The sequence below is a fragment of the Arachis ipaensis genome, chromosome B1 (assembly GCF_059453495.1).
Source record: "Arachis ipaensis isolate K30076 ecotype BB chromosome B1, ASM5945349v1, whole genome shotgun sequence".
NCBI classification, from domain to species: Eukaryota; Viridiplantae; Streptophyta; class Magnoliopsida; order Fabales; family Fabaceae; genus Arachis; species Arachis ipaensis.
The window spans coordinates 11,464,691-11,536,779 of NC_142436.1; the positions used below are offsets into that span (position 1 = coordinate 11,464,691).

General features: G+C 34.3%; 6 protein-coding genes and 1 pseudogene across 6 annotated transcripts in view; 4 read left to right on the plus strand and 3 right to left on the minus strand.

Moving 5' to 3' along the window:
• Nucleotides 1-22,340: 22,340 nt before the first annotated feature.
• Nucleotides 22,341-23,738, minus strand: LOC148575713 (uncharacterized). The gene is made up of 2 exons (XM_088502514.1): nucleotides 23,241-23,738; nucleotides 22,341-22,400 (listed from the first exon to the last, which is right to left on the minus strand). The coding sequence occupies exons 1-2, from the start codon at nucleotides 23,736-23,738 to the stop codon at nucleotides 22,341-22,343; spliced, it is 558 nt and encodes a 185-aa protein (XP_088358640.1).
• Nucleotides 23,739-26,899: 3,161 nt separating this feature from the next.
• Nucleotides 26,900-29,848, plus strand: LOC107624932 (GDP-L-galactose phosphorylase 1). The gene is made up of 7 exons (XM_016327420.3): nucleotides 26,900-27,622; nucleotides 27,809-27,921; nucleotides 28,043-28,102; nucleotides 28,209-28,451; nucleotides 28,544-28,729; nucleotides 28,862-29,110; nucleotides 29,216-29,848. The coding sequence occupies exons 1-7, from the start codon at nucleotides 27,502-27,504 to the stop codon at nucleotides 29,534-29,536; spliced, it is 1,293 nt and encodes a 430-aa protein (XP_016182906.1). The 5' UTR covers nucleotides 26,900-27,501; the 3' UTR covers nucleotides 29,537-29,848.
• A 9,915-nt stretch (nucleotides 29,849-39,763) lies between these two features.
• Nucleotides 39,764-41,426, plus strand: LOC148575714 (pentatricopeptide repeat-containing protein At5g15280, mitochondrial-like; annotated as a pseudogene).
• Nucleotides 41,422-43,539, plus strand: LOC107624940 (pentatricopeptide repeat-containing protein At5g15280, mitochondrial). Its single transcript, XM_016327432.3, has one exon. The coding sequence runs from the start codon at nucleotides 41,422-41,424 to the stop codon at nucleotides 43,537-43,539; it is 2,118 nt and encodes a 705-aa protein (XP_016182918.2).
• Nucleotides 43,540-44,655: 1,116 nt separating this feature from the next.
• LOC107646218 (dihydrolipoyllysine-residue succinyltransferase component of 2-oxoglutarate dehydrogenase complex 1, mitochondrial-like) lies at nucleotides 44,656-55,621 on the minus strand. The gene is made up of 16 exons (XM_021107566.2): nucleotides 55,491-55,621; nucleotides 55,025-55,069; nucleotides 54,482-54,554; nucleotides 53,928-53,996; nucleotides 52,280-52,340; nucleotides 52,155-52,185; nucleotides 50,917-50,978; nucleotides 50,418-50,495; nucleotides 50,233-50,288; nucleotides 50,088-50,132; nucleotides 49,391-49,696; nucleotides 47,133-47,227; nucleotides 46,459-46,549; nucleotides 46,156-46,266; nucleotides 45,405-45,599; nucleotides 44,656-44,847 (listed from the first exon to the last, which is right to left on the minus strand). The coding sequence occupies exons 1-16, from the start codon at nucleotides 55,619-55,621 to the stop codon at nucleotides 44,656-44,658; spliced, it is 1,641 nt and encodes a 546-aa protein (XP_020963225.2).
• Nucleotides 55,622-66,472: 10,851 nt separating this feature from the next.
• On the plus strand, nucleotides 66,473-67,226 carry LOC107624958 (uncharacterized). Its single transcript, XM_021108024.2, has one exon. The coding sequence runs from the start codon at nucleotides 66,501-66,503 to the stop codon at nucleotides 66,990-66,992; it is 492 nt and encodes a 163-aa protein (XP_020963683.1). The 5' UTR covers nucleotides 66,473-66,500; the 3' UTR covers nucleotides 66,993-67,226.
• A 2,850-nt stretch (nucleotides 67,227-70,076) lies between these two features.
• LOC107624945 (Rab3 GTPase-activating protein catalytic subunit) overlaps nucleotides 70,077-72,089 on the minus strand; it is an 8,319-nt gene continuing 6,306 nt past the window's right edge. The window contains exons 12-14 of the mRNA XM_088501009.1: nucleotides 72,026-72,089; nucleotides 71,159-71,299; nucleotides 70,077-70,829 (exon numbers count right to left, since the gene is read on the minus strand). The exon at nucleotides 72,026-72,089 is cut by the window's right edge and continues 6 nt beyond it. Of these exons, the coding sequence (XP_088357135.1) occupies nucleotides 70,524-70,829; nucleotides 71,159-71,299; nucleotides 72,026-72,089 (511 nt within the window). The 3' untranslated portion in view covers nucleotides 70,077-70,523. The remainder of the gene's footprint in view (nucleotides 70,830-71,158; nucleotides 71,300-72,025) is intronic.

Consider the following 72,089-nt stretch of genomic DNA (forward strand, 5'->3'; position numbering starts at 1 on the left):
GGAATCACTGTCAAATCTGGCGCTAAACGCCGAGCCTAGCGTTTAGCGCCCAATAGGGACAAAACCAGCGCCAGAAACTTCCCCTTGCCAGTGGTGAACGCCCACTCGGCGTTTCACGCCAGCAGGGGACCTTAGTATACACGAATTTTGACCCCTTTTGGGGCGTTTAACGCCCATTATTGGTGTTAAACGCCAGCAGCAGCCCGAATCACTCCTCTTTGGTCCTCTCAAGTGGATTTAGCACTTCTTAGCCTATTTTATTTTCTTATTGTAATTTTTAATTACAAATAATATCTTTTTAGGTCTAGCATTTATTATTAGGTTAGTATTTAAAGAAAAAGATCACTTAGGTTTAGGATCTTCTTTCTTCCACACTTTTCAGAACCCTGTTTTCTCTGTAAGTTTTAAGCAACTAAACCTCCTGGTTAAAGTTAGGAGCTCTATTTATTTCTATGGATTAAGATTATTATTCTTCTATTTTAATATATGTTTGATTCAATTCTAAGGTGTTGTTTTTGTTGTTAATCTTATGAATTGGGTGGAACGGGAGTATGACCCTTTTCTACATGAGTTTTTGTGATTCTCGGGAGAGTTATCTCGCTTGAACTACAGCTTGAAAACACTCCTCCTAGACGGCTAATCACACAACCCGATGGGATAAGCAACATCTATTAAGCCAGAATTGGGTGATTAGGGCCTTTGTGGTATAAACTAGTTTTCTGAACTTCACCATCTGATCTGAATTGAGTGACCTGTGAGTGGCGTTTGATGAGGATTAGAGGAGATTAAATCGTTAAGGGATTAGGATTTAATCACTTACAGTTTGCCATGGAATGAATCATTCATTATTAAAATAGTTAGTAAGAAGTTTTAATCCAGAAAGATAAACATCTTCGAGACCTTAACTGATTTCTCATCATTGTCTTTCACTAGACCTTTAATTGCTTTCTTTACTTTCTTGATTAGTTATTTTTATGCGTTTACAACAACAACTCTCTTTACTGTTTGCCTGACTAAGTCCAACAGGATAACCATTGCTTGCTCAGTCCGACAATCCTCGTGGGATCGACCCTCACTCATCTGAGGTATTACTTGGATGACCCGGTGCACTTGCTGGTTAAGTTGTGCGAGTTCTAATTTCGCGCACCAAGTGTTTGGCGTCGTTGTCCGGGATTGTTCGTGAATGACAACTTTCAGTTGTCTTGCTGCTTAGATTAGATATTTTTATTAGTTTTGCTTATTTACTTTTTCCTTTAAATTTCGATTTTTTATTTTATTTATTTTTCCTTTATTTTTGAATTTTATTTTATTTATTTTCCTATAATTTCTAATTTTAAGTTTGGTGTTCCTTTAGTGTTTTTCTCTTTTTAAATTTTTTTTTTGAAATTTTTAGGGTCTTTTTCTCTTCAGTTTTAAAAAATTTTAAGTTATTTTCTCATTCCTCTTTTCGAAATTTTTAGTTAGTTGCTTGCTTTAATTTATTGTATTTCTTTTTTATATGATACTTCACTAGGAATTTTCTATACTCTGGCGCAGAGATTTCCAGTTTTCTTTGTTTTCTGTTTGTGTGTGAGTAGAAACAGGAAAGAGTCATGAAGGTGTATGTTGCAGATACAATTCGTGCTCAGAACGAGCTTATGTTGCAACAAATAAATCTTCTCACTCAACAATTGAGTAGCATGCAGAGTCAAGTTGCTAAGGTTCATTGTACTCCTCCAGATGCTCCTTGTGATATGAGTGGTGATTTTTCTCAAAGTGAAACTCACAACTATGGCCAGTGGACACCTGAGCCGGTTAAGCACATGGGAAATTCCTCTAGAAACCCCTTATTCGCAGAGTTTTAATCAAGGGTGGATGAATCACTTAAGCTTTAGGTGGAGAGAACAACCCCAGGGTCAGCAACCTAATTATGCCAGCAGCTTTCAGGGAGGCCTTGATCAAAATCCAATCAACAACTTTTCTTCACAGCCTCTACAACCTCAGAGTATCCCTGACTTGGCATCCATGATTGTAAAACTTGCAAAGAGCCAACAAAGCTTTATGGAGAAAACCCGAGCCTCCATCAGGAACCTAGAGACGCAATTGAGCCAAACGAACCAGCGAATGTCTGAGCAGATAAAGGAGGAATGCCCAGCAATCCAGTTGAGGAGTGGCAAGACAATAGTCCCTCAACATCAAAACAATGAGGGACAGGACGAAAAAGAGACACCAGAGAGTGAAGTTGTAGTGACAAGGGACTCCACTAAGGGCACTGAACGCCCAGAAGGGAGCAGAATGGATGTTGAATGCCCAAGAGGGAGTAAAGCATATGTTGCATGCCCAGAGAGGGGGGCCATAGACATCAATTCAAAAGACGTTCCTCCCAGGCACCCTGACAACCCTTTTCCAGTCACTCTGGACACTCATCCTGTATTACCCAAGGCTCCAGAGTACAAAGCCAAATTGCCATACCCTCAACGACTTCAAAGACCCCTCACTCTTCCTAGTGACACAGTGCCTACCCCAAGAGAAGAGTGCACGACCATAGTTGCTGAAGGATCAGAACAAACAGAAACACCAAAAGAGCCTGAGAGCATCAAAGTACACCCTCAGAAGTCATAAGAGGAGATCGAGGGTGAGCAATTTATTCAGTTCTTGTACAATAATATTCCAATTACAGAGGTCTTGGAGAAGGTGTCTCCCTATAGGGCCTTTGTAAAAAGCCTGTTGCTCTCTGGGAAGAAGACATTGAAAGGAGATGGAACTGTGGCCTTTACCAAGGAGGCTGAGTCTAAGGAGGTGTATACTGCTGAGATTGAAGGAAGAAAAGGCTAAAAAAGAAATTGAAAGCCCCCTGTTACACGCCCCATTAGTGGCAAAAGAGCCTGAAGTCCCACACCCTCAGAAGCCCCAAAAGGAGACCAAGGACGAGCATCATTCACAGTTCTTGGAAGTCTTTAAGAAGCTGCAAATCAATACTCCTTTTGCTGAGGTTTCGGAGCAAAGACCTCTCTCTGCTGCACTCATGAAGGGCATACTCTCTGAAAAGAAGGCCTTAAAAGGAGATGAAACAGTGGTCCTGACTAAGGAGTGTAGTGTACTAATTTAGAATAAGCTGCTGAGGAAGATGCTAGATCCAGGGAGCTTTCAAATTTCATGTACTATTGGAAAGATCACTTTTGACAAAGCCCTGCGTGATCTTGGCTCAAGTATAGATCTGATGCCTCTGTCTGTAATGAAGAAGTTGGAAATCAAAGAAGTACAGGCAACAAGGATAACCCTGCAAATGGTTGACAAGTCTCTGAAGCAAGCATATGGGCTAATGGAGAGCGTACTAGTCAAGGTTGGAGAGCTATTCCTCTCAAGTGGATTTAGCACTTCTTAGCCTATTTTATTTTCTTATTGTAATTTTTAATTACAAACAATATCTTTTTAGGTCTATCATTTATTATTAGGTTAGTATTTAAAGGAAAGGAGCACGTAGGTTTAGGATCTTCTTCCTTCCGTACTTTTTAGAATCATGTTTTCTCTATAAGTTATGAGCAACTAAACCTCCTGGTTAAGGTTAGGAACTCTGTTTATTTCTATGGATTAAGATTATTATTCTTCTATTTTAATATATGTTTAATTCAATTCTAAGGTGTTGTTTTCATTCTTAATCTTATGAATTGGGTGGAACGGGAGTATGACCCTTTTCTACATGAGTTCTTATTATTCTCGGGAGAGTTATCTCACTTGAACTACAACTTGAAAACACTCATTCTAGACAGCTAATCACACAACGTGATGGGGATAAGCAACATCTATTCAGCCGGGATTGGGGTAATTAGGGCCTTTATGGTATAAACTAGTTTTCTGAACTTCACCCTACGATCTGAATTGAGTGACCACGGGAGTGGCGTTTGATGAGGATTACAGGAGATTAAATCACTAAGGAATTAAGGTTTAATCACTTACAGTTTGCAATAGAATTAATCATTCATTATTAAAATAGTTAGTAAGAAATTTTAATTCGAAAAGATAAACATCTCCGAGACCTTAACTGATTTCTCATCATTGTCTTTCACTAAACCTTTAATTGCTTTCTTTACTTTCTTGATTAGTTATTTTTATGCATTTACAACAACAACTCTCTTTACTATTTGTCTGACTAAATCCAACAGGATAACCATTGTTTGCTCAATCCGACAATTCTCATGGGATCGACCCTCACTCACCTGAGGTATTACTTGGATGACCCAGTGCACTTGCCGATTAAGTTGTGCGAGTTCTAATTTCGCACACCAATCTCCTACAAAGGAATTCCGACCTTTTCGTCTGGAAAACCTTCGATATGCCTGATATAGACTCCGACCTCATCTCTCACAAGCTTGTTGTTTATCCAGGTTTCCAACTTGTTCAACAAAAGCGACGGAAGCTCGATCCTGAAAGAACGCAGGTCGTGGAAGAACAGGTATAAGCCTTACTAGAAGCTGAGTTTATAAGGGAGGTAAAATATCCTTTGTGGCTAGCTAATGTAGTCCTTGTAAAAAAATAAAATGAAAAATAGAGAATTTGTGTGGATTACACCGACCTCAACAAAGTTTGCCCCAGTGATCCATACCCTCTCTCCAGTATTGACGCCGTGGTTGGCTCAACTTCAGGGTGTAGATATCTGTCATTTATAGATGCATACTCGGGATATAACCAAATTCCAATATACAAGTTGGATCAAGAAAAGACTTCTTTCATTATTCTAAAGACTAGCTATTGTTATATAGTAATGCCTTTTGGACCAAAGAATGCTGGAGCCATCTACCAACGGCTGATGAATAAAGAGTTTTCATCTCACCTTGGAAAGCTAATAGAGGTATATGTAGACGATATGCTCGTTAAAACTAGAGACAACCTTGCTCTTTTGACCGACTTTTCAATACACATATATTTTTTAATTGTATATATTATATAATATATTAGGGGTACAAATAAGGTAAGATAAAGTAGGTATACCCTGAACCAACAAACCCACTCCACACTATTGAATATGGAGCAGAAAATTAAAGGAGTTGTTCTTCTCACTCATGGAGATAAAAGTTTTTGTGGTTTTACCATTTATTTAATTAATCATTTTTAGTTAGTCAAAATTTAAATGAGTATGGATATGAATTCGAACATAGCTACTCAAGTTAGTTGGACTAAATAACTAAAAAAATTAACCAATCAGACAAACGATACTTCATACAAGAAACTACTAATTTTTATATAAAAAATTTGCAAGGTTATGGTTCTCATTGCTAAAACAAAGCTCTATGTCTGGACTAAATTTTTATTGTAGTCCTTAAAATTCACTCGATTATTTATTTTGGTCTTCAAAATTTAAAATTATCTATAGTAGTCCTCCATATTCAGGTTTGGACACCAATTTGATCCCTTGATTCTTTTCGAAGATGACTCGGCAAATGAAATGCTGAGGTGGCACCAATTTAAAATCCTAATTTTTTTCCATTATTTCTCTTGAGTTTCATTGTTCCTCAATCTCCTTCCTCCGTCCTCTTATCTTTTTGTTCCTCTTTATCAATATGCATTATACACTACTTTATATACTATAAAGATGAAAACCAAATTTCGACAAATAGTTTAAAATTGCATAACTCTAACTCTATCAACATCATCCTTACTCCATCCATAAAAAACAAAGCATCCACAAATCCCAACCTAACGTATAAGAAATCAATGAAATCCTAAAAAAATAGTAGGAAGAAAGTATAGCAATTTTTCATTGACAAAAACACTAGCACTATACAGCAGAATCATACATGCATTTAAAAAATAAATTAAAAAAGTTTTAAAGACCAAACCCAGCATTAATGATAAACTTGGCTAAGAATGAGAGGGGAGCAACCTCCTTCTTTCAAAACACTGTAATGTCCATTCTAAACTAGCCCTGCGTTAGTTCAACCTGAGTGACGAAGGATTTCAATAAATCTTCATTGGCGCCATTGATCAAAGATGAAGATGAATAACAGAAGTGAAGAATAAGAAGAATATGTTATATTGGGTCAAAACCGTTTCTTCATATACAAAACGATGACGCTTCTGGCTTCTTTAGGCGCTAAATGCTAAATGACATCGTTTACCCCATCATCTAGTGTGGTAGGGAGAGTGCCATCTCATACTACAAGAAAAATATTGAGTACCATCGGAATTACCGTCCGAAAAATAAATAAAATTTGACGGTAATTAAGTTACTGTTAGATTTATCGTCAGAAGGAATCGGATGGTATAATTTGCGTTGGATTTAGTGATGGATTATGGTTATGAAGAAAACAAATTCTGAGGCAACTTACCGTAAAAAATTTTCCGACGGTAATGGTGGTGCCAAAGCATACGTCTTCGTGTCATCTTACTGGCGGATTAATCCAACGGTAATGCCGACGGAATTTTTTTTTAATTTTTTTATTGAAAAATTAGCTGGGCTGTTACCATCGGTATATTCCGACGGTAATTATGATGGTAGATATTTTTGTAATAATCTTTTTTCGTCCATGTATAATGTATCTTGATAATTAATAATTGAAACAATAGTTTAAACTTGATTTGAAATATGAAATATACAAATTAAAAATACGAAGTGATGGTAATTAAAATATGTGAAACAATACTAATTCTATTACATTCTTCTCAAAGTTTGGTAATAAAATATATAAAATAGAACTATATTTACATTAACCCAACTCAGATTCATCATCTTCTTCCTCTAGTTCACCATCCTCCTCTTCCGAGGTAGTTTCTTAATCATCGAACTCGTCTTCCTCTTCTTCGTCACCATTGACCCTGTCTTCTTCTTAAAGATCATCGTCCTCTGGTGATAGTGTGTCGTCATCTACTCCAAGGTCAATGATGTCATCATCTATAACAGTCGACCTTAAGGTGATAAGATCACGGTATCAACCACCATTTTCGAAGGAGTTGGGTCATCAATTTGGTAAGGTTCCTGACCCTCTGATGTCCTGTCAGACTCGATGCAGTCTCTTGACTTAGTCTTAACCACAACCACCTAACTAAACTTGTATGAATCTAGATAAGGCAAATAGTATACTTGTCGTGCATTTTGATGTAGAATAAAAGGATCGTAGTGCCTATATTTCCTTGTTACATTAACTTTAATGATATCGTAGTCCTTATACTTTCGTGTTCCTTATCGCGAACTTGGATCATACCATTCACATTTAAACACGCACACGTTGTACATAGCGCGATAGAAATATTCTAATTGAATATTGTGTAACACACCAAACTAATCAGAATGACTACCGCCTGAATCCCCATGAATCCAAACTCCGGTATTATTTGTTTTCTTTCCAATCGATCATTGTAAAGAATGGAGCTGATATTTATTAATATATGGGGTAGCTAGTACCCTTATTTATTGGGCCCCAACTAAGTGCAACTAGTTCCCAATCTATTGTGTCAGTTAGATGCATACTATTCTTTGAACCAATGTGAAAAATTGTTCAATGAGGTATCAGGATTTGTCTCTTGGAATAACCTATATGATAGAATAGAATAAAGAAGTTTTAATTAGATTAGAAGTAAGTATTTTACTTATTGAAATATTTACGAAGACTTAAATAACTCACATGACTGAGTGAAATCTGATCACAATTAAGCAACACATGCAGATGTACGATATTGATTTTCTTCTGCTCTAACCAGTGGTCACTATCCACACCCATTGCAATATCAACACTCCGTTTACCAAGTCATCATAAAAAAAATCGAGATCAAATTAGTGTCTAGACCTAAATCTAAAAAATTACTATAGATAATTTTAAATTTCAAAAGCTAAAATAGATAATTATATAAATATTCGAAACTAAAATATGAATTTAATCCTGTCTCTCCTTGTGCCCTCTATTGTGGTCCTTCTTGACAGTAAAGGCACCGTTTGAAAATACTGTTTAAAGAGTTAATATCTCAACCCCACACAACATATGAATAAGACAAACAAGTTAAGAAAATTGTGATGAGAGTCTTCATTTTAATCCACTTTTTGTCGACCTTTTGTGCAATTTTTCCACAGTTGTATTTCTATATCCATATATCTATCAAAATCCAATATCTCTTTATTATATATATTTTTAAATTCATTTTGGTAACTGGATAAAGTAATTAATATAGAAAACTTTTTATTATAAAAATTAAAATATTTTAATACCTTTATAATGTACTTATTAAAGAAAACTTAAAAACTTTAATTATTTGTAAAAATGAGAAGTATTCTTATAATAGAAGGTGTACATAGTCCGGTTTGGCCTAACGATCCAGACTGGACTCGAAGTATTTTGGACCACGTTGGTCCAGACCCAAAGTGATCTGGGAATGGCCTGGAAAAAAGAAATAAAACTTGGAGAAATACTTCAATCGGGACTGGGTCATAACTTGGGTCACCTGGGCTGGCCCGGTGAGGTTTCATACTTTTCCAAATGATGGAATAATTAGCTAGGGCACGCACCTATGACTCAACCACTCATGCAGCGCACAAGGCCATCATCAATTCACCACGCACCCTCTTCTCTCAGCACGTAGTGCCCTGACCTGAACCTCCTCTCCTCTCGGCACGCAGCCATGCCACGCACCCTTAGTCCCCACCTCACGCACGGCGTCTGATGCGTGAGCATCTTTCCTATCTTTTCCTAGTGAATTTGCATTTAATTTGTTGAGTTTAATCAAGAATTAATTATCTTTTAGCCACTACGGATGCTACTTTGAGTCTTGTGCAATTCTGTTTATTTTATGTAGCATTCAGATGGATTTGATGGAGTTTCTGCAGCACAAGAATTAAAGGAGATGACAGCGAGGAGCGACGCGTGCGCGTACCTGACGCGTACGCGTGAAAAGCGAAGTAGGTACACGCACGCGTGACACGCGAAGAAGATCAACGACGCATACACGTGACTGACGCGTACGCGTGACATGCGCCACGTGCAGAATTCACAGAAAATGCTGGGGCGATTTCTGGGATATTTTTGACCCAGTTTTCGGCCCAAGAAACACAGATTAGAAGCTGCAGAATGGAGGACTCAGGGGAACACTTCTCGTCACTTTCCAAGTTAAGCGTGGACCCTACGAAGTAAGTGGTCCCATCCATCAATTGAATACTTGCTGATTATTTAATTAATTAATTCTAATTTAAACTTAATTTTTTATTTTAAAATAAGAAAAGATATTATTTTAGTTTTAGAAATTTGAATTTAAATTTATTAGGATTAGATATAAAAGGATCTCAATTAGTTAATTTTAGAGGATCTCTACCAAAATACATTTTATCAGAATTCTTATTTTTCTCTCTGCACCATGAGCAACTAAACCTCCATTATTAAGGTTAGGAACTCTATCTATTGTATGGATTGATACTATTATTTTTCTATTTTGATTCATGTATTGATTTATATTTAAGAATTGTTTTCGTTCTTTATTTTATGAATTTGGGTGGAACGGAAGTATGACCCTCTTTCTAATTGAGTTCTTGTATAACTTGGAAAAGCTCTTTACTTGAACAACAGCTTGAAAACATATTCTCCTAAATTTCTAGTTTATCTGAATTTAACGGGATACGTGACATATAATCCTCTTATATTTGGGTAATTAGGATTTATGTGACATATAAACTAGAATTGAACTTCACCTTCTAATTAGAATTAAGTGACCAAGGAATTGGCAATTGATAAATTTTAGAGGAGACTAGAAAGGTCTAAGGAATTAGGGTCTAGTCACATATAGTTTGTCACGAATTAAATCTTACATGATTAAAATAGTTAATAAGAAAAGTCAATCCAAAAAATAGATAACTCTGAAGCCTTAACAGTCTTCTCCATATTTTATTCCCAACTTATTTACTTGCCTTTCTTTAATATTCTTGCTATTATTTAATGTCTTTGAACTCTCAAACATTATTTTCTGTTTGTCTAACTAAGTAAATTAATTAACCATTGTTGCTTAGTCCTTCAATTCTCGTGGGATCGACCCTCACTCATCTGAGGTATTACTTGATACGACCCGATACACTTGCCGGTTAGTTTGTGGTTGTAAATTTCGCACCAAGTTTTTGGCGCTGTTACCAGGAATTGATTATAATTGACAACTACTCGTTGTTTAATTTCTTAGATTAGACAATTTTTTTTAATTAGATTTATTTTATTATTATTAATTTTCGTTTCTTTATTTATTTATTTTTATTCCGTAATTCTTTTTCTTTTTTTCTTTCTTTCGTTCTTTCACTCGTACCCCTCCCCTGCTTTTTCGTTCTCGTTCCCACTCCCCTGTCCCCTCTTTGGTTTTATTTTTTTTTTTCTTTCTTTTGATTGTTTTAATAAAACTTACGGCATTCTTTTTTTTTTCCTGTTTATTTTTCATTTCCTTTTATTTTTGTTTTTGTTTTTTCCATTATTTTTTTATTTTATTAGTTTTGTTTTATTTTTATCTTTAATTTTTTAAGAAAAAAATAATAATAAATAAATAAATAAATAGCACTAATATTTTTTTTAAATTTCTGAAATTAAGTTTGGTGTCTCCTAGTTATTTTTATTTCAATTTTTTTGTTCATTTTTTTTGTTAATTTCAAATTTTTTTCTGTCCTAATTTTGTCTACACATTTCGAAATTTATTTATTTATTCTATTTAGTATTTTTATTTTAATTGTTTACACAAGTTACTTCACTGGAATTCTCTGCACTCTGACGTAAAGAGTTCCATCTTTTCTTGTCTTCTGTTTGTTTATGCGCAGGAACTGAGACAAGGAACATCTCTTAGATTTTGATCCTGGACCTGAAAGGACTTGTAGGTGACGTTTACAACAAGCAAGACTTTGCAAGGCTGCAGAATCCACTATGGATCACAATAATGCTGTTAATGCCAATGTGGCAAATCCGAATGGAAATGAAGAACAAAGGAGAGTGCTTGGCTCTTACTCTGCTCCTACTGCAGATCTTTATGGAAAAAGCATTGTGGTGCCTCCTATAGTTGCAAACAACTTTGAGTTGAAGCCACAATTGGTCACCCTGGTGCAACAAAACTGCCAGTATCATGGTCTTCCTCACGAAGACCCAAATCAATTTATTTCTAATTTTCTGCAGATTTGTGATACTGTGAAGACAAATGGAGTGAACTCAGAGGTGTATAAACTCATGCTCTTCCCGTTTGCTCTGAGGGATGGAGCAAAGCTATGGCTTGACTCCCAACCCAGGGAGAGTTTGAATACTTGGGACAAAGTTGTTACTGAGTTTCTTACTAAATTTTTTTTCACCAAAGAAGCTGACTAAGCTTAGGGTGGAGGTTCAGACCTTCAGGCAGAGGGATGGTGAAACTCTTTATGAAGCTTGGGAGAGGTACAAGCTACTGATTAGGCAATGCCCTCCGAACATGTTCTCTAAATGGACCCAACTAGACATCTTTTATGAAGGCTTGGGTGAAATATCCAAGATGTGCTTAGATAATTCTGCAGGTGGTTCATTGCATAAGAAGAAGACACCGGAGGAGATTATTGAGCTGATTGAATTGGTTGCTAGCAACCAATATTTATACTCATCTAACAGGAATCCTGTGAACTCTGAGACTCCTCAGAAGAAGGGTGTTATGGAAGTAGAAGCTCTTAATGCTCTTCTTGCTCAGAACAAGCTTATGTCTCAGCAGATAAATTTACTTACTCAGCAGATGGGTGGCATGCAAGTCTCAGCTATCAACACCCAAAACCCATCTCAAGAGGTCCCCTATGACATGACAGGTAATTTTGTGCAAAATGATAATTATGATTATGCTCAATCTTCTACTGAACAAGTCAATTACATGAAAAATGGCCCTAGAAATCCCAATAATGACCCATATTCTAAGACATATAATCCGGGGTGGAGAAATCATCCAAATTTTGGGTGGAGGGACCAACCTCAGAGACCTCAAAATTTTAACAATAATTCTTAGGGCGTCTTCCAACAGAACAATCACAATAACCGCAAATTTTAATCTCATCAACAACAACCACCTCCGCAGGCAAAATCTAATTCCCAAGAATATTTTAATTGGGAGATGATGAGGAGTTTTATGCAGGAAACCAGAGCATCAATCAAGAATTTGGAGATTCAGATGGGTCAAATAGTCACAAGAGTTAATGAAATTGATCAGAGGACCACTAATAGCCTTCCTGGTAACACAATTCCAAATCCAAGAGAGGAATGCAAGGCTATCACCTTGATAAGTGGACAAGTGGCAAGTATTAAAGCACAAGTTAATGAGGAGCCAGTTGAAAAAGAAGATTGCAAGGTTATTCAATTAAGAAGTGGTAAAGTAGCTGGTTCTGAGACCAAGGTCAATAAAGAGCTAGTTGAAAAGGAAGCTACATAAGAGAAGAAGGAAGAAGTAGAGCACGTCCCTCCAAAGCGTACAGACAACCCATTCCCAAACTATCTTGACACTTATCCTACATTGCCAAAGGCTCTTGAGTACAAGCCTAAAATGCCATATCCTCAGAGACTTCAAAAGAAAACCAAGAACAAGCAATTTTCAAAGTTCTTGGAAGTCTTCAGAAAATTGCAAACCAATATTCCTTTTGCTGAGGTTTTGGAACAAATGCCTCTCTATGTCAAGTTCATGAAGGAGCTGTTGTCAAAGAAGAAGCCTTTAAAGGGAGATGAGACAGTGGTCCTGACTAAGGAATGCAGTGCCATAATTCAGAATAACTTACCAAGGAAGATGCCAGATCCAGGGAACTTTCAAATTCCATGCACCATTGGGAGCACAACCTTTGAGAAAGCCCTATGTGATCTGGGGGCAAGCATAAATCTAATGCCCTTATCTGTGATGAAGAAGCTGCAAATCCAAGAGGCACAATCCACAAAGATAGCATTACAGATGGTAGACAAATCTATGAAGCCTACATACGGATTAATGGAGAATATCTTGGTCAAAGTGGGTAAGTTCTTCCTCCCAGCAGATTTTGTGATTCTTGACACAGGGGAGGATGAGAATGCCTCTATAATCCTAGGAAGACCTTTCCTATCCACTGGAAGAGCTCTAATTGATGTAGAAGTGGGTGAATTAGTACTCAGAGTGCATAATGAGCAACTAGTCTTTCATGTCTTCAAAGATATACATTCAGCAGGTAAAGAAGAGAGGTGCATGCAGACTGAGCTTATTAATCCAAACCTTCAAGAACCCACTGATGATGCAAAGCAGAAATTGCAGCTAAAACCTCCTTTGGTGACAATCAATAAAATTTATCCTGACATCAAACCTAAGTTTGGTGTCGAGAATGCAACATCCACCAAAGAAGAGGTTCCCAAAAAGAAGAAAGTACCCAGGGGATGGAGAAACAAAAAGATCCCTACTGAAGGTTTCTCCCCGGGAATGAAGGTGGTGTTGACTAGGAATCTAGTGTGGATTTATACAGTAAACAGAATCCTCTCTCTGGAGCATATTGAGCTAATTTATGGAGACACAGGAAAGAAATTCAAAGTAAGAGGTGAAGAGCTGAGCCCCTATGATCCTCCTCTTTAGAGGAGCTGACCATCAAGCTAGTGACGGTAAAGAAGCGCTTGTCGGGAGGCTACCCGATAATTTCGTATCCTTAATTACTTCTCGTAGTAGTAGTTTTCTTATTTATGTTATTTTTATTGAGTTTTCACTATTTTCTGATCATGCAGCTATCTTAGAACAGGAACCAGACACTTCCTTAAAAAAAAAAAAGCACCCGACGCGCAAGCGTCGCTTACGCGTACGCGTCATATATGGGTGCGAGAAAAACAAAAAGTTACAGAGAGTTGCACTGGAGTTGAGCAGGAACCATGCCTCGCGCACAAGCAACACCACGCGCACGCGTCCCTAACGCGTGCGCGTCGTTTGCGATTCCAGCCCATCACGCGGACACGTCCCTGACGCGCACGCGTGACCTTGAAAAATCGACGTAAATGGGTGCATGGCTGAAAGTTATGCTGGCTTGAGGATGGAATTATGCTAGAGGCACAACCTGATCACGCGTACGCGTCCCTGACGCATGCGCGTCCTTTGCACAAATGGCCATCCACGCATGCGCGTGCATGACGCGCACACGTCATATGAAAATTTTGGTTCCCAGGCCACGCGAACAGAGAGTTGTGCGTGTGCGCGGCCGCCTTCGCGCGATTCGCCCAAATCAAGGGCACGCGTATGCGTGCCTGACACTTACGCGTCACTATGAAAATTGCGCGACCCATGCGTATGCGTGCTGTACGCGTACGCGTCGCCTGCGCCGCACAACTACACTAGTTCGCCGCCCAAGTTTTAATTTTCTTTCTCTCTCTCCCAAATCCTAATTCTCTCTTGTTCTTTTATCCTTTTCTTCTTTCTTCATACTATTTTCTTTTGTTTTCAGTTCTTCTTTGCTTGAGGACAAGCAAACCTTTAAGTTTGGTGTTGACGCTTCGTTTATGGATTTTCCGTTTATATTTATGGCACCAAAGGGAGGCAAATCATCTTCACGTAGGAGCATAGCCGGAGGAATGAGATGGCCACCAACATAACTGAGGTGGTTGAGTTCCTTTCATTCTATATTCCTTCCCGCTTTTACTATGTTATGATCCGGTTTTCTACTTATTTTGTTATTACATGATCAGTTTTTATTTTAATTTCCAGGTTCTAGTTGAATTTACTGTTTATTATGTTATTTGATTTTTAGTCTGAAGGAATGTCTCATGTATTACTCACTGAGTTTGAAATAAAAAAGAAAAAAAATGATGTATTGCATGAGAAATTGAGTTTATATTGAAGAGTAGTCTTATTTACTTAGATGTGGTGGTATTTTCTGTGACTCTGAATGCATGACATGAACAGTGCATATTTAAATTTGAATCAAAGAATGTTAATGTACAAGGAACACGGATTTAGAGAATTATTATGATTTCTCTGAAATAAACAAAAATTTAATCCTTGAAGCAAACGAAACAGCAAAAAAAAAAAGAGAAGCAAGGTCCAAGGCTCTGAGCATTAATGACTTGGGAGGTCAGACATGATTAAAAGCTCAAAGAGTTGTTTCCCTAGTTATATGCTTGTGGTGTTCTTGTGTCAAGTAATCCTTGAGACAAAACATTTAGAGTCGAGATCAATTGCAATTAACAGAGCATGCCAAAGGCTTTGAACACCACTGTCTGGGAGTAGCTGAAAGAAAAAAAATCAAAACTTCAAAAGAGTTCCCTAGTTAAGTGCTTGTGGTGTTTCTGTATCAAGTGAAGATTGAGACAAAACATTTAAAGTCACGGCTAGGCTCAAGGTGCAAAGCACCAAAGAAAAGAGAATCAAAGAAAAATTGCTGTGTTCAAGGGTTAAATTGAGTTACAAAAGATCAGAGAATTCATAATATTATCCGGATCCTAATTCCAAATGACAGTGACATCCTTCTAATTCAAAGGAGAGTGAGATGCCAAAACTATTCAAGATTGCAGTTATAAACCCCACTATAAGAATAGACATGAGCTTAATCGAACTCTCATTCTCATGCAAATTCACATCTAAAGCCTATATTAGTTTTGGTTGCTTGAGGACAAGCAACAATTCAAGTTTGGTGTTGTGATGCGCGAGCATCTTTCCTATCTTTTCCTAGTGAATTTGTATTTAATTTGTTGAGTTTAATTAAGAATTAATTATCTTTTAGCCACTATGGATGCTACTTTGAGTCTTGTGCAATTCTGTTTATTTTAGGTAGCATTTGGATGGATTTGATGGAGTTTTTGCAGCACAAGAATTAAAAGAGATGACAACGAGGAGCGACGCGTGCGCGTACCTAACGCGTACGCGTGAAGAGCGAAGAAGGTACGCGCACGCGTGACACGTGAAGAAGATCAACGATGCGTACGCGTGACTGACGCGTCGCGTGACATGCGCCACGTGCAGAATTCACAGAAAACGCTGGGGCGATTTTTGGGCTGTTTTTGACCTAGTTTTCGGCCCAGGAAACACAGATTAGAGGCTGCAGAATTGAGGACTCAAGGGAACACTTCTCGTTACTTCCCAAGTTAAGCGTGGACCCTACGAAGCAAGTGGTCCCCATCCATCAATTGAAGACTTACTGATTATTTAATTAATTAATTCTGATTTAAACTTAATTTTTTATTTTAAAATAGGAAAAGATATTATTTTAGTTTTAGAAATTTGAATTTGAATTTATTAGGATTAGATATAAAAGGATCCCAATTAGTTAATTTTAGAGGATCTCTATCAAAATATATTTTATCAGAATCCTTATTTTTCTCTCTGCACCATGAGCAACTAAACCTCCATTGTTAAGGTTAGGAGCTCTATCTATTGTATGGATTTATAATATTATTTTTCTATTTTAATTCATGTACTGATTTATATTTAAGAATTGTTTTCGTTCTTTATTTTATGAATTTGGGTGGAACGGAAGTATGACCCTATTTCTAATTGAGTTCTTGTATAACTTGGAAAAGCTCTTTACTTGAATAACAGCTTGAAAACATATTCTCCTAAATTTCTAGTTATCTGAATTTAACGGGATACGTGACATATAATCCTCTTATATTTGGGTAATTAGGATTTCTGTGATATATAAACTAGAATTGAAATTCACCCTCTAATTGGAATTAAGTGACCAAGGAATTGGCAATTGATAAATTTTAGAGGATACTAGAAATGTCTAAGAAATTAGGGTCTAGTCACATATAGTTTGCCATGAATTAAATCTTACATGATTAAAATAGTTAATAAGAAAAATCAATCCAGAAAATAGATAACTCTTAAGCCTTAACTGCCTTCTCCATATTTTATTCCCAACTTATTTACTTGCCTTTCTTTAATATTCTTGCTATTGTTTAATGTCTTTGAACTCTCAAACACTATTTTCTGCTTGTCTAACTAAGTAAATTAATAACTATTGTTGCTTAGTCCTTCAATCCTCGTGGGATCGACCCTCACTCACCTGAGGTATTACTTGGTACGACCCGGTGCACTTGCCGGTTAGTTTGGGGTTGTAAATTCCGCACCAGCGCCACCCTTTCCCTCTTAGCCCTATCTCTATCTCTCATCACGCTCGGCGATGACGATACCATTCTCAGCAACGACGACACCAGTGCGACATCGCTTTTCTGCTCCATCAATGAGCCACTAGAATGCAGCCCCGCCACCACTAAAAGCCCTGGCGAAGCTCAGTCAGCCACCACTTCTGCTCTGCTGCTCGCGATCGTCTTCTTTTCTCTGCCTTTCGTCGTCTTCTTCTTCTCTTCTCTGACCTCTGTTTTCAAGCTTTGATAAATAATTAATATTCTGAATTTAGGGATTTTGATTATTGGAACTTCTGATTAGAAATTTTGATTATTGTTCTGATTAGTATATTGATTATTGTTCTGATCTCTGATTATCAGTGATGGTTATTTGTTCTTAATTTTGATTATTATTGATTTTGTCCTTGATTTTGTTTGCTTAGTGATGGTTATTTATTCTTAATTTTGATTATTGCCGAACTTCTGATTTGTTACAATGTTATTGAACTTCTGATTATTATTGAATTATTGTTAAAGGCTCGATTTTCACCCGATTTTTATCCGATTTTCACCCGGTCCTAAAGTCTTTAGGTTTCATCGGGTCTAGGATCGGATTAGAGTTTAAAAAATAGATCCAGTATATATTTAGGATTGGATCTAGATTAGAATAAACCCGATTTCACTCGACTCATGTACATTCCTAATTTTTCGTTAAATACTATAGAAATTTAAAAAAAAAAACAGACAAAATCATCCATTATAATTTCGTAATTTTCATGTAATTTTATAGTTTAATTTAATTTTTTTATTAAGAACATAGTAAATGTCTAAAGAAATTAAACAATAACTATTTAAAAATTTTATAATGTTTTCAATTCATTGAACTAAATTTATAAAAATATAAGTCTATAACTAGGCTAATTTTTTTTATATGGAAAAATGTAGCGTTTGATGTTGAAATAGATATGTGTAAAATAATTACACTGATATGATGTCAAAGGTAAATCACAAACTGCGTTTGGACTGGATTTTTTTTAAATTGTAACCTGCAAAACGCAGGTTGCGTTTTACGCATGGGATTAATTTTTTTAATTTTTTGGAAGAACAAAAAGTTGCATTTTGAATTTAAAAATTTTTATTCAAAAGCTGCAAAGTTTTGTCTGGGAAAAAATGTTTAAATCGCGAGTCTTACTCATAAATACCATTGGCAATACATCCGTGTTTTATATCTCACCTCCATTCCTCTTTCTTTTATAGTGAATTTTTTGACAATTTATAGTATCAAAAAAGTTGGGTTAGATAAAGTTGAGGTTATGAAAGGTATTATAAATTTGAGAGTGTATTATAACAGTGAGATTATACTAAACACACATGAAGGAGTGACTTTTGTGTGTGAATTCTCGTTTTCCTTTGTTATTCCATAGACCATGAGTTTTGTAGATTTGTAAAATGGTCTTTGTGACAACATACAAAGTCACATTTCAAAAGGGGTGAGTAACATTTTATACAAGAATCCTGTACAAGTACTTGATGGGCTGATACAGTTTCAAATAATATCCATCACTGACGACACATGTATACAGTAGATGTTCTATATTTATCAACAAACCCAATTTCACATACCGATGATAGAACTGTACGTTGAGTTTGAACAGCATATAAGGTTGGACGCGATTGGCGAGGAGGTGAATGTTAATGAACCCGTGGATATAAAGAGCTCTTCAAGCACACGTGTCCAACATACAACGAAACTTAGTGCTGTGAGCCTGAAAATCGTAGCTTGTGTTTATTTCTGACCACCTGCAAAACACAAGCTACGTTTGGGGAGTTCCAACACGGTCAATGCCTGCTCTGATTTGTATGCAGGAACAAGGAAGACACATTTCACCCTTGGGTTGTCCTTCCTACAAAATGCAATTTACGTTTGGCAGCCACCACATGCAACTTTTTTTTTTCGTTTTTTACAAAACACAGGTTACGTTAGATATACCTACACACTTACAAATCCACATCTATAAATTACACTCCATACACCAATATTTTTACATTACACAAAATTTTTTTTATTACTAAATTAATTTCTGCTATAATTATATATCAATATTAATGCGTGTAATTGTATATTCAAACGTCATTGTTGCAAATTTAAAATATTCAAATCCAACATAAAAATTGAGCGTCAAATATTTTAAGTTAAAAATAGTATTCTTAGAAAGAATAATTAAAAAATACTAAAAAAGTTATAAAAATAATCACAAAATAGTTATTATAATTTTCACACAAATAAAATAAAAGAGACTTTTTGTTACAAAATTGTCATAAACCAATTGTCATTTTTTTTATATAAATCATTGCACGATATATAATATGTGAAAATCTTAAAACCATGCTTCCATTTATTAAAAAAAAAAGATAAATTTATAATAAAAATTAATTTGAAACAATCTAATAATATAGAGCTTTATTTTATTGCTTAATTCGTCGCATTGATAGAAAGTAATTTGGTTATGAAGAAAAGATTGGTGATCAACGTGTATATGGATGCATGGTGTATTGTCCCGAATTGTGGACCTATGTTGATCAGAGACCTGCAAAACGCAGGTAACGTTTTGCAGGCGTTGGAATAAAAAAACTAAACGCAGGCTGCGATTGGTGAGGGAGGAGAACCAGCAAGCGAAACGTGCCCTGCATGCCGACAGGAACAGAGCCAAACGCAGGATGCATTTGTCAGCGTAGCAGAGCCAAATGCAGGTTGCGTTTTGCAGGCTCCCTAGCTGCATGCGCGCCACGTGTACTCTACGGGTGTCTCAGCTTAGTGCTTATAAGCGGAAAACGCAGATGGAAGGAAGCAAAGTGAAAAATAGTTGAGGGAGAGTGAGGAAGCAAGAGTTTACTGTGAGAAGGAGCTTGATGAAGAAGAAGGACACGGTATAGGAAACAAAAAATGGTGCGTGACTATACCAAACCAGAAAAACATATTATTGAGTATTTGGATCATCTTCAATTTGTAAGTAATTTTTTTTAATATTTAACAATAAATATATAGATTTATTCGAATTTTATTTATTTATTTGTGTTGTAATTAGTAATATTGGGGTTATTAATATTATTATAACTAATATTATGTTGTTATTTATTTCTCATTACGGTTTAATTTTTTTAATACTGGTATTATATTATTATTGTTATTAATAGGCAATGTTGTTAGTGACGTTGTTGTTGTTATTATTATTATTATAGTGGGTATGTTAATGAGAATAATTTATTAATAATTTTTAATAACAATAATGCATAATAATTTATTATTATTTTTTAGTGATTTATTATTATTTTTTATGATAATAATAATAATAATAATACTGTTAACAGTAAACGGTTTTTTTAATAATGTTTAATTAAAAAAATTATTATGTTTAATACTATATTAAGGTTTGTAATAATAATTAATATTGTATGTTAATAATAAACCGTGTATGTTATAGATAATATAATAAATGGTTATTATTGTTGTTATTATTGTTATATTTAAGTAATTATTATTATAATTAGAGTGTTATTATGATTATTTTATAATACTGGTTATGATAGTGAGAATAAGTTTGCTTCAAATTTTTAATAATTAATAATACTGTTTAATAAATAATAGATTAATATTTATGTTTTTTAATAATTTATTATTGTTTTAAGATAATAATAATACTATTTAGTTGTTGTTGCTAATTATTTTTTTTGAACAAATTATTAACCGATATTATTTAGAATTTAATAATTATCATTTTCTTTTTGCAGGCTATCAGAAATTTGTTGCCCAGAAAACTGGATCCGCCAGATACCTTTAACGAGGTAGCTGCAGCGACATTGGCATTGACTGGGTTTCAGCACGTTTCATGAGTAGGCGAAATGAGAGGTCATTCTGCACTACTGAGTGCTTTGGTGGAACGCTGGAGGCCGGAGACTCACACATTTCATCTTCCGGTCGGTAAAGTGACGGTGACGCTGGAAGATGTGAGCTATATTCTTGATCTCCCGATTAATGGGGAGGCCGTTGCGGGTAGATCAGATAGTAGCCACGAGTTTTTGGTGGAGAACTGCATTGCGTGTTTTGGTCGGGAGCCCGGTCCGGACGATCATGTGTTCGGGAAGCTACATATTGCTTAGGTTCACGGTGCAGAGACAGCGAGCCTTGTGATACTCAGGAGTCCCTCGAGCGGTACGTTTCTGCGTGCTCGGAACAATTGTGTTTCTGGATAAGTCGACCGTTTCACTGAACTCGAAGTTTCTACCGCTACTTCGGGATTTCCACCAGATTTCAGGGTATAGTTGGGAGGCAACAAGTCTGGCACACCTATACAAATCGTTGTGTCGTGCATCATGATACAACTGCAAGGAAATGGATGGCCCACTGATACTACTTTTTGTTTGGGCGTGGGAGTGTATGCCGTTCCTGGCACCTATACCCCGCGATCAACTCGGCGATGTTGGTATTCCACTAGCGCGACGGTATTGGCTTTTATCGTTATTGTTGTTATTATTATTATTATTATTATTATTATTATTATTATTATTATTATTATTATTATTATTATTATTATTATTATTATTATTATTATTATTATTATTATTATTGTTATTGTTATTCTGTTTTCGTTAGGTGGAGTCATTGGCGCCGACATACGAGATATATACGGCGGTCTACTGCGCATTTTAGGCGAGGACTCGACGACATGGGAGTTGACGACGAAAGTTGTACCATTAATGTCTAAAGTTTTTATTCAGAAGAATAGTTTTTCTAATCGGTCTCTTGGTAACTATTGTGCAATTTATATGGCAACCATATATGGGAGTGGGGATTCCAGATGTCCTCGCTCCCCATTTGGTTTTGTGCTCCACCCAGTCGCCTCTAGTGTCATTCGAGTGCATAGAATGACACCCAACAGACCGGGTCAAACGACAGTTCAGGATGCAGCAGCTACCACCAGGCCCCGCGTTCAACCTTGGTCGTGATCACTGCAAGCGGTTGACAGGAGCACAAAACCATGACTGGGGACAGATTTACATTCAATGGGTTAACAGATGGATAGTTGACCGCTATAACACATTGCAGCTAGGCGAGGAGATTATTGACTTCCATCATCTCCTAGTGTACTACGATTGGTACACACAGCAGTATGGGATTCACCTCCGACTATCAGATAGAGTTCTAGGCGAACAGGTTGGCGCCGATGAACCATAGCAGCAACAGGAAAAACATTATTTATCATAAATTGTTAACTAGGTTAAAGTAAATGACGATGTTACAAAAAAAGTAACATATAATTGTGAAGTAGGTCATAACAGATGTTACATTGAAAAGCTTAACCACTAATGACCTCTAGCGGAGCTTGGACCTGCGCGCTGAGGACATCGGCTGCGGCTATGTCCCTCGCGTCCACATATAGTGCACCGGTGAGTACCACGCATCTCACGCGAATCCATCTCATTCAAGTAGCGGGTGGACTTCGGTCTTCCTTTCGTCGCGCACCTCAATGTCCAGTTGTCGATCACCTTCGCTCCTTCGTATCTATCCCATGTAGATGGGTCACCCATTGGAACAAACTCGTCTCTGTACACCTTGCAAATTTCAGACATCTTGTACACATCGTGCACGTACACTTGCCAATCGAGACGCTGGTTGGCACAACATGCAAGCACGTGGCGACATGGAAGTCGTTTGACCTGGAAATGGCCACAGTCGCAGTGTCGTTGCGCAAGGTTGACAGTGTAAATGGTACCATCTTGCATTTTGCGAACCTCAAACATCTCGTTGCGCCTGTCGAACCGGTTGACCACAACGTTTCTTGCACGTCGGAAGCTTTCTTCAACTCTCTTCGTTGCGAACTCTGAATACGTGAATCCGTTGCGGAGATGCTCATGAGCCTCGGTACTCTTCCGAGTGAACAACTCATTCAGCCGATAGAAAGTTGACCGGACCAGGGCAGTCATATGAAGGTTGCGTGCATCCTTCATGACAGAATTTATGTACTCTACCAAGTTTGTCGTCATATGTCCCCAACGATGACCACCATCGAATGCCAACACCCATCTCTCAACACCGATCTCATCGCACCATTGAGTATATGCCTCATCTCGCTCTTTAAGCCTTTCGTAGTTTTTGTTGTACTCCTGCTCGATCCTAGAATAGCCTGTTGAACAAACCATTTATTCATAAGCAGATGCCACAGATTTACTATGAATAGAACCATAATAGCGAGTTGAAATAACTGTATTCACCACGAGTTTATGCAAATATGGAGTCTTGAACCTCCTTAAGAGGTTGGAGCCGATGTGCCTGATGCAGTACATGTGCCACGCCCTTAGTGGTGACCATGCACCGTTACTGTGAGCTATTGCAGCGTCGATGGAGGTATGGTGGTCAGAAATAATACCCACACCATCAATGGTAACAACATATCTCCACAAATTCGTTAGGAAAAACTCCCACGCGTCTGCCGTCTCGCCCTCGACTATAGCAAATGCAATAGGCACAATGTTTTGATTCCCATCTTGTGCAACCGCTACCAGAAGTGCACCTTTATATTTTCCGTACAGGTGCGTCCCATCAACTTGCACCAGTGGCTTGCAGTGTCTAAATGCTACAATACATGGATAGAAGCTCCAAAAAATACGGTGCAGAACTCTTACACCTTGAACCTCCTCAGTCTCACGGTAAACGGGGAGCGTTTTGATTTGAACACAAGACCTTGGTATTTTAACCGTCATTGCTTTCAACCATACTGGCAGAGTCTGGTAAGAAACTTCCCAATCACCGAAAACCTTGGCAACAGCTTTCTGCTTTGCCAACCAAGCCTTGCAGTAACCGATAGTGTAGTTGAACCTGGATTGAACTTCTGTAATTACAGACTTTACCTTTATCGAGGGGTCTGATTCAACCAACGGCCTAATGGCATGTGCAATTGTGTCCGAGTCCAACTTGGCATGATCTTGTGATATCGTTCCCACGGTGCACGTGTGCTTGCCATTGTATCTCCTGATCTTCCAACAAGCTTTCTTTCGAATCAAGCTAGCCCGGATAAGTCAATCGCACCTTGCACCATACCCCTTGCATTTCGCATAAAATGTCTGCGGCTCAGACTCATACACAGTGTAATCAACTCCTCTAGAGACAGTGTACCTTTTGATTGCAGATATCACCGACTCTCTCGAACCAAATTCCATTCCAACACTAAACTCGCCATCTTCCGTCGCAGCGTTGCCTTCACCTACGACATGCGCACCACCATCAATCAGACAAGGCAAATAAAATAAACACTGTAGGAAACTTGAGTTAATAATCATAACATACCCGTATTCGCATACTCAGGAAATTCCGGGGCATGCATGGCTTCGAGATCTAGAGTCCGCATAAAAGACGGAACACCAAACGGGTGCTGCCTTGCAATCGCATTCGCTTCATTTTGCACATCTGGATTGCCTGCCAAGTCTCCGTCATCGTTTTCGTCGTCGACTTCATAGTTAGCTTCGAACTCCTCTTCACTGTCATTGTTATCTTCTTCCCAATCTATATCCCCAAGCTCATCAACATTGACCTCCTCGCCGACCGTGCCTGATCCTAACTGCTGTTCAAACTCAACGTACAACTCTATCATCGGCATGTGAAATCGGGTTTGTTGATAAATACAGAACATCTGCTGCATATTGGCATCGTCAGTGATGGGCATTAATTGAAACTGTATTAGCCCACTAAATACTTGCACATGACTTCTGTATAAAAGGTTGCTCACCCTTTTCAAAATGTGGCTTTGAATGTTATTACAAAGCCCATTTTGCAACTCGACAAAGCTCATGGTACAGAGAATAGCAAATGACAACGGACATTCACAAACAAAAGTCACTCCTTCATGTGTGTTTGGTATAACTTCACCGTTATAATATACTCGCAAATTTACAATATTTTTCATAACTTCAACCTCACCTACTCCGATTGTTTTGACACACCTAACTACCAAAAAAACTAAGAACTGCAACTTATGTATATGAAAGAAGAGTATGATGAGTAGAATGGGAGTGAGGCCATTTGGGCGGGGAGTGCCTCGTATTTATAGGCAAGCTCCTTCGTTAAAATATTTTTTTCTCAACAAATGCAACCTGCGTTTTTAATTTTTCAAAAAAGTGATCTGACAACACAAAAAAACGCAGCCTGCATTTTGCGTTTACAAGAAAAAAAATGCTGACCCTCGGTACAAAACGCAATCTACGTTTTGTTATCACAAAAAAAAAATAACCCATCACAAAACGCAGGCCGCGTTTGGGTTAAAAAAATTAAAAAAAATTTTGAAAAAGCAAAATGCAGCCCACGTTTGCTCTCTTTGGTGAGCAAAAAAAAAAAAAAAACAGGCCAAAAGTAAAACGCAGGTAACGTTTGACACCATAGCAGGGAAAAATTTGCCTATGCATCCATTATATTGAACAACACCAAGCTTTGTTCCATATAAAAAAAAAGAGTTGATACACATTTTGGCCTCTGAAATTTTCGAGGGCCTCAATTTGGACCCCGAAATTTATAGATACCAAATTAAAACCCTCAAATATTGAATCGTGACCCACGTTTGTCCCCGTAGCTATCTCCGTTAACGGAGATCTGACGTGGCACGTTAAATTGACACGTAGGAAAGCCTAAAACGACGTCGTTTTATGTTCCCTCTCAGTTTTAACTCATTGTGACATCGTTTAAGGGCTTCATTGGGTTAAAAAAGTTGGGCCAACATGTAGATAAAGACACAGACATAGCTTGACCCTTCTTCTTCCTTCTCTTTGTCTTCTATTCTTCTTCTCCACATTTTTGTTCTTCTCGCATACTTGACTGTGAAAAAGGAGAATCAGAGTAACATTGGTGGTGTATTGGACTGATGGGTGAGGTTGCTGACGAACTAACATGGGCGTGGAAAGAAACGAAGAAGATCAGGTTAGGAAGTGAAGTTTTATTTATTTTCACATATTTCTTAATAATCTGTTTTTGGCTTTTGTTTGGGTTTTTGTATTGCATTGTTATTGTCGAAACAAGGTGCTGGTTATATTTAGGGCATTGGAAATTGTTGCATGTGAATGATGCTAGGATTTTTTTTTTCCTTGCTGAAGAAGAGAATGTCGATTTTATCTTTTGCTGTCTGTGGAAAAATGTTATTATGTGTGTGTTATTGCTTGTGTTTAAAAAATTTGTTGTTTTAAAATGAATTATGACCTATTGTCCTCTTTGGAGTTTGAAGTCAGTTAAGTCAGTATGCTTTGTTTTTTAAAATTATTGTTGAAATTTTTGTTATTTTACAATGTAGATGGATGATGATATAACAATTGTCATCCACCATGGAGGAAGTTTTGAGACAAAAGAAGATGGAGAACTTGTATATGTCGGAGACCAAATTGAACAGTTATTTGGACTAGAGAAAGATACATTGGACGTGTTCTCAATAAGAAATTATTACAAGGTTCTAGGATATGACAACTTGAAGGAGTGCTGGTGGCTAGCTCATGGGAGGCCTTTGAAAACTGGATTGAGAGCATTGTCACATGACAATGAACCTTTGAGTTGATTCAAATTTTGTCACATCATTCACTCATCACAAATCAACTCTGGTAAGGTGGGTGACATATGAATACATACGCTGGCGACTTAACGTGCCACATCAGAATTCTGTTAACGGAACTAGTGACAAGAGCAAACGTGAAGCACAATTCTATATTTTGGGGTGTTAATTTGGTAACTATAAATTTTGAGATCAAAATTGAGGCCCTCGAAAATTTTAGGGGCCAAGATGGGTTCAACTCCAAAAAAAAAAATGAGCCTGGCATTGAGCTTTTTAATCATTAAAACAGTTTATTTAAAAACGAGTGACCAAAAGTATTCCTAAAAACAAAATAAAATCATAAAATCTGATGGTAGATCACAACCACATCCAAAAATAAAAAAATAAATTAACAAACCAACCCAAAAAACGAAAACAAAACCCCCTCTCCGTAGTCTCCAACTACCAACCACACTTGTCTCCGTCTCTTAAGATCTCCCAAATCCCCAACCTCTGGGTTCAAACGGAATCCCCATCCAAGAATATTGTTCTCCATCTTGTTCTTTGTTCTAGTGAGGAAGAAGGATTGGAGGGTTGAAACCCAGGGTTTGAGGCGTTGCAGGCATCACGGCTGTTCAAAGAGTATATCGCCCCTTAACTCATGTCCGCTCTCTACGACGCAAGGGTTGCCTAACTGCCTCCAACCCTTCGCCGCACGGCGGACGTGGCGCTTTGCCTTCTGAAGGCGGCAGCCCCTCTGACCTCCTCTTCCTCGCCGGCGGTGGCCACAACAACCACAACATCCTCTCTTCCCTCTTTGTTTAGTGTCGTATTAGCTCTCCAATTATTAATCTCTTCTTCCTTTCCGCAAAGCAAGAAAAAATAATAAAGATCTCCTATTTTCGATCGGTAATTGGGATTAGGGTTGTGATTTGGGGTTTAGGGTAAGAGAAAGGGTAAAGATGTTGAGCATTAAGAGAGTTGCCACCCTGGTTTCGAATTTTCAGAAAGAGGAGGTTGGGGTGCCTGCTCCACCTTCTGAAGGATGTGGCCGGAATTGCCTCAAGAGCTGTTGCATTCAAGGTATCTTCTTTATTTTTAAAGAAAAAAAATTTAAATTTTTACTTGCATGCATGATATTGTAGATGTATTTTAAGGCTTATTTGTGTGTCTTTTATTTTTGTGTTTAAATTCTGCTGTCTTTTTACTGGTTTACTTATTTGCATGATGTGTTGGATGGTGTATTTTGTGCGATATTTTTTTTTACAGCGGCGAAGCTCCCTTTGTATGCTTTTAAAGAGGTTGAGAAGGTTGGTGGAAAGGACTTGCCACTATGCAAAGAGCAACCTGTCACCTTTTTGGACTCGCTCATTCTTGGGGAGGTAATTATGAATTTTTTATGGTGGCGGATTTGATCAACAAGTTTAACATTTTCATCAGTTTGTTGTTGTATGTATTGTTTATCATGTTATGTGCTTAAGTTTTTATGCTTTGGTGTTGTAGTGGGAAGATCGGATGCAGAGAGGGCTTTTTCGCTATGATGTTACTGCCTGCGAAACTAAGGTCTGATTTCTTGCCCTCTTTATTTGATGTTCTCTAGTTATCTTGATAAACTACTAGCTCTGCACTAGGCTTCATGTGTGGTTTTTTGGGGGTAATTCTGGTGCAGGTGATTCCGGGTGAGTATGGTTTTATTGCCCAGCTGAATGAAGGCCGCCACCTCAAGAAGCGTCCTACTGAGTTCCAAGTTGATAAGGTCCTCCAACCCTTTGATGAGAGCAAATTCAACTTCACCAAAATTGGGCAGGAAGAGGTCCTGTTTCAATTCGAAGCAAGCAGTGATGGCGAAGTCCAATTCTTTCCCAATGCGCCAATTGATGTTGAGAACTCTCCTAGTGTTGTTGCCATCAATGTGAGTTTCTTAAATTTTGTGTTGAAATTTTTTACCTCAAGGGTTCATAGAATAAGTGCTTATATGGGATTATGCTTGATGTGTCTTAACAGGTCAGTCCTATTGAATACGGGCATGTTCTGCTAATTCCTCGCATTTTTGAGTGTTTGCCCCAAAGGATTGATCATGCCAGCTTTCTGCTTGCACTCCACATGGCAGTAGAAGCAGGAAATCCATACTTTCGATTAGGTTACAACAGCCTAGGTGCATTTGCAACTATTAACCATCTTCATTTCCAGGTACTGGTTTCCGAATCTGAATTGCTTGCGATCATATCCTTATTGGCCATGTTGATTATTAGCTTATTGCTCTGTTGTACAATGCTACCTCAGTAATAAAACTTATTTCAATTTTGTGATTGGCATGTTCAGGCTTATTATCTGGCTGTGCCTTTTCCCATTGAGAAGGCCCCTACTAAGAAAATTGCCAAACTAAATCGGGGTGTGAAGATTTCAAAATTGTTGAACTACCCCATCCGAGGCCTTGTGTTTGAGGGTGGTCATTTGCTCAAAGATTTAGCAAACACTGTGTCAGATGCATGCATCTGTCTTCAACACAATAACATACCTTACAATATTCTTATTTCTGATTGTGGTAGACAAGTCTTCCTCTTACCACAGGTAAATTGGCTTTGGAATTTATCTTAAGTTGTTTGAAAATTTAAATTGCACTCGTCAGTTCCATGAACAATATTTGTGACAACTTATCCAAAATGGATGAAACAGTGTTATGCTGAGAAACAAGCTCTTGGAGAAGTGAGTGCCGAGCTTCTCGACACTCAAGTCAACCCTGCTGTGTGGGAAATCAGTGGGCACATGGTGTTGAAGAGGAGGAAGGACTATGAAGAGGCATCTGAAGCCAATGCTTGGCGGCTTCTTGCTGAAGTCTCGCTCTCTGAAGAGAGGTTTCAAGAAGTCAGTTGTCTCATTTTTCAAGCCATGACATCCAGCGAGCTCGAGGTCAAATGCCAATGTGTAGAGGAAGCTGGCTCGAGTCCTTCCCCTGCAATGGTGGCTGGTTCACAAGAGTGTCTTGTTCTCCAGTAGCAATGCTCTTGATGAACAAATCTATATTGATTCTCCAGTATAATACTCCATAGTATGATGTATCAGTTCAAACCAGTACCATCTATGGTGGTGGTTAATAAAGGTTGGAAATATGTCCTGTGCTTTTAAAGGACCTGAAAAATAATGTGGTTTGTATTGGTTTGATGCTGTGTTTCCTTGCTTGGTTATATACTTGTTCTATGTAATGATGTGATGTAACTATGCAATAAGTGGTTGACCTGCCACTTCCTTTCTGTTATGTGAACTTATGTGCAAAATTACGGTTGGTATCTGTATTGTTTTTGGCTGAAACTGATTGCTTTAGGTGATTAGGAAGGTGGAAAACGTGGATAGTGTGTAAAAACTAAAAAGGTGTTTCCCATTATAATAAAGGTGATTTTATGATTGAACCCCTCCCTCTCTCTCTCTCTCTCTCTCCCCGGGGGTCTCTCTTTCCTTTTTAATTGTTATTTTATATTTGGTTTAATTATTTTGTTGGTTTTTATAATTTTATCAAGTTTACAATTAGGTTTTTATATTTTATTTTTTTGTTGGATTCTTATATTATTTTTAATTTTGTAATTAATTATTTTTTAGGCTAAAAAATGTTAAGAGTTAATTAAATATGTTTTTTTTAAGCAATTTGAAGGTATTCATAATTAGAAACTTAATTAGATTTTTTATTATATGTATTTTAGAGAAATATTTTGTTAATTTTAACATTTTTTACATGAAAAAGATTAAATTACATAGTTAGAAAATAGTATTGGAATCTAACTAAAAAAAATATAATGATTTAATTATAAATTTGATAAAATTATAAAGATTAATCGAATAATTAATTTTTTTTTTATTTTGATGTAGTATGGTCTATCCGTTTTAGTTAGGAATTGTACGATCTTTTGTTAAAGTGACAAGGGCTGGATTGGTTAGTATATCAAACTTGCATATTCAGCTCAAATTTTTATCCCAACAAAATGAGTTTTTCTTCACTTAATCACTTCTTCTGGAACATTTATACTTGCCAAGCCCGTGATATTACACGCTTTTATATGAAGCCATTCATGGCGTGAGTGCCATTTTATGCATTACATCCATCTCCATTTCAGCAACCAAGTTTCCGACAACTGCTTGGATTTCATAAACCACCACTTAAACATGGTTGACATTTAGGCTGCGTTTGTTTTTAGAGACATGACAGAAACATGACACTGAAACAGAGACAATAAGACGGAGACACTAAAAATTATCTTTTGTGTATTGTGTTTGGATACGATGGACAAGACACTAATGTAATGTCTAGTATTATGTTTAGATACACATGGACAAGACTAAAATATTATATGAAATGACTAAAATAGCCCTGTGATTCCAAATTTTCTACATCAATACAAATTAATTTAATAAAAAATGAGAGTACAACGGAACTTGAAAAAAATATTTGAAGAGGCAAAAAATTTTAATAAAAAAATATATTAGTATTTATATTAAAATAAAATTTATAAATATAATTATTTTATTTTAAAATTTATTATTAATATGTAGGAATACATATGGTTAAGATTAACAAAAAAAATAAATTTGAGTTTGATTAATAAAAAATTTTGTTTAAGTTAATAAGCCAAATTAATTTTTAAAAAAATCCATTTTTACATGAAAAAACAATTAGTTTTTGCATATAAAAATTTATTTTTATTTAAAAAAACTAATTTTTTTTTTATCTAAAATTGATTTTTCTTTATAAAAAACTGATTTTTCTTTAAATTATATTAAATCAATTACAATTTATAAATTATTTTTTAGCATTTTAAAAGATTAATTTTACTTTTGCTAATATTTATCTTTCAAAAGTTTAAAGATTAATTATTTTTGTTATTATTTTTATTACAAATCAAATAATATAATATAAGGTTAAAATGGTATTCACATTTTTCGATTAGGTATTAACGATCAATTTAACAACCAAAAAATTTAGCGACCAAGTTAGTTGCTACTGGAGACCAAAATTATAGGCAATGTATTAGCGATTGATTGTGCAACCGAAACATCCGTCATAATTTATTGATTAATTTAACAACCAATATCCATTTTGCAATCGATTTATTAAAGACCGATTTAGCGACAAATCTTTTTTGCCATTAGTTTAGTAGCTCTTACTTGAAAATCGGTCTCTAAAATCATTTATTGATTATATATTAGCGGTCAAGGTTTTAACAACTAATTAAATCGGTCACTTTTCCGATAGTAGGTGTTTATTTGAAAATTAGGTATCTCAAAATGTGTTCTAACAATTTTTTTGAAAAAAAAAGCTTGGTAAACAAACACATTAACACATTTTGCTACATACAAGTCCAAATACTTAAATTCTTGTTTCATATTTTAAAAAGAATTAAATCATGAATCAACTGTCTTTGTTTGTGCGTTTCAACCGATTTCAAAACTAACCCACACATCAAAATCATATAGTTTTGAGCAAAATGAAGAAAAAAAAGTATGACATGGTTTTGTTTAACATGATTTAAAAAAATAATGATTAAACTTTTCAAATTTCATCATATGAAATTCGCATATAGCTATTTGAAAAAAAAAAATGGTATTCTTCTTTGCGAAAATATTGACATATATAATACTTCTTCAATCGGAAAATTATATATTTCATAAGGTGTATATTATTTTAATTTTGTAGGAGAGAATAGTGTACATTTTATAAATAAAAGCAATGAAAGCGTCATTAAACATCTTATAAAAAAAAAGTGTCATTTACTCAAAAAAATATTTGTCATATAATATTTGTGAAAAATTTTAAAAAGAGAAAAGTTAGTTTTGGACATGAAAAAGAAAAAAAAAAACTTTATGCTATTTCTAGGAGGAAAAGGTATATTTCTTGTAACAAAAGGATATGGTCGGTTGTACTAGTAATGTATAACTCTTTCCTTTTCTTCGTTTAAAGTATTTTGGTTTTTTAGAGATCACTTAAACTCTTTTCATGTGAATTACTATCCACTCCTCGTGAAAGAAGTGAATAAAGATGATAAGCATCACGCAAAAAGGCCATAAAATAAAAAGATTAATAAGCTATAAATTTGAAAAAGAACGCTACTGCATCTTTGAAGACTAATCAGCATATACCAGCTTAATTACTCATAAGGCTCACTTCGATAAAGATACTTAAAATGTCTTTTTTTAAAGATATTTTTTTATTAATTAAAATTTAATACATATAATCGATTAAATTATATTATTTTTATTAAAATTAGATTAGACAAATTAATTTAGCCAAAAAATTGATAAACCAAACTTTAAACCGATCTAAATTAATATTCTTTTTTTATAAAAAATAACTACAATAATCTTATTATAGAAAATAACTAAAATATTCTTATTATATATATTTTTTAATTTTAAAAACCCTAAATTCTAACCCTATAACGACACAGAAAAAAAAGGTTAAAATTTAGAGTTCTCAATATATATATATATAATAAGAATATTTTAGTCATTTCTTATAATAGGGATATTGTATTATTTTTTATAAAAAAATATTAATTTAGACCAGTTCAAAGTGTAATTTATCGATTTTTTGGCCAAATCAATTTATCGGATATAATTTTAATAAAAATAACATAATTTAATAAATTATATGTATTGTATTTTAATTATTTAAAAATATCTTTAAAAAAAGACGTTTTAAGCGTCTTTATCTAAGCGGCTCCTAATCATAATGCATTCATTAAAATGCCAACAAGCATTTTCCAACCACAAGGGTTATATCTACCATGTAAGAAAAATATGATCACCCCAATAACCCCATTAGGTTAGTATTAATATATAAGCTATAATATTCTTATATTGATGTAAATCAAGTTGGGATCATTGAAGCATAAGTTTCTAATTTCTTTCCGCGTGAGAATATCTGCCTCTTAATGGACATATCATATTCCTTTTCATCTATATATATACCTTTCATAATTATGCTATTTTGCAACTTAGATGTTCATGATGGACAAACACAATTTAGCAACATTATTAGTGACATTAATTTTGGGGCTAGCTTTGATCCAAATAGAAGGAAGTTCAATGGCAAACACATTGAACCAAAATGACATCACGAGTGTCTCATCATCACCATGGCTAAAGAAAGTTGTGAAAAGAAGGCATAGTTATTATGGTGGGTGTCGCATGAGACCATGGGTATGCAACAACAATGGAGAGTTTCCACCAAGAAGCACGTGCTGTGGAAACCGTTGTGTGAATGTGGTTTCTGACAGGAACAATTGTGGGGCGTGTGGGATTAGGTGTGCCTTCAATCGGCAATGTTGTTTCGGTTTGTGTAGAGACATCAATTGGAGCATCCTTAATTGTGGCAAATGTGGACATAGATGTCCATATGGAGTGTTATGTGTATTTGGGATGTGTGGCTATGGGGATGCACCAAAGCAAAAACCGCCACTACTACTGGAAAAGGAGAAAATTTAAGTGCTTTTAATTTGCGTCTTTATTTTCTATTTTCTATTTTTAATATTTATTATTTTTAGAATTTTATAAAAAAAAAAACAATAAAATTTTATTTTTTATTTTTATCTTTTTTTCCTCATAAAATTTTAAAATAAAAAAAACATTGAAAAAAAGTAAAAAACACAAGCTAAATGCACTATTAGTTCTTTCCATAATCAAATGGAATTTAGGAGAAAATTTTAGTTGATTATGAAAAGAAATTTGTAGATGGTAGTCAAATACATGAATAAACTATGGACTCAATTAGCGAACATTATTTTTGTGTACCTAAAAAATGTATCATATGATTATAAAAGAGAAGATATGCGATCTATATATGCTATTTAGAAAGCGTGCATACATGTTTAGAAAAGGGGGCATAATTCTTTGTCTTAATACTTAATAGTGTGTTTGGAAAGTATAAATGAAATAGGAAAAAAAAATATTTTCTTAGAAGAATTGAGTTGAACTGAATTCTAGGCACAATTCTCATCTTTAGAAATGAATTGATGAATCACCACATGGTCAACAAGCAGAGGAATTAAGAAAAATTAGGCATTATTATGCTTGAAGGGGATTCCAATAACAATGATCATGATGAGTGGAATCAAGAATAATTTGATAGTCATGCGAAAGAACAAGAAAGAGTAGGAAGTTCGGGTTGGGGCTGAAAGTTGCCTTGTATTGTTATGAGCTCAAATTATGTTTTTTTTTTTTCCCTTCATATTGGCGATTCATAATGTATCTAAGGACAGTAAGAAGGAAGGTCGCATGAATGGTTTTCAATCTCATGGTGGTGTCGAAATTCTTGGCTAATGAGACGGTGGTGAGGGGCATTGAGAGGTGGTGGCTTTCATTTGTGACGAGGAAGGTTGTATAATAAGAAATTTTTTGGAAATAGATTTTTTTTTTTAAATTTTTTTCTCTCTTGTTAAGTGAGATCAAGAAAAAGATATGAGAGAAGATATTAAATAGTACTCTGAACCTGATCTAAAAGCTAAAAATTCTTAATCCACAACAACCAGAGCATTTTCGTGATTCTTATGGCCCAACCTAGACTCATTCTGTGCATGCTCTTTTTTTTTTACCACAACGATCTTTCAAATTCAAAAGATCCTAATTACTTTATAACAAACCCTAAAGTAAGGAATCTGTATCAATCAGAATTCTTCCTACATAAAGAGGAGTTTCAAGCTCTCCCAAATATGAAAACACACCCTAGTTCTCATTTTACCTTGTTGAACTCTCTCTAACTTGAGTATCAGAGTGTCATTGCAGATACCACCTCTTTTATTGGGGCTTGTCTTCAACCATCCTTGTCACTTGGTCGTTGGTCTCTATCAACCCTATCAATAGGATACACACAAACATTAGTGCTATTTGTGAGAACCGTGGCCTTTGATGAGCGATGGATTTAGATCTCAAACATTCTCAAGATCAGTCCAAAGATAATGGAAAACACATCCCTAACAAAACCATAGGGACCTTAATGGTGGGTGTATATCGAGCATAGTGCACATTGAGATAACCCCATGCTAGCAAGAAAACCAAAGTAGGAATACGCTCCAGTCTTCCAATTATAGGCCTTTTGGAGGAACTGAAAAAAATAGTGCTTGTATTGTCCATGAGCTTAGGCATCGAGTACAAAATTTAGAAAGGGGGGTTGCGACACGAGATTGCTACCAACCAGAACCAATTCACAAAGGCTCACACAAGATTGGAACCTCGAAAGTGTTTACATTCTCAATCTCCAACACGACATACAGGCCGATGCATAAGGTGTAACGATGCTAATGATCGCCAAGATCGCTAACACAATGAGAATGGTAGGTCGCTAAGCTAAGTCCCCGAGCTTGGAACAATGAAGCAAGAGAGTGATTACTAGTAGAGAAAAGTAGACAACCTAACCAGCCAGTTATCACGGGAGCTACTCCCATTGATGCTAGAATCCTAAGGGTCTATTTGTCAAAGAATTTTGACAAGCCCATGGACATGCGATACAATGGCATAAAGGATCCTCAAGAGCATATAATGAGATTTGAAGCCAGAATAAATCTTGAAGGGGCTGCCGATGCAGTTCGATGTTGCGCGTCCCCAACCACTCTAGTGATAAAAGGGTTCACCTCCTTTACCCAAGGATTAATTTCAACATTCACGGACATCTCGTAGAAGTGTTTAGTGCAGTTCATGACCCAAATTTTCAAAGCTAAACACCCAATCAACCTCTTAGGAGTCACGCACTGAAGTAGTGATTTCACCAGGAAGTACCTAAATAGATTCAAAGACGAATTCCTCGAGATTGACGGTCTCATAGATTCGGTAGTAAGTTTGTGTTTGACAAACGGACAAACTAATGAAGACTTTGAAAACACTTGACCACCAATCCCATATGAGAATATCTCTAGTGGATACATTAATGACAAAGAAGTTAATCTGGTAGTAGCTGCCGATAAATAGCATGCCGCTAACCAATCGCCTTGCCAAGACGACAACTTTTCATCTCATAAGGAAAGACAAAAGGAGCAAGCACCCAAATCTCCTTGACCACCCCAAACAGATAAGTTCACGAACCACACACCATTAACGACCCCAATCACAGTAGTATATCAACGAATCGCTGATAGAGTCGTCCTTCCGAAACCTAGGCAACACAAGATTAGGACGAAGGTAAACAAAAGCTTGTACTATGACTAACACAAGATTGCTTTGATCTTAAAGATGCTCTGGAACAGGCCATAAAAGAAGAAAACTCATTCATAAAGTTCATACATGAGCCTAAGAGAACTGAGCGAGACAAATTGCCTGACAATAATGAAGGGCATAATCCTAGAGGTGTAAAGCCATATACACAATAAGAACCCGACTTGGATCCCACCATCGTAGTAAATATGGTGATTGGAAGGACTTATTGAAAAAGGACTTAAAGGTCCTTTTAGTGAAAGCTTCAGAAGCTCGAATACCCCTAAAATCACCTTTAGTCCTTAAGATTGCATACACGGCAACCCGGACGAAGATCTCTCGATGGTCATAACATCTAGAGTAGGAATCAGGCTCATCAAACGCATCTTGTTAGACATGAGAACTGATTCAAATATCCTCTTTCGAGATGCTTTTGACACTTTGGGGGTTAAAAGATACAACTCTCGTGAGTTACCAACCTGGAGTCGTTGATTTAGGTGACATTTTCATTAAGCTTGATGATGCCATTAGGCTACCAATCTCCATTGGAACCGATAGTAAAATGAAAGTAGTCACGGCCGAATTCGTGGTTTTAAAAGACTCTATAACCTATAACATCATCTTAGGAAGAAATACTATTAATGATTTTTATGCAGTGGTCTTCGCGAGATACCTAACTATAAAGTATTAGACTGACGATAGGATGATTGGAATGGTACATGAAAACTTTGAGGCTACCTTGGCTTACAATGACACAAGCTTATCTTTGAGGGAGTCATGGGGCACTAATTTAAGAGAGATTGTACAATTGTAGAAAAAAAAAAGGAATCCAATCTCCCGTATCATGAATATGGACTTATAGACTCACATCGAGTCGAGAACTCGTGGGGCCTTTAAATTAATGTAGCACACTCACTCCTGATCCCTTGGGAGGAAAATCTCATATTGCTCCTCCATCGTACCATGCCACAGATAGCTCTATCATCACAGAGCCTTTGAAGGTCACCATTGCTTAAAGGTAAAGGTGTCCTCGTCGCATCGGGCGTGCACCAATGATATTGATCTGGGACGCCCAAGTCGGGGAACACGGGTTTTCGGGAGACAATAGGTTTCAGCCTTCTTCTTGCTATACTTATAATAGGGACACCGCCACTACTATCAGCTTAAACATCTATGCCAACAAAACTCTATTCTACACTAAGGACACAATGAAACAATTTTTTTTATCTAATCTATCAACTAAGTTCACCAACTAAAAAGAAAAAAGGCTTTCGAATCCATAGCTATAGCTCTAGGAGTAGAAACTAGGATTAGTGAAGTATCTTCGAAAGCTAAAAAGCAACCGCAATATGAGTAGAATGATAAAGGGAAAAAAAGGAAGCATACAAGGAAACAATGATGGGCGAGGAAGGAGAATGACAACACAAAAGTGACATCAGCAAGCAACAGCAGGAACCCATCGCAAAACATAAAGGGAAGAAGAAATATGCAATAAAGAAGATAGATTTTCGAAGTTTATATACTTTTTTTCCAAAAAGTGCGAGAGAGGATAAATTGACCAGGGAAAAAAATGGTCATTTTCCATTGTTTGGGAATTAAAACCCCACTCAAGTCAATTGATGTGTCATCTCGAGAAGTGTGAGTAGCAGGCAATGATCAGAAGGTTTAGAAGCATCCAACCGATCACACGACCTTAAGGTATCAAACTTAGTGAAGCTCTACTATCTACATGATGAGTTTTCAAAACGTGACGTTCTCTTAACAGCACGACTCACCACGTTTGAGGACATTGTTCTGGACCTAGGTGAAAGGCCCAAAATTCTTAACCCACATCAATCAAAACATTCTCGTGGCCTTTACGGACCATTCCGGACTCACTCTGCGCATGTTCTGCTTTTTCATTACAGTAATCTTTCAAATTCAAATTTAAAAGATCATAACTACCTTATAACAAACTCCAAATCAAAGAATCCATATCAGAATTCTCTTTATATAAAAAAGAGATTTCAGCTCTCTATTAAGAGGATACACATAAACAAATGATAAAAATATGAGAAAATTCATTCTCATTTTTCGTTTTTCAATTTTTGAGATTATAAATATGAGAATATAATTAGAATTGATCCAATTTTCTTTGAGAATCTTGGAAGGAATTGAATCTTTTGTGAACTGAATTTCAAATAATATTTTTATACTAAAGCACCGAAAAGAATTTTGATTCTTAAAAAGAATCCCAAGGTTTCCCAACCCGTTGTAACCTGTAAGAGGGTTGATGAAAGCATAGACATTGTGTGAGAAAGTGATGGAAACAATGGATGGTGGATCTTAGTTTTTTTTTTGGTGTCTCACAATGCATCTTAGTTATATTTACATTAAATGGACCGTAAATATTATTGTGATTTTTTTGGACTGGAAATATTATTGTGATTTATTATTTCATTTATGATTGTACACAAATAATGGTTGTACGCAATTTTTGTTTTTGTTCAGAGGTTGTACACATATGGTAGAAGAAGTAATGATGGAATGGTGGACGAATCACTAGAGGATTTAGGAGCCCATTAAAAAGTGGCCCAGACTCTTTATGATGAACAGAAACACACATGAACAAAATCGAAGAAGAGTTCCTTACCAAAAAAAAAAAATGAAGAAGAGTTAGCCCAAATTTAATTTAAATTAAAAAAAAAAACATAGATTAATATAGACTACAACTAACTTATTAATCCATTTAAATAAGTTTGAGAGTTCTAATATTATTTTGTATATTTAACAATTTATTGATTAAGTTCAAATCTTTAATAGAATTTTAATTCACAATAAATTAATTATTGATTTATCGAAAAATAATTTTTTTTATATTAACATAATAATTAGTTTATTAATTTATTTATACAAGTAGTAAGAGTTCAAATATTATTTTGTATATATAATATGTAATCATTTTTTATCTAACTTAAACTTTTAAATAAAATTTTAATTTGTAATGAATTAATTATTGATTTGTCAAGTTCAGAAAAAAAAAAAACTACTTTCACAAAAATGACAAATGGAGCTTTGGTGCTCCAAGAGTAATACGGAGCACCAAATCGGTCGCCCCTCTGACGGCGCTGCCACTACCACTGTCAATGCCATCAAATTTGAAAGCTCCTCTCTCTCTCTCGACTCTCCGACACCGCCGCCACCCACACTTGAACCACTTCTTTTCTTACTTCTTTTCTTCATCACCACCACCTTCACGCTCCTCCGTCACCTCAACAACCCAAAACACCCAACTACACTTATCAACGGTTGATTTTCACGGCCTCGCTGGTTCCGTTTTGTCCAAGTGTTCCCTTTCAAATAATCATACCAAACCTTCTCTGAAGGACCTTCTTTTGGATGTGTCCACTGTCATCCCTGAAATTACCAGGAGGTTCTGGAAGCTTCCTCAGTTGGATCCTCAAAATGTGCTTGAATTATTGGTTGGTTATCAATCTGAGTGTGCCAGAGTGGGGGTTCATGTCGAAAAGGTTAGGTCTTTGTGGCAGATTTTCAAATTGTGTGGTGAGAGAAACATGGGTTTCAAGAATCTCTTGTGCTCTTATGAGGTCATGGCATCATTGCTTGTGCAGGTTGGGATGCTTAGAGAAGCTGATGGCTTGTTATTTGAATTGGAGGGTGAAGGAATTTCATTGGATAATCATGAGATTTTCAGTTATCTGATTGAAGGGTATGTTGACATGAAAGAATTAGAAAGGTCTGTTTTTGTGTATGATTTTATGAGGGGTCGCGGTATGATTCCTTTGCGGTTGTGTTACCATGTTCTTGTTGATCTTTTGGTGAGAATGAAGAGAACAGAGCTTGCATTCAGGGTTTCAGTTGATATGCTGGATTTCTGTGGCAAATTGAATTGTGCCGAGGCGAAAACGTTGGAGAATTTGGTGATACTACTTTGTGGCAATGGAAAGACTCTGGAAGCAAGGAACCTTGTCAAGAAGGTGTTGCCTTTCAATCCTGAGGTTAGTAGCTTGGTTTTCGATGAGGTTGCTTTTGCATACTGTGAGAAGAAGGACTTCAATGATTTGCTTAGTTTCTTTGTCGAAGTAAAGCGTGTCCCGAGTGTAGTGGCTGCCAATAGAGTTATAAATTCTTTGTGCAGCAGCTATAATGTAAAAATGGCAGGATTTTTTATGCAAGAACTTGAAAACATAGGCTTTAAACTTGATGAAGTAACATATGGGATATTAATTGGTTGGAGTTGTCGCGAAGGGAACATGAAAAACTCTATGAATTATTTGTCTCTTATGCTATCAGAAGGCTTGGTGCCGCGCATATATACTTATAACGCTCTTATAAGTGGGTTGTTTAAAGTAGGCCTGTTAGAGCATGCTCGTCACATTCTTGATGAGATGATGGATAGGGGGACGCCGCCTGATATTTCCACCTTTAGAGTACTTATAGCGGGGTATTGTAGGTCTAGACGGTTTGATCTAGTGAAAAGTTTGATTCATGAGATGGATAGTGGTGGTTTTATTGAACTTTCGTCAATGGAGAATCCACTTTCCAGGGCATTTACCGTTTTGGGATTTAACCCTTTGAACGTGAGGTTGAAACGAGACAATGACAGGAAACTTTCAAATACAGAGTTCTATGATGATATTGGAAATGGACTTTACTTGGATACAGATGTTGATGAGTATGAGAACCACATTGCTCACATTCTTGAAGAATCCATGGTACCCAAATTTAGTTCATCTGTCAGGAAGGAGTGTAGCAATAATAACTTGAAAAGGGCATTGGTTTTGGTTGAAGAAATGCTTCGTTGGGGGCAAGAGCTGTTGCTGCCAGACTTTTCAATGTTAGTGAAACAACTTTGTTCATCTCGGTCACAAATCAAATCAGTGGTCAATATTCTGGACAGCATTCCACGGTCTGCAAATAAACTTGACTCGGAAACTCTTAATTTGCTTGTACAGGCATACATCAAGAAGGGCTTGCTATGCAAAGCAAAAGCTTTGTTGGATGAAATGGTTGAAAACAAAATTCACATCAAGAATGAGATATATACTGCCATATTATTAACTTTATGGAAGAAAGGAAATATGAAGGAGCTTAATTATTACTGGAACAATGCTTGTAGAAATCAATGGTCGCCAGGATTGGCAGAATTCAAACAACTTCTTGTCTCTATTTGCCATCGGAAAATGCTTAGGAAAGCATTACAACTTCTTGAGGTCATGCTGCTATCATACCCTTCACTAAGGTTAGATATATGTCATGTATTTTTAGAAGTGCTTTCTACCACAGGTCTTTCAAATGTTGCACTTCTAGTGTTAGAAGAGCTACCACATTGTTTCATGTTGGATCCTGCTAGATACAATAAACTTATCAGAGGCCTTTGCAATGAGGGGAAATTTTCTCTAGCCTTTACGCTGTTGGACGATATGCTAGATAGAAATTTGCATCCCTGTTTGGATGTTTCAGTCTTGTTAATCCCTCAATTGTGTAAAGCTGATAGACATGAAAAAGCTATTGCATTAAAAGATATCATTGTAAAAGAGCAGCCTTCCTTTTCTCATGATGTTCATTGTGCATTGATACATGGATTTTGTAAGATGGGAAACATTAGGAAAGCTGACACCTTGTTCCGGGATATGTTGTGCAACGGTCTAATTCCGGATGGTAAACTTTGTAACATCCTTATTCAGGGTCACTGCCAAGGTAAGGATTTGAGGAAAGTGGATGAGCTTCTTGGTGCTGCAATAAGAAAGAATTTGGAGCTGTCGCACTCAAGTTACAAACACTTGGTCCAATTGATGTGCATGAAGGGTAGAGTACAATTTGCTCTGAGCTTAAAGAACCTCGTTCTTGCTCAATGTCCACTTGATGACCTTATCATATATAACATTCTTGTTTTCCATCTTCTGTCTGCCGGAAACAGTTTCATTGTTGAGAAAATTCTAACCGAAATGGAAGAGAAGAAGATTATACTCGATGAAGTCAGTTATGATTTTCTTGTGTATGGTTTCTGGCACTGTAAAGATGTGTCTAGTGCTCTGCATTATCTTACTACCATGATTTCGAAGGGACTTAAACCAAGCAAGCGCAGCTTGAGAAAGGTAATAAGCAGCTTGTGTGACGCCAGGGAACTGCAGAAGGCCTTAGAATTGAGTCAAGACATGAGATTAAGAGGCTGGACACATGATTCTGTCGTTCAAACAACTATTACAGAGAGCTTTCTTTCTTGTGGGAAGATACAAGAAGCCGAAACGTTTTTGGACAGGATGGAAGCGGAATCTCTGACTCCCGATAATATCAATTATGATTACCTTATCAAGTGTTTTTGCCAAAATGGAAGATTGAACAAGGCAGTTCATCTTTTGAACATAATGGTGAAGAAAAGTAACATTCCATCTTCCCTCAGTTATGATTCTATAATTCGTGGATTTTGTGCACGAAATGAACTGAATGATGCTTTGGATTTTTACTCTGAGATGTTGAATTGGTGTCTTGCACCAAGAATCGACACATTGGAGATGCTTGTTGACAGCTTCTGCCAAGATGGGAGGACAGAACAGGCAGAACAGTTACTATCAGCCATGATTCGAAGAGGCGAAACTCCGACCAGAGAAATGTATGGTGCTGTAATTAAGAGTTATCGCAAGGAAAAGAATCTTGGGAAGGCATCTTATCTCATGCAAGCTATGCAGGACAGTGGTTATGAGCCTGACTTTGAGACACATTGGTCTCTCATAAGCAACCTCAGCAATGTCAAAGCAAAGGACTCGGATCACAGTAGGGGATTTTTATCAAGGCTTCTTTCTAAGAGTGGTTTTCTTAAAAAGAAATGATTCTGAAGCTAGGCATGAATGCACATCTATTTTCGCGAAATTCTTGAAGGAGAGCAACAGATAACAATATGACAAGTGGTTAGTCAGCCTCTTTCTATTTTTGAATTGTACATCATATATGTAATTCTTTCTAAAATGTAAAATGATTTGTGTATTCACAAATCATGTAAGTTCTTGCAAAAACTAAAGTATTTGCTATAAAAAATAATTATACTGATGCAAAATATATATTTATACAATGCCGCAATTAAAGAAAAATTCACCAATACTGTATAATTTTCTCTCTGTTAGCAACTATTTTTCTTATTGGTTTCTTGTTATTTTAGCTGTTCTCTTCAATTCTTGTCTAGTTTCTAGTGCTCATAGCTTCTGGTTGGGGTTTTTCATTTTATGAAGTTTGTAGTGTTGATCAACATGGAAGACTAGATTTTTGAAGTTAGCTTAAATAAAGGGTTCAAGGACTTGTCTTGAGACTCAAGTTTTTCAGGTTTATACATATGGTTGTTTCTTTAATTCTCTCTATGTCATTTTATATGTTTATGTAGATTAATGTAAATTTATAATTTGGGTGAACTGATTATGTTTTTGTTCATGATTATGATTTATGAAGGTCTATATGATTATAGGATTTGTTGATTGATGAATGGTAATTGATTGCTAAGTGTGTTAATTGAACCTTGATTAATGTTTTGTTTAATAACCACTAGATAAAGAGTAGGGTTGAACTTAGGGATTGAAATTTGACTTACTATATATTTAATAATATGTGTCTATGATAGGAAGAACTTGAAAGGAGAAACTCTTGAACTGGTTACTCTCTTGAAATTTAAACATTTTTAATTGCTTGTACCTAACCAAAACCTTCCCTCAAACAACAATGATGATTTTATTTAACATCAAATGGACACTTAAAATAAATTGTTCATCTAATTATAAATCATGGGCAGACGCAATTTATTACAAAAATCACAAGACCCTAAGTTCTATCTGACAAATGAATTCTAAATGTTTCTATTTACTCCAATGAAAATGATGTGCACTTAAACTTGTTATGCACTTTCTCAGCTTAGGTATCAATCATTTTATATACCTAGAAAAGAGTTCATTATTAACAATTCATAAGTCAAGTAGCAATCTACGAGGATCCTCCACAATATCCTTGATGTGACGTAGAAAATAAACGGCTTCTCTTCCATCAATTATTCTATGATCATATGTTAGAGCAATGTACATCATTGGCCTTGGGACGATATTACCCCCAACCATCATTGGACGACTCATGATGGAATGCATACCCAAGATTGCTGACTGGAAAAAAAAAATCATGAAAATTTTAGAGAGAGAGAATTCTAAAGATGGTGAAGTAACACAATCAATCATGAAAATTTTAGAGTAAAATGAAATATAAACCCCTGAAAATTTATATTTTAGATAAATTAGTCTCTTAAAAAAAATATTAATAAAGTTATTTATATACTATTTTTAAATTAATCCTTTTGAATAGAATAGAAGGTATTAATTTAAATTAATTTGTCTATGTTTACTATCATAAAAAATTTCGATATTTTTTTCTTTAAAAATTAATCTATTCAAAATATAAATTTTTAGAGATTTATTTGTCACTTTACTCAAAATTTCATATTAGCAAAGTAACAAAATCACTTGCTCTTCAAGTGTATGTGCATAGTGTAAAACACAATCATTAGTTTTAAAACTTCTTTTTAGTTGTAATTTTAAGTTGATTGTAATGATAGACTCAACCTATTAAATTAAAGTCATTGGATATGTGATTATAGAAGATGTCTTTAATTTAATAATTAATTTATTCTAATAAAAATGGTTATTATTATTATTGAAATTGAAACCTGAGGAGGGTTAATAATAGGGGTACTCAAGAGGCTCCCATAAACACCACCATTGGATATTGTAAGTGTGCCTCCAACCATCTCATCAATTGATAAAGTTCCATTGTTTGCCTTCTTTCCAAAAGAGCTAATATGATTTTCTATCTCTGCCAACTTCATTTTCTCAGCATTGCGGATAACTGGCACAACAAGTCCCTGGGAAGGAAAAATGCTAGTAATGCATAATTAACTTTATACAATGTATGAACGTTTTTTTCCCCTTAAATAAATTACTATTTTTATCTATAAATATTTAAAACATTGACAAATCTACCTACAAAAATTCGAACATGACTTTGTATTTATGAAAGATGGACTTTTGTTGACAAAAATACTCAAATTTTAAAAAAATTATTCAATTTTTTTAAATTATCTTTTTTAATCTAATCTATCTCATCTCGAATTTCTTACCATTCACCGTCACCATCTCAGTCCTCAGTAGTGGTGATGGTGGTAATTCGAGATGAGAGTTGGATGAAAAAAAAATTAAATGTTAAAAATTAAGATGATGGTGGCGAATAATTGAGAATTTAGTCAACTTTAGATAATTTTTTAAATTTTAAATAATTTTATTAATATTTTAAATATTTATGATTAGAAATAATATTTTTTTTTCTTATCAGTACCAGTATTTTTATCCTTCTACAAATTATAGAGCCATTAAATTTTCTCTTCTTAATAAAAGTAACAGAAAAGGTTAAATAATACAAACCTTTGCAGTAGCAACAGCTACACTGATATCTATATAATCTCTGTATACAATATCATCACCATCAATGACTGCATTTACAATTGGCTGATGTTGGAGTGCACTAATAGCAGCCTGTAATAGATATAAAAGTTCTTGCATGGTCATGCATATTTAATCTGTGTTTTAAATTAATTTAAATAACTCATTTTAATTTTTTTGAATCTAATTTCTAATTTAAAATAAAATGAGTGGTGCTGGTTGCTCTTAAAATACACAAGAATTTTCAAAAGCAAATAGTCATTCTCAGTAATTTGATAAACATACTTTGATAAAACAAGACATAAGTCCCAATTTGACTCCATGCTTTTCAACAAATACTTCCTTGTAATCAGAACGAAGCTTCATCAGATTAGTCCTAACATCAAGAGGGGAAAAAAAAAAGTGAGGGTAGGTACAATGTTATTCTTAACAAATAATGGATTAGAATAGTTTATTTGGTCCGTATTTTCCTTTGAATTTTAGTAAATTTTTATGGTTAATTAACCAAACTAACACCTAATTGATTATTAGATTGAGGGCAAAACGAGACAAGATAAAGCAAATTAGAATTACAGATATGACAATTCATGTATTTTTTTTAATTTTGTGTTCTTATATTCTATTTGGTGATAAACTAGAATAAATTATGAAATTTAATTTATTCTCATTTTTTTCATTCAAAAAATTTGAAACGAAAAATATAGTAATAAAAAATATAATTATGAAAAATTAACAAGAATAATGAAAGAAAAAATAAAAAATAAGTTGTGTCTCTTGTTAGTGTCTCCGTATCCTTCATGTGGACACAAAATACACTAATTCAGTATCTCTAAACACATTGTTTCTGTCCATGTTTCTTCTGTGAAACATGATTTTGTGTTTTTGTGTCTCTATTTCAGTGTTTTGTCTCTATAAACAAATAGCCTTCAAAGTTGCACAAAAAAATAAATAAAACTCACATGTCAAGTTCATTGAAAGTTGTTAGCATTGCATATGTGTTTTGTGAATCCTTCAACCGTGTCATAACTCGCTTTCGAAGTCTTGTCATGGGAACCTTTAACGACGAAGGAGGACATCACTACACATACCATGAATGCTTGATGTGATAGATACATATATAAACACATTTGTGCCCAATTCAGTAAGTTTCTCATGCAAGAAATATATAGATATACTGAAACTTGAATCACATAAATTTATTTGACTAAGAAGAATGTGCTTTTTATTTTTTTAATATTCTTTTAAAACAAACAATTTTCATTCTTTATCCAACTTCACTCTTATCATAATATTATCCTTGTGAAATGCTCTTGTATATATCTATCAATTCTTCCATGAGACACTTACTAAAGAAGACTTTAATAATAGAGTAAAACTCCTTTTTGTTTCTTTTTTTTTTTTTTAATTTAGACAACCCACGTCTTAACGATGTATTCTTTCTCTTCATTAGACGCAGTGAGTTTTTTTTATGAGAATTTCCAACAAAAAGTATAAAAAATATTTATGTGTGACATAACTTGTATAACATACGTAGTTTTTATCAATCCTACGTAGATGATAACTATTTGATTTGGACTGTTTAACTCTTACATAATTACCAAAACGATATCCCAATCAAAAGGTTGTCATTTTCTTACAACATTATTTTATTGACTGTATAAGTAATAAACAATCACAATCAAATGGTTTTCGCCAAATCATAAAACTAACTTCACATATAAGCATTTTCCATCACTTTTTACTAAAAATTCTCATATAAAGACTTATACATCTAATGAAAAAAAAAAAGAATAAAGAGCAAATTGTCATTTTCTAATTGTTAAGATACAAGTTGTCTAAATTAAAAAAAAAAAGTATATATCCATTTTGGTTCTTAAAGAATTTCAAACCAGATATTTTAGTCCCGAACTAAAATTAATTACTCGAGTGGTCCCTAACAATTAATTCCGTCAGTCACTTAGGTCCTTGGCTCCGTCAACTCTAACGGAAGACAAAATGGTCCCTGACAACTCTAACAAAGGATAAAATGATCCCTGGCCCTTTATTCGAAAACGACACTGTTCTTCCCTAATTTTTATCATATCTCGCATAATCCTAATAATCATACTCTCCTTCTTCACCTTCATAGTCTTCTTTTCCATCTTTTTCTTCCTCCTCTTTAACTCCAAGATTAAGCCATGGTGTAATTGCCACACGTGTCGCACCTACCTCAACATGTCATGGACCACACACTTTCTAAATCTTTGTGACTGGTACATCCACCTCCTCTGCACTTCATCCACCAGAAGCATGCATCCACTTCCACGTCTTCGATAACATCACCTCCAACTCCAACAACGTTCACGAGATCCTCAAGACCAAGTTCCACAACTACTCCAAGGGCACGCCTTTCTCCAATCTCCGGCAAGCAATATAGATTGTTGGACATTAGGACATCATGAGAAGATTCTCCTTCGACATCATATGCAAATTCTCATTTGAAATAGACATCAAGTGCTTCATTCCTTCTTTTCCGGAGTCCAAGTTGATAGACAGTTTCGACCTCGCATCTAAGCTATCAGTACAACGAGCAATGTCGCTATTGCGGCTCATATGGAAATTGAAGCGATTACTGAATATTGGTTCGGAGAAGAAGCTAAAGGAAGCGATCAGAGTGGTGGACAATGTGGTGTCATGGAGATGATAGGGCAGAGGAGGAGGGAGATAACAACAATGACAACGAGTCTTAACAAATCAGATTTGCTGTCTAGATTCATAGGATTCATCGAAGACGACAAGTAGTTGAGAGGTATAGTCATTAGTTTCTTGAGTATGAATTGGTTGAGAACATGTTGAGGATTTTTTTTTTATGAACATTAAAGTTATAGAGTGTGTATTGTGTAGTTTGGAATTACAGTGTTAGACTGTTAGTGTTATGCGAGATATGATGGAAATCGGGAGAGAATAGTGGCATTTCTGAACAGAGGAGATCAGGGGCCATTTTGTCCGCTGTTAGAGTTGTCAGGGACTATTTTGTCCTCCGTTAGAGTTGACGGAATAAAGGACCTAAGTGACTGATAGAGTTAATTGTTAGGGACCAATTGAATAATTAATTTTAGTTAAAAACTAAAATATCTAATCTGAAAATTCTTTGAGGATCAAAATGGATATATACTCTTAAAAAAAATAGGAACCAAAAAGGATTTTACTCTTAATAATAAGAATAATTATCACTTACTCGTCTTTCTCCTTTGTTGGGTGGAAGTTGTGGAGCAATGTTTGCTTTAGGACTTTCCTTAGTGGTAACTGAAGTCTCAATTCTTTTAGGTGTAGCCTCAACATTAGGTGCTTTTTTCTTCTCACTGATCTTTTGGCCTGGTTGAGGAGAATCTTCTTCGGATTCACTCTCAGATGAAGATGAAGATGAAGATGAAGATGAAGAAGACGACGACGACGACGAATCCTGCTCTATCACTTCAGCAGAAGTTGAAATAATAGCTACCTTGTGACCTGGTTTAACTGTATCACCTTCGTTGACTACAAGCTATAATTAATATTTAATAAATCTTTATTAGAAAAATCACTCGAGTCCATTGTAAATCAATGAGAATACTTGTTCAGCAATAAATTAAAACTTGATGCCTTTTCAAAACTTAAATAAACAACTTTGATATATGAAATATTACGATTTTAATAAAAATAAATTTTAAAAGATGTAAATGACAAAATAATTTTTAAAAATACATTCTGTTTGATAAACCTAACCAAATGTTTAATTAATCTATTTATCACCTACTATATACGTTTGGTTCATAAAATATATTTTTTAAAATGTCATTTTATCATTTGCATATTTAAAATTTATTTTATTAAAATCATAACTTTTTGCCATACCAAATGATTATTTACTCTTAAAACTTCTAATTAATTAGTACCTTTAGAATTATGCCTGTTGTTGGACTAGGAACATCAATTGTAACCTGATACAAAAGTAAAAAATGAATTTAAATTATTACCATATCTATTAAGGAAGGAAATGTATTAATCAACTTGTTAAAAAATAATAAATTTGAATCATGCCTTATCTGTTTCTATTTGAGCTATTGTTTCATCAACACTAACACTATCACCTGGATCTGCTCTTGTGACACAAAACAAAACATTTGTTAATGGCTAATGTTTACTAAAACAACAACAATATAGTTCAAATTAAAGTTCAAACAAATGAGTACTAATATATAGAATTTGTTAGTTACTTAACATACTCTTTAAGAACTTGGCTAAAGTTCCATCAGAAATAGATTCTGCCAATGGAGGGACCAAAACATCAACCACATCTTCTTCTTCAAAAGGGAAACCAATAATTTTAAAAGAAGTTAGTGACATAATTTATTCAAAATATAAAAACAAACCTATGAAATGTTTGTACAAGTCACAACAAAACTAAGATAATAAATTGCCTAATTAACAAAACAGTTGCATTATGGATAAAATAAAAACTCCCTTGGATCATTAGAGAGATTGCATGTATATCATTAAGAAAGAAGTAGAGAAGAATCTTATATTATGTTTCTTGCCTTGGTGAACAATAATAATAATAATAATAGAACCATAGAAGTACCTTTAACTCTTGTCATTATTGTCATGTGAAAATATTTTATTTTCATTTGTAATAAAAACTTAAGTTGAATTGGAGAGAGAAAGAGAGAGATCCTTAAGCTAATTAAATCTCAAATAATAATGAGAGGCATATCAATATCTCACCACTGTTTGTAGAAAATTGTTTTGTTATTGTTTGCATTCTTGCCTCATGATGTGAAATCTCTCTACATTTCAATAGTGTAACATGAATTAAGAACAATAAGAAAACAATGTGAAAAGTGCGGAAATATATGATAACAAAAAATAATTAATCAAAAAAATAATGTTATATATCTAAGTTTTTTTGTTAATTAAGTTGGTCTAATATAACAAAAGTTAGTTATAATTAATATTATTTTAAATCTTATTGTTTAACTCTGTTGGAATTAGTTCATAAAAAGTCTTAGATATATAACATTATTCTAATAAACAACAGCCAAAATTTATCTTATTTAACATTTATTAATTTAACGATTCACGAATGATAAATAAAATAAATTTTGGCTAAATAAGTAGTTTTTTATTCTTTTTCCTCATTATTTAATTCTTTAGAACAAGTAAACTGAATATGCTATAAAATTAATTACACATTTAATTTTCTGGTAGTTATATCAGGGAAGAGACCATAAAAAAGTAAATGGAATAACCAATTAGATTTAATAGTAGCTACATTTAAGAAGTTCAACAATAGGAATTGGCTTAGAAGTTAGAACAAACTAACTCTTCATATTTTTATGTAAAGAATCTATGAAGATGACACTAATATCAAAAGTGCATGTCCTAAGAAACTTTTATTCATAATATTTCTTTAACAGAAAACTTTACATCCTCAAGCCCTCTAATAGACAAATTAGTAAGATGGTTATTAGCTTTACTAGTTCATCACTCCAACTACATTTCACTTGATTCAGTCTTGCAAATCATATCTAATTGTTCGATTGGAACTTGATGATTTATCTAAACAAATGCTTTGTGCTTTAACAAACTACAAAGTAATAAACAATAGATTATTTGTCATATTATTTTATAGAGACAAAAAAAGTTGTTCATTAGTGCTTTCTACTTTGATTAAAAATAAAAAAAATAAACAAAGCAAGTCTATTTAATTTACTTTTCAGATTATCTTTTAGGTAAAAACTCAGATACAGAATCATAATATAAAAAAATACATATTAAATACTTTTATATCATGGAAGTTATTGCAGGTGTCATATTAAATCTTTTAATTCTATTCTATACATTTTTACTCTGTATCAGAATAATCTCCTTTATTTTATAGAGACATCAAACAATAATAGATTATTCCATTCAGTAGCAATGTTCAGCCATGTGACTAATACAAACTCTTACTAACTACTGACCTTAAAGTCTTTAGATTAAGCCAACAACACCCTACAATAATAGAAAGAAAATTTATAACTAGTTGATTGATATTTAAGAAATAAGTTATGTTAATCAATTTCTAATAACCTATGCCAAAACATACCAAGTGAACTTCTATGGTAAAAATTCTGAACACTTCCACATCCACCAGAATGCAGTGCGATCTGTTAAACATAAATACAAGTTGGTAAAACTTCATGTTCACCAGAAAGTACCCACAATAAGAAGCTATCAAAAAAAAAAAGATAAAGTACCCACAAAACCTAGTGAACTTAAAGAAGATCCAACAACAATGAATTTTAATTTGTAGGTAGAAAAGTGCATATATTGTACATGAGAATTCCAGTACATATGTGAAATGGGCTAGTTTGTGGGGGTAGTATGTGATGAACATATATAACTGTAATTATGGGTTGAATTCATATTCTTGAATTATGATGGTGATGTACTCTTTTTCCTTTTTGGGGTTCTTTTCATTGGGTTTTCTCCAATTAAGTTCTTAATGAAGCCAAATCAATTGTGAAATTTCATATTGTTTTTTGAGGAATGCTAGGGCCAGCAATTTTTGTGATTTGTAGCCATCAAATAGCCATCAATGATGGTTTTAATGGTGTGAAATTGATGTGAGATTTCATCCAATGACTCACTTTTCTTTGCTGGTTATATGCTGGCCAGAATTTAACAAAGTTGCTGCCCCTAGACTTTTCCTTGTTTTTTCTCTATGTGGAAATGAAATTCTACTTGCTTGCCCACAGATTAGGTTTTAGTCACAATATACAATCCTTTTACACAAGTCTAGAGCCATAACAATAGGGCAGTTTATGCACAAATATCCTACGTTACTGTAGGGTTTAAAAAAGGACCCATCTAAAGTAGGGGCTGAACTAGGTTAAAATTTAGAGAGGGGCTAAATATTAATTTCACAATAAAAAAAGAGTAAAACAAAATTTTTAAGAATACTAAACTAGAATTTATATATAATTTATAAAAAAAATTTGAAGTTTAGGAGGTGATTGTCCTCCTTTTGTTGCATGAGGCTCTGTCCTTAACCTAAAGTGTGTAATATAAATATTTTAACAGGTAAATGATCAAATTTGATTTTGAAAAATTATTCATTTTTTAAATTAATCTCCAATTTTTTTTAATTAAATTCGTTCTTCAAAAGTTTTAAATTAATTGTATTAGTTTTTTTGTCATTTTTTTTGTTGACAGTGTCAAAATTTATTAATATAGCACGTTAAGTGATACTACAACACACACATAGAAATTTTAATTGACTATTAGCATGATAAGTTTATGAAATTAGATCAAATTAAAATAATATTGAGAAAAGAACTTGAAGCATTGAAATTCCTCAATTTAGGATTAATTTGATCTGATTTCATAAACTTATCATGTTAACTGCCAATTATGACTACTAAGTGTATATTATGGTGTCATTTAACGTGTCACATCAATAAATTTTGATGTCGTTAGTAACAGATAAAAGGACTAAAATGACTAATTTAAAAATTTTGAAGGACGAATTTGATTAAACAAATCTTTTGAGGACTAATTTAAAAAATAAATAATTTTTCGAAAACTAATTTAAAAAATGAATAATCTTTAACTTAATAATATTATATATAAGTGGCTAATTTGATGATTTGAACCACTTTCTCTACAAGAACCTAACAATAGATATACATATTGTGCATCTGTACTATTAAATCTGTATCAGTATATCATATATGTGAAGAAGAATTTTCTACCTTAATGGAAGAAATTCTACTAAGTGAAGAACCATATCGAAATTTCTTCTGCAAGAATCGACCTAAAAACTGAAAAATAAGCAAATGTGAAATGGTAAGTTTCACATCAAACTTGAAGATATATATATATAGATATATTGAACGTAATTGATTGATCTCTCACCATTTGAAATGAGCAGCTAGAAGCAACTCTTCGCCTAACAACATCAAACATGATTGATTACGTCGATGCTATTCTCTTCCTGATCTTCCTAAATAAAGATCCAATTCTTCTAAAAAAATTGAAGAAAATCATAATATCATCATCATCACCATCATTGAACATGAGATGTTGTTAGCAACACATCTATTTGGATTAAAAAAATGCAGCACACTCAAATAACATCTTGGATTTATTTAATTAACGACAACATGATCAGAAGGGGTTCATCTTCTCTTATAACCAGGTTTTGAGGGTTTGATTCTCACCTTGAATATGAAAAAAAGATTTAAGATTTTGGGTTACTCATTATATACCTCTGTGAACTAAAAAATTAAAGTTTTGATGAGAAAACAAACGATGTTCCAAATATTCCAAATGCGGAAATATTGAAGGAAAAAGAATGAAACCTACGCTTTAGCGGCGATCTGCGAGGAAACAATGCAATATTAGTAATGTACAACAAATTGCTTCAAACCTTCATATTTGTTTTATAAATTTATTTTATTTCATTTTTCTTCTCTTTCTTTTACTTTTTATTTTGCATTGAAAAGTCAAATAACACGCACGTGTTTTGACACTTAGTTAATATTAAGTCGATCCATACTTTCCCTTTAAATTGGACCTCCAAATTTTAATTTATTTAATTTAGTCTCTAAAATTAACATTTATGACTTATATTAATTTTTTAAATATTTTTTTTATTAAAAATGTGTTTCTGTAGTATCTTGTCTTAGATAGTCATTACATATCAAAATATGATTTAATTTGATCACGTATAATAGGATAATAACATGTTAATTAATAACACATGACATTTTAATATAAACAATAATACTACATACACTATAAAAAAAATATTGAATATCATTAAATTTATTGTCAGTTTTAGCATTACACATTAGCATCGGATTTATCGATAGATTTATAGACGGTTTTGACACTACAAGAAAAACGCTAAATACTGTCGGATTTACCGTCAAATTGCATAATAAATTTGTTACCCTAAAAAATTACCGTCGAATTTGATTTTTCGACGGTAAATTCTATGGTTCTGAAAATTGAATCGGACCAGCTAGTTCAACCGGATTAACTGGAAACCGGTCTCCTAGCCGGTCCGAGTAAGCTCAAAAACCGTTTGACAAAAAACTGGTCGAACCGGCAATTAACCGGTGAACCGGCAAAACCGTCCGATTTTTTAGCGAGTTTTTGGTTTGAAAAAAACTCTGAACGGCGTCGTTTTGTCCCTATAAGAAAAAAAAAGAAAGAAAAAGGCTAAACGAACTAAGCTGAACCCTAATCCCTAAATCACCCATCGTACTCAGCAGCAACAACAACTCATCTATGTTCTCTTCTCTGCGAACCATCGCATAGCCACCACCACCAATCGAGCACCGCCACCGCATCCCGCAGCCACAGCAGCGACGGGTTTGACCACCGCATCATCGCTGACACCAAATGCCCAAATCCCTTCTCCCTTCTCCCTCACTCTCATCAGCCTCACTCACCAAAATGGCATAAAATCCTTAACCCATTACGGTGCTACTTCCCTCTCTCTCTCTCTCTCTCTCTCTCTCTCAGCCAACAGCAGTCACCGCCTTCGCCGTCGCCGAACTCTTCTCGTCAGCCAGAGGGTGTCTCGCCGCCGGCAGTGACAGATAGAGGGTGCTTCGAGCTCTTGGCCGTCCATCCTCGTCTCCTCCATGTCGTCCCTTTTGGCCGTCCATCCTTGTCTTCTCTACATTGTTTTCATCTTCGTCATGTGGACTTGCAGATCGAAGCGCGGTTGGCTAGATTCCTCCATTGTTGGTGAGTTTGCTCGATCCTGTCTGTCTCGCCGTTCCTCCCTTGCCGGTAGTCTTGCCGCCTGTTTCGTTCCTCCGTCACGTTAGTTTGGTTCCCTTGTCGTCGATAGCTTTGCTTTAGTTTTTCCCTTTTGTTAATTTCTATGATTTTGAGGTTCTATTTTTTAAAGATTCAACTCTATTTGCTTCAATTTATGGTCGTGTATTTTGTTAATTTTACTGAGTTACTGAAATCTGAGATCTGATTCTTGAGTTGCTGTTTTTTTTCTGTTTGTTGTGTTCTGAATCTGAATTCGGGTGAGTTGATATTTTTTTCTGTTTGTTATGTTCTGAGTTCTGACTTCTGATTAGAGTTGGTGGTGGTATGATTAATTTTGTCATGGTATTTTACATTAATCTGCATATGATCTGCATATGAGGACATACATGTGTTACAGCTTCTTTATACAAATTTGTTAGACCCAGCAGAAAGGTTGCAAAAGACATGCCCAAAAACAGAATAAAATAGTCACCCTCATGCCCTCATCTTTATTCCCTTCCATTTCAGCATTGTTAATTTTACAATAATTTCTTTCTTTAATTTCTCCTTTTACCCTAAATTTAGGAAATTAAACGTTGGTTTAGATTTTTTCTTATTTTAATTTCGAAAAGAATAAGAAGAGATCAGATTTTAGTTTACTTACCAGATATTGTTATGGTAACAAAAAAGGTCATGCTACATGTTTCATTGTATGTTTAATTTTTAATAATTTTATTTAATATTTAATTAAACCAGTTGAACTCCGGTCGAACCTTTGAACCAGTGAACCAGTCACTCTATCGGTTCATTAACCGGTCCAGTTCTTGCAACCTTGGTAAATTCGCAGGTAATTTTTGGAGGAAAAAACAGAAATTTTGGCGTGATCATTACCGCCGGATTTACCGGCGACTAAATCCGACAATAACATTGATCATGAAAGGTTGCGTTTTGGTCACACACAAAACGTTATCCGCCGGTAAATCCGATAGTAATGGTGCCTGATATATGAAGCGCAAATCGTCTTCTTCTTCATTTCGAATTTTCTCTCTATCTAACTCGCTTCCCTCTCTCTCATTATCACTGCCTCCTCCTCCCTTCTCTGTCTCCTCCTCCTCAGCCGCCGGCCGCGCTCATCGCCACCATCATTCGCACGCGTCACTATCTTCATCAAATCTCATCCTTACCTCCACTGCAAACTACCTCTTTTTCGAGACCTCCTCCTCCGCTCTCTCCAACGAGACGCACTTTGGCGGCCTCACCTCGCCGTCATCAGCTACGGTGTCACTGCTGCAACTTCCATCTCTCCCCTAATATCTTGTTTTGTACTTCATTTCAGGTTTTGTCAAATTTTCTATTAATCTTCTTATTTTAAATTCATTAGGGTTTAATTAGATTTCAATTCTTCGTTAGTAATTTAATATAGTTAAACTACTTTTTGCTGTTAGGTTGATTTAGAGTAAACTTAGAATTTTCTTATTAGGATTTTTCTTGGTTCATAGGTAATTAAGCATGTTATTATGATTTTTAGATTTGTAATTTGAATTTGTTTAAATTCACTGACTGATATTCTGTTGAACACTGTAATATAATGCTGAATTCTGTGTAATTAATGCTGAATTTAGTGATTTGATGTTGAAAGAATGGTTGTTAGATAAACTACTTTTTGCTATTAGGTTGATTTAGAGTAAAATTAGAATTGTCTTATTAGGATTTCTCTTGGTTCATAGGTATTTAAGCATGCTATTGTGATTCTAGGGTTTGTAATTTAAATTTGTTTAAATACATTGATTGTTATTCTACTAAACCCTGCAATATAACGCTGAATTTTGTGTAATTGATGCTGAATTTAGTGACTTCATGTTGAAAGAATGGTTGTTAGATAAACTGCTTTTTGATGTTAGGTTGATTTATAGTAAAATTAGAATTTTCTTATTTGGATTTCTCTTGGTTCATAGGTAATTAAGCATACTATTGTGATTCTTGGATTTGTAATTTGAATTTGTTTGAATTCATTGACTGATATTCTGCTGAATACTGCAATATAATGCTGAATTTTTTGTTGATTTATTTTTCTGAATTTCTATTAATTGGTATGCTATTTGCAGACATAACGATGGGTAGAGGTCTGAGGGATCAGGCTGCTGGTCATGGTCATAGTCGTGGTCAAGGTAGAGGGAAGGTTTCTTCCGGTAACCCTGGGAATTCTGGATCCTCTCCCTCTACTCCGAATATTCCGATGATGTCACAGATTGTAGGTTTAGCGAACCATCCGTTTATCATGGTCCTAAATCCCCACTATGTGCCTCCATCTACGGCAACATCGCCGCCTCCTACCTTTCAGCAGCTCGCTGCCACGACGACCCCGCCTCCAGCGACGGAAGCCGCAACCCCGGAGTCCTCTCACAGAAGTGAGGCAGCTGATTCCCTCTATCTCCTCCCATCGTACGGTTGACCATTTGGCCTAATGGCGGTACGGAGTAAGAATCACTTTGAGTCTTATATATTTTCTAATTATTGTTTTGCTGAAAGTGCCTGAAAATTAATTCTAATTTAGTGGATTTATGTTTGATTGCCTAAAAGTGTTTTCCTGTTTCCTGATCATTGTTATTGACGAAAGCGTTTAGTTATTGATTCTTGTTTAGTGAATTTAGGTTTGATTGATTATTGAATGTGTTTCCTATTTCCTGATCATTGTTATTACTAAAAGTTTCTGGTTAGTTCTTCTAGAAATGCACCAATACTTACCGTCGGATTGCCAGTAGGATTTTTATTTTTTATTTTTTTTGCCACTATTTAGCCACAATTAACAGTCAAATAAAATTAAAAGTCTTGTTAACGAAATTGTTATCAAAAATCTAAAATTATCAGAAATTAACTAATTATTTTGTTAAAAACAAATGGTATGAATACAATAAAATGTCACAGAAGTAGAATAATGTACCATAAATAAACAAAAATACATAAAATACTAACCATACTACAGATCTTGATAATTGTCGCCATCGTCGGCTGTGGCGTCATGGTTCCCCTACTGAGGCAGCAGCGTAGGTGCTGCCGTCGGTGCACACCAGCAGCGTCACTGGGGTAATCAGTAGTGCCGCTAGAAGCAGTAGCGCCGTTGCCTCCAGCATGCATCTGCTGGTTGTATTCCTCCATCTGCTGTCCTAGCTGCTCGAGCATCTCGAACTTCTCTGTCAGGTCTGAGCTAGCGGCAATGCGGGCAATAATCTCTTGATATCTCTGCTCAGACTGCTCCCGCTGCTGATGAAGCTCCTGTGTTAGCTTCAGCACCTCCTCCCTCAGGTCCATAACCTCCTGGGGATCAGCAGGGCTAATGGCAGAGGAAGCCGTCAACGAGGAGGAGCGGAAGCCACTGGCGAAAAACGAGCCCAACCCGAAGCGGCTATTCTTGTGGGGTTCAGAGGCGGTCTCACACCAAATCCTGTCGGGATCTACGACTGAGGTCTCGGAGCCGGCTTCGTTAACTCTACCAGGCAGCTGAGATTACTGGGTCACAGCCCCCAAACTCTACTGATACTCCTCCTGCATCACACACGTTAGTTGTGATTAGGATAATAGTTAAATAATTGACTTTAAACCAAATAAAGCTTAAATTAGGATTAATTTAAACTCACATAATGGGCCGTCGACTGTTCGTCAGCAAATCTCTCGTTGTTTGCCTTCAAAGTATGTGTATACTTGAAGGTCTCTGCCAATGTCGTCTCACAATCCAACGACTTAGACTACAAATTAATATATTAACCAAACAATAAAATGAACGAACAAATTAAAAAATGACAGACAAATATATATGAAGCAGGAAATCTCTATTCTACAGTTGAAAACATAATTTGAATTTTTTCGATTTAAATGAAAATCTTATAAAAATTTTGACAGAGTCTCCCCTAAAAACTGGATTTAGCCACCCTTGAAGGGTTCCATCAAAACCAAATTAACATTATTATTTTCACAGTCAAGTATTTTTCAAACAATTTCAGCAGCAGGAATCCGCAAACAGTTAAATAATCCAATATTTTTCAGCAATCTCAGAGCCTAATCTAACCTATTCTAACCTATCCTAACAACCTAAATCCACTAAAATTGAAAATTAGTTACTCTGAACTCTACTAACTAAATTGGGTAACTTGATCATAAAAAAGAAAATTGAAAATTAAACACCGTAAACTCTACTAACTAATTCATGTAATTACTATAACATAAAACAATGCCAAAATTCTTGTCAATCTCGTTTTCGTCTTCATGAAAGTCGCCAACCCACCTGTATACCTCGACGATCTAGGCGAAGCCCTGTTGACGATGTTCGCTAGACGTTGACGCTTGAATCCCTCGTTATCTCTAAAATGAGACTCCAGGTCACACTTCATGTTTGGACAGATCCACGAGGTTAAGTGGTCTTTTCCCTGACGAACATCACTCATCATCTGCTGAAAACCTTTAGCTGCCCAGTGGTCATAGATCTTCCGGGTCATGAGGTTATGCTCCGCATCCCATATGAATTTTAACTACACAAAATGATTCACCAACATTAGTTAGTTGGAATAAAATACATTTCAAATACATTAAATCAATTCTAACCAAATTGGGTTCTTACCGCCCACTTCTGAAACCAGCGCTCTCTGATCTCAGCTGGGATCTGCGTGTAGGTCGGCCATGAATGGCCGTACATGGACTGAATGACCTCAGATATCTCCTGCGTGCAAGCATTGGGGTTCGGTGCAAACCTATCATAGAACAAACCGCACAATAACAATCACATAAGATAAACAAACTTAACATAAACAAACTAAAGATAAACAAACTTAATATTATAAAATTAAACTCACAACTGCAAGCCATTGCGCCAAATTCTCAGTCAGATGACGGACAGTGGTGGAGGGCCATCCTACTCGGGGGCATTGGAGGTATCACCCACCGCAGGCTCTTTCGAGGAGGTTGCTACATCTGCAAAGGGGCATAGCAAAAGAAGGCACCCCGTTCGGGTTTGGGACCATGATAAATTGCTGGTCCGATGAACCTGCCTTTGATGTCACAGGGGTCGATGGGGTAGAGGGCGATGACTAGGCAGCCCTGGGAAATTCGGTGGCAGCCTGCCTCTACCACGACCACGTGTTCCACTCGACCTACCTCTACTGCCTGTAGTCATGTCTGTACAGCGAATATATTAATAACATATTAATAACATAACAAACACCAACAAATAATAACATAAGAAGAAACTCAAGAAATAACAAATAATTCAAAAAGTGGTTTAGTTTAGTAAATAAAAAAAAAAAGAAAGAAAAGGAAATTACATAGCGTTTTAGTTGCAAAATAATTAAATTAGACTTTCAAACCATTCTAACTTTATTCTAACAAAGCATTCTAACTCTCAAAGCATTCTAACTTTGTTAATTTTTTAAAATATTCTAACTTTAAAAGCATTCTAACAATAAAAAAAATTATCCTATACAAACTCAAGAAAACACAAAATAACATGATGAAACATCACTAGCAATACATAGGACAAAACGCTATAATTAATCAGCATAAATCAGCAGTTTCAGTAGCAATATGAATAAACATTAAAATAGTAATTTTCTAACAAAGCAACAGCAACAAGCGAATCATGAAAACAGTTAAGCATTGCTCAAACAAATTCAGCAACAATTCTTCAGCCAAATTAACAGTAAAATGTAGAATTAATGATTCAACTAATTCAAATAATTCCAGCAACAAGAATCGACAATCTCATATAATAATTCTAAATACATTGAGCGGAGATCAGAACCTATCAATCTAACTAAACTATCATAACCTAACCACCTAAAAATAATTTACAACATAAATTAATCTACCTAAAATCAATGAAAACTAATTCAATAAAAACCCCTAACCAGCTAAAATCAACTAAAATAGAAATCAATCTAATTAAACTAATTAGAGGAGAGAAGAGAGAAAATCTAGAGCAAAAATGGGCGGTTCGAGCAGCGGCAGCAGAGCAGCAGTGACAAAAACAGAGGACAGAGAAGGGGGGTTTTGAGCAGCGGCAGTGGCGGTCTTTCCAGCGGCAGCAGGGGGCTGGAGAGAGACTGAGGGGTGAGAGGTTAGAGAGAGAGAGAGAGGAAGATGAGAGAGTAAAGAGAGAGAAACGAATTCGAAATGAAAGGGAAGAGGATTCGCGGTTCGAATTTGGGGCATGATTACCGTCGGATTTACCGGTGGATTAATCCGACGGTAATATTGTGCGTGTAATCAAAATACAACGTTTCATTAAACAAGGTTCAGCGTCAGATTTATTCGCCGGTAAATCCGACGGTAGTTAGCGTGCCAAAAATTTTTTCCCTCCAATTGTTATCGTCGACGTTACCATCGGAACGTCAACTCTGATAGTAATATTTTAGGGTGACGAATTCCTTGCCAATTCTAACGAAAAATTTGTCGTTAATGTCTGATAGTAAATCTAACGGTTCTCAGTGTTTTTTTGTAGTGTATTTTTATGATTTTTTGTAAGTATAATTAAAGAAATGAAATATAAAATACTTAGAGTTTGATAATTTTATGCCTACTATTTTTTTTTTTTGAACTTTTTTCTTTGTGAATGACTGAAATATTTTATAAAAAATGAAAAAGATTTAGTAATTGAATTTTATGTTTAACTTTTGCATGCACATTTAAACAGTTATCCGAATGTTTTTACAAAATTTAGATCAAATGCACCAATTATTTGTCACTTATTAAAAAAAATAATTTTTTTCAATAAGTAAACTTTTATATACAATTTAAAAAATTTTTTCTTAATTGTTCTTTCTAGTATTTATTGTCATCACCTAGTTAAAGAAAATGTCCACCCGTATTTATTGGCTTCACCATAGATTAAATCCATAATGCAATTGTATAGAAGCATTAAAGCCTCAACCGTTACATTGTCTTTTACCTGTCCTTTTTTCCTTTTTCCCTTTAATTATTATATACCTGAAGTGTTCTTTTCTTTAATTTCTACTTGCTGCTCCGATCCCCAATTCTAACTTCAAGAATCATTTATGATTTTCACGTTATGTTGGGTCGGTAACAATATATGCTTCGTACATTATGACAAAGATGGCAGCTAGTGAAACTGGAATTTCATATTAATAACTAGTCACTAGTCTATTAATAGTAGGTATTAATGTATTAAGCGTAGACCAATCAATATCAAAAGTATTTACTCAATTTTTTTATTATTTTAAAAATTATATTTGTGAGACAGATTGGTCATTGGATTATTCTTAATAAAATTTAGGTTAAATTATACAATTGATCCCTACATTTTCAGTGAAATTACAAATTAGTTTTTACACTTTAAAAGTTTGTAATTTGGTCTCTAAAGAGAATTAAAATTTGTAATTTAGTCTCTTCTGTTCAAAAGTGTTTGATTTAACAAAATATTTTCAATATATTTTCTATTTTAATAGAATATTCTCAACATATGCTGAAAATATTCTGTTAAATTAAAACTTTTTGAACGACAGGGACTAAATTACAAATTTTAATTTTCTTTAAGGATCCAATTACAAACTTTTAAGTGTAGAGACCAATTTATAATTTCGCTGAAAATATAGGGACTAACGGTATAATTTAACCTAAAATTTATATATATACTAGACAAATAAATTTTTAACAAATTCTATTATAAAAAATTAAATGTTTCATAAATATTTTTAAGATAAATTAATCCTCTTTATATGTAAAAAATTAATTCATTTTAAAGACCTCTAAAATAATAAAAATTTGTTAAAAATCAAAATATTCAGTTTAAAATTTCTTAAGAATTAAGTTAGATATTTATTCCGATATAATGGGTTTTTATACAAATCGTGCTCCGAATTTCGATTTTCAACAAAATCCGCATGAATCATAATTACTCGTGAATTTTGGTAAAAATTGATAACAAATTCACAAGTAATAACGGGAAGATTTCGAGTAGTTGTAGTTAATGTTTCATCATTACTCACGTAATTCGGCAAACTTAACTCACCTTTATTACTTGTAAAAGCTATTTTCACTTATTTAATTATCCTAGGCGAATCAAAATAACTACGTTGTAATTGGACCTGCTACCAAAATCAGAGTGAACTTTAACGCTTTATGAAATCTTAATATAACAAAAAAAAAAAAAAAGGGTTACCAAAATTGTATAGCTATTGTAATCATATATATATATATTATATTTATATTATATAAAATATGTACACATAAATTAATAAAAAAATCAATCATATTATATGTATATAAAAAATTAATATCAAATAAATTATTCATATAAAAAATAAATTAAAATAAAAAATACATACTAAAAATTAATTAAACAAAATATATATTTATATATAGAGGAAGTATAGGGAGCTAATGGAATATTTGTACAATGTGTACACTGGAGGTTTAGGGATGTCCGATTCAGTATTAGAGATATAACCATTAATGTTACATTTTTCTATCAGTTTAAATTTTTGGGATGAGTGGTTGTACGGATGGTTATTCTCGATAGTATTTGGCTCCCTAGTGGGATTCTTATATATAAATATATGACAATTGATTTTGACTTATTCTTTTTTGTATATAAGTAGCATTTTTATTTTAAAAAAATATATATATGAAGGTCTTGTTTAGATATTTTTTTTGAAAAAAATATTTTTTTAGAAGATCCTTTACAAAAAGTAAAAGTGATTTTATGTTTAGATATCTCATGTAAAAAGATATTTTTATCTATCAATTATATTTGAGTAAAATAAGATAAAAATATTTTTTTATTTATTTATTATATAAAAAATATTTTTAAAAAAAATCTTTTAAAAAAAATATAAATTATAATTTCTCAAAAATTTTTTTATTTTTTTAATACGTTTACTTTTATTATTAAAATTTTTTTAAATACACTAAAAATATAAATTTTTTTTTTAATAACGTTTAAACAAGCACTAAAACTTATGTTTTTCACCCTTTATTAATTATACGCTATTAGTACCTAGTGGGAGTCTAATATTATATTGATCCTCTCTCTGAAATTATAGAACATGAAGATGTTGATTGTGAAGAAAACCATTCTGAAAAGAGGAATCGAAATTCTAAAGGTGAAGTCGCCGGTGGGACACAAATCCCATGCAGAAACAGATCAAAAGGCAACTATAAAGAACGTGAATTCTCCTTCTTTTGTATAATACACTCAGAAAAGTAGTTATGTTTTGTGGGGCCTTCAGACAATGAACCGTTGGGAGTGTCTCTCTTCATCAAAAGAAAGTCGTTGAAGGCATTTATTCATGCCAACGCGTTTCGTCGTTATTTGTTAAGAAGATCATCCAATTTAAAGCATGCTCATCATTCACATTCCAATCTTATTCAAAATTCGACTAATTCAGTTTGACTAACTAATATTTTACAAAAGTTACAGAAATCTTTTGATACAAATATTTTTAGATTAGAGAAGTACTAAGAAGCCAGCAATTTTTGTGATTTGTAGCCATCAAATAGTTATCAATGATAATTTTAATGGTGTGTGATTGGTGTGAGATTTCATTCAATAACTTTTTTTTTGTTGGTTAGATGCTAGTTAGAATTTAAAAAAGTTGTTGTCCCCTAAACTTTTCTTTTAGGTTATACACTCAAATTAGTATCTTAGGAATTTTAAATTAGTGCAATTAGGTATTTTTTAAAAATTGTCTATTATTCAGCCTTTAGAAGAGAGAAGAACTAAAAAATAAGTAACTTCTCATAAAAAAAATAAGTAACTTCTTATAAAAGTGGATATTTAAATAAATAAAATTGTTATTTGTACACCAAAATCAGCTACCAATATATTTGTATATAAATATATGTGTAATTTAATTTATTTTCAATATATATTTATATTTTAACATGTATTTTATACTGATAGCTGACTTTAGTAGCTGATTTTGGTGTACATATAACATTACTCTTAAATAAAATAGCTGGCTAAAAGCTAAAAATTTAAAAGACAAGTAGCATTTTTCTTTTAAATTGAATATTTTAGTTTTCAATCAATTTTTATTCTTTATAAATTTTTAAAAATTACTTCTATTAAATAAATAGGTTCCTTTATCATTTTGAAAAAGACTAATTTTTTTATAATGATATTTTTTAGAATTTAATTATTTTAAAATAATTTTTTTAAATAAATTTATTTGTCTAATGTGGATATTAAAAATTTTATTGGCAAGGTCTATTTATCTGATGAGAATTATTTTTCAGAATTTATGAATAAAAATTTGTTAGGAATCAAAGTGTTCTATTTAAAATTTTTGTAGGCTAATTTAAATATTTAATCTAGTTTTTATTTACAAAATTCAAATATGAGACTTTTAATTAAGAAATCAAAATAAATAACATATTAACTAATTTATGTTGGTTATGTCTCAAATCTCAATTATTATTATTCAATGTTTTTCCACTAAGTCAACTAAGTTCATTGCCAATTGAGTTCCTATATAAACCCTATTATGTCTTCTCACAATGCTCACCAATTTTCTTCTTGGATAATAAGTTTCTTGTTTTTACTAATGGCCTCTACTTCTAGGGTTCTTCTTCTTGTGCTTCTTGGTGCCCTTGTTTGCACCATTGGTGCAACAAGGAAGCTTGGAAATGACAAGAATTCGTTTGGTGATGAGAAGAACTTCGTCTTCCATCGTCCAGGGTTTGGTGGTGGTCTTGGAGGAGGAGGTGGAGGTGGTTTTGGAGGCGGTGGAGGAGGAGGCTTAGGCGGCGGCGCAGGAGGCGGCTTTGGAGGGGGTGCAGGTGCTGGTGGTGGAGCTGGAGGAGGCCTTGGTGGCGGCGGTGGTGGAGGGTTCGGTGGTGGTGGTGGAGGAGGCATTGGAGGCGGTTCAGGGTTCGGAGGAGGAGCCGGGTTCGGTGCAGGTGGTGGAGTTGGTGGTGGAGCTGGAGCTGGTGGTGGTGGAGGATTTGGAGGAGGTGGCGGAGGTGGCCTCGGTGGCGGAGCCGGAGCTGGTGGAGGGTTTGGTGGTGGAGCTGGTGCTGGTGGTGGATTTCCATGAAAACTTTGAGGCCATGCATGTTTCCATTCAAAGATTGAAAGATGAAACATTCAATTATGTAAACCATACATTATTTTTATAAGCTTTGAGTCAATAACATGTAACATCATCGTACCCATGCATCATCATACATGTTCACAACTTTGTTAGCTTTCAAGCATTCTTTTTCCAAATGTGTTTTCTTTGTAAGTCCAAAGTATTTGTCAAAGTGAAATAAAATATTCTTGCAACAAATGAGTCCCTTCTTCACAATAAAATATTTGTTAATATGTTCGTATTAATGTTAGAAAGATAAAAAAAAATACGGTCAAAATTTATTTTATTTAATATTTATTAATTACTACAGTAATTAATAAATACTAAATAAAATAAATTTTAACTGATTTTAGTTAAATTTTTTTTGTTACTAAATATTGTCGCTGTTAATAATTCAATATTATCATGGGAACCTCTCGGGGTAGCCAATATTAATAAATTCTAGCCAATATTTGGTCGCAATAGACTTTCAATACTCTGTTGTATTTGGAACTTTCTTTTTTTAATTTGTGTACAAAAATATTAATGCCTACTAATTAATGGTAAAAAATAATTAAATCCGTTAGCCTTCTAACACTACTGTATTTTTCTTATTATTATGTAAATAATGGTTTTTCTTTTTTTTTTCCTCGTAATAATAAATATAGATATAAGATTTTTTTTTTTTTTGTCTCGTGTGTGTCTCATCTCTCATGTATTAACAAGTTAAACAAACAAAATTATAAAGTAAGAGAGGAAATCAAATATGTAATGTGAATTCCATATCTTTATTAGTTTAACTTGAAGCTGTTAGAAGTAAACTTTAGGTTATTGGATTTCTTAATTTGAAATCTGAGGTGACTAGGTGAGTGAAGTTAGAGGAAAACAACGTACTATGATTGTGTTCTCTCTTAATTCTCCAAAATTACATGTGTTATCTTAGTTTAATTTGTTACTTAATTAGTTAAGTAAACAATTTGTAATTCTATTTGAAATGCTGTGTAAATTTTTATAAAATATTTTACAATGACAAATTGAAAAAAGGACTAATAGTAAAATAAAATTATAAATATATGAATCTCATATAAAAAATTGCATGCTCTCTATTTATTAATTATGAATTATTTATACCTAAGTCGTCTAAATAACATAACTACTACAAATATACTGTAATGTTAGAAAAATAATATTTAAAGTTATTTTACATAATATTATATCTATAATTTCATATATATAATATTTATAATTATATATTTATTATATCTAAAATTGTATAATAATTTTACGATAATTAATAAATATTAAATAAGATAATTTCGAACGATTTAGGCTAATCTTTTATTGTCTCCTAAATATTGTTGACATTTTTAAATGTGGTCAAAATTCTATAATCAACGTTGCCACCATAATAATAATTACCATAGACTCTATTGTATATATATATTGATAAATTTTTTGATAAAAGATATTAGGCTTTTAGCTAGAATTTTTTTATAATAAATTTACGTAGATGTGTTTTGAACTAAAATAGTTACGATATATAAACCTATGATTTTAGTGTCGGAAAAGTATAAACACTAGAATTTTAACCATATTTTGTACTGTGAAATCTACAAACCAAAATCTCTATGCAAAATGGATTAAAAATATTATTATAGATATTTTGGCATCAAAAGACGGGTTCAAATTTCTTTGCTCATATAATATCGTATGATTGTTAGTTAGAACGATGTTCTGGTGTTAAGCGATATTTCTTTTTTCTTTTCCTAATATCGAATGAACGTATATATTAAGTACGATATATAATAATCAAATAGCATAGGAAAAAATAATGTTATCATTCAATTTTGTCAAAAAAAAAATGTCAATTTTATAAAGTCTCTTGATTTCAAATATTCACGCACCTCATGTGAATTTCGTATATGAGTCTTTCCTACTATACGTATATTTTTGGCTGACATAATATACTGTGATTGAGTAGTTTAATTTGAGAAATAACGGAAATGTTTGGTAACAAAAAAAAATCAGCCAAAAACAGTCGTAACTTGCCTTATTTAACATTTATTAATTGTTGCGACAATTAATGAATACTAAATAAGGTAAATTCTGGCTGTTTTTTGTTTCTCCTGTCATTACCCGAGAAGTTTCTTTTAGAATATTATTTTTAAATATATAAAAAATCGAACAGAAAAATTATAGAGCAATCCAAAGAGAAATTAATAAAGATCCTTGAATTTAAATTAATTACTAATTAATTTCTAACAATATTTAAGTATCCTAACCTAATTTCTTATCATTCTCAAATAGAAACATATTCTTTGTGCATTTTATTCATACTATTTTGTAATAGTTTGATCTATGAATTTGATGGATTTAATTAATCATAGAAGGAAGTTCTTATTTAATCTTCCACAAATCAAGCAAAAGACGAAGACTGATGGCGATGGCTTGTGATAGTGGAGCGTGTTGCTATGGCGGTGACTGGTCTCCAGCGGTGGTGAAGTCCTCCAAGAGCTCTCTGTTCTTTGACTCTAGATGGTTATGATCTTTGATGGAGGTTGGCGGTTGTGACGATGGAGACGACATTCAGTTCTTAGAGAGGAACTGAAGCTCAGGACAGAGGTCCAAAAGATGATATTTTTATTTTTTTTATTTTTTGGTGCACAGATGAGATATGTTACAGACTTATAGGTGCTTTAGAGAGATTTAAGAAAAAAAAGATAAAATATTTCACAACAATGACTAAGAGAATATGATTTCCAGCAGTTTAAATGTTCAATTTTCCCAAAAGAGAAAGAGTTTACATAATATTTTGGAAAGGTCAAGATTTAATTTTACAAAAATATAATTTTAAGTGTGTACATCCAAACATAGTTAAAATATAGATCATCGAAACCCTTTATATTAGATCCATCCAAGAAAATCACACTATATAGTATTTGGTTAGTAGTCCAAAACAAAGGAGGGAAGAGAATCTTGAAAAATTTTACCAAAAGGAAAATCTTGTCATTCTATAATAACATTACGGAAATTCAAGTAATGACGATTATGGGAGAAAGAAGAATCATGTACACTAATCTCTTTCTTTTTCCTTTTTGGACCAATCATATCCTTATACAACCCATTACCACTGCACAAATATAAACAAACCCAATTTGGGTATGCCAGAAGACATTAAAGGTACATAGGTTTGCATTTTTATTTTCTAATTTTATTTTTAGTATTTTCTGTTTTCAGAATTTGTAAAGAAAATAATAAAACAGAAGATGAAAACAGAAAATAGAGTTTTATTTTCACTATTTTGTATTTTCCTTTCACAAAATTCAAAAAATAAAAAATACTAAAAATAAAAACAAAAAATGAAAATGCAAACCAAAGATACCTTAAAATTTTCTATTCACTAAATATATGCAAGAGAACAAAGAAGAATTTACAGTTAACTGACTAGGAGAGAGGGGAAGAAAAAACTAAAAGGAAGTGATTTGCTGATCCTAAACCTGGTGAACTGAACTTTGACTAAACCAATGTCCAATCACTTTCTAGAGAGGAAGATTTCTGGGAAGGTGATAGGCTTGCTGGTTTTGGGGGCTTCTTTGAAAATAAAGATGACTTGCTGTCGAAGAAATTCGAAAAAGCTTGTCGAATTGGCTTTTCCTCAGTGTTTACCTGATCTTTTGGTTTATCTTTCCCACCAAAGACATGGCTAAGCTTCTTAAACCGGTTCTTAAGTTCACCAGTGCTCAGAACTGAATCCTCTGTCTGTTTTGTCATCTTTAGTGCTTCCTCTGGATTCACTAACATCATCTCCACTGTTTCATACACCTACATAAAGATGTAATCATTAAAATCATCAGTACCCGATATCATAGAGAAAAGATTTTTCATTGCCATATTCACACAGATGTAAACTATACACTTATATCATGCAATAAACCTTAGACCTAAAACCTAAGCTAAACAAATTCTAAAGTGATCATTTTCAGCTCATGACTACCCTTTTAAAAGAAGTTTTGGGGTTCACTCTGCTGATTACATTTTGCACATTTCATAAAGGCAAGAATATTTAATAGAATTATAGAAGAGATAACTCAAGAAAATTTTAGATGCGATCGAACATTGCAAATTAGTCACTTTACGCGCTTAGTACCCACCTGAACAAGTTCATCAACTTTCTCACTCCATCTGTTGCTTTGACAAGTGCTAACCGCATAATCCTTGCAGTCATTGAACATCTTTGAAAAGTCACTGTTATCAGTCAGCATAGTTTCTGCTATTGCAAGCCCTAAACCAAACTGTATAATTAAAAACAAAGGCTATAATTAGAAAGGCATGAAAATGGTACAAAGGTTGATCTACAGAATATTTAACTACCAGCTATTATTGCAACTAACTGAATAATTGCGGGATAAACTTTTCCCAAGGCAATTATACATAATGGCCAAACCATACCTAAAGATATTTTCACAATTAATCTTTTCACTTATATAATAATTATCCTATATTATAAAATTTGAAATAATACAAGTTAAGAAGAATGATAATATACTTTTTAAAATTTACTCTTAATTTCAGAACTTGAATGACCAAAATTATCCAATTCCGTTTGGTAAGAAACATTTTTTCATTGAATTTTAATCAGCAAAAATATTATATTGAATGTCTGATTCACTTTTCCTTGATTAAAGAAAATATAACTCTTCGCAATAGCAAGGATACCTCCATGTGGGAAAAGATTAAAGAAAATATTTCCTTTGTTACCATTAACTTTCAAATATTTTCCCAAGTAACTGATACTAATTATAGGTATGGGTATAAACAAAATAAATAAAAATAAAACAATCACAGGTCTGAATAAATTTCAAAACACATAATAGCAAGTTATGTCCAAATATGAGACTGAGCACACCTGTAGTTCTATGAAAAGATTGATTATAGGAATGATGAAAGATAATAATTTTGTTACAACTTTTACAAAACAAAAGGAACTTATCTGAAATGAAAAGAGAGAGAGAACTTACTAATGAAACAAACAGTTGTCCAAAGAGCTCAAAAGGCGGGATATCCTCATATATATCGAGTATG

Bases quoted from the DNA above. Each gene is read 5' to 3' on its own strand.
- LOC107624958 (XM_021108024.2), top strand. From the start codon at position 66,501: ATGGCCTCTACTTCTAGGGTTCTTCTTCTTGTGCTTCTTGGTGCCCTT.
- LOC107624932 (XM_016327420.3), top strand. From the start codon at position 27,502: ATGTTGAGCATTAAGAGAGTTGCCACCCTGGTTTCGAATTTTCAGAAA. The intron at 27,922-28,042 runs GTAATTATGAAT...TTGGTGTTGTAG, and splicing joins ACTCGCTCATTCTTGGGGAG to TGGGAAGATCGGATGCAGAG. The intron at 29,111-29,215 runs GTAAATTGGCTT...TGGATGAAACAG, and splicing joins AAGTCTTCCTCTTACCACAG to TGTTATGCTGAGAAACAAGC.
- LOC107624940 (XM_016327432.3), top strand. From the start codon at position 41,422: ATGGTACCCAAATTTAGTTCATCTGTCAGGAAGGAGTGTAGCAATAAT.
- LOC107646218 (XM_021107566.2), bottom strand. From the start codon at position 55,621: ATGAGAGTGAGGGAGAAGGGAGAAGGGATTTGGGCATTTGGTGTCAGC. The intron at 50,979-52,154 runs GTCAGTAGTTAG...ATTGAAATGTAG, and splicing joins CTTAATCTAAAGACTTTAAG to AGAGATTTCACATCATGAGG. The intron at 45,600-46,155 runs GTTTGTATTATT...TTTCCTTCCCAG, and splicing joins TAGCTGTTGCTACTGCAAAG to GGACTTGTTGTGCCAGTTAT.
- LOC148575713 (XM_088502514.1), bottom strand. From the start codon at position 23,738: ATGACGGTTAAAATACCAAGGTCTTGTGTTCAAATCAAAACGCTCCCC. The intron at 22,401-23,240 runs GTTATTTCAACT...TGTGGACGCGAG, and splicing joins ATAAACTCGTGGTGAATACA to GGACATAGCCGCAGCCGATG.